Genomic DNA, 70062 nt, shown 5'->3' with positions numbered 1-70062 from the left:
TGTTACTTGGTGTAAGTGTATGTCTTTGTTACTTGGTGTCAGTGCATGTGTTTGTAACTTGGTGTCAGTGTATGTCTTTGTTACTGGGTGTCAGTGTATGTCTGTGTTACTTGGTGTAAGTGTGTGTCTTTGTTACTTGGTGTCCGTGTGTGTCTGTGTTGCTGGGTGTCAGTGTATGTCTTTGTTACTGGGTGTCAGTGTCTGACTTTGTTACTTGGTGTAAGTGTTTATCTGTGTTACTGGGTATCAGTGTCTGTATTTGTTACTTGGTGTAAGTGTGTGTCTGTGTTACTGGGTATCAGTGTATGTCTTTGTGACTTGGTGTCAGTGTATGTCTTTGTTACTGGGTGTCAGTGTGTGTCTTTGTGACTTGGTGTCAGTGTATGTCTGTGTTACGGGGGGTCATTGTGTGTTTCTAACTGGGTGTCAGTGTGTGTCTGTGTTTCTGGCTATCAGTGTATGTCTTTGTTACTTGGTGTCAGTGTATGTGTTTGTAACTTGGTGTCAGTGTATGTCTTTGTTACTGGGTGTCAGTGTATGTCTTTGTTACTTGGTGTAAGTGTATGTCAAAATACTTGGTGTAAGTGTATGTCTGTGTTACTCGGTGCAAGTGTATGTCTTTGTGACTTGGTATCAGGGTATGTCTTTGTTACTGGGTGTCAGTGTGTGTCTGTGTTCCTGGGTATCAGTGTATGTCTTTGTGACTTGGTGTCAGTGTATGTCTTTGTTGCTGGGTGTCAGTGTGTTTCTTTGAGACTTGGTGTCAGTGTATGTCTGTGTTACGGGGGGTCAGTGTGTGTCTCTGTTACTGGCTATCAGTGTATGTCTTTGTGACTTGGTATCAGTGTATGTCTTTGTTACTGGAAGTCAGTGTGTGTCTGTGTTACTGGGTATCAGTGTATGTATTTGTGACTTGGTATCAGTGTATGTCTTTGTTACTGGGTGTCAGTGTGTGTCTTTGTGACTTGGTGTCCGTGTATGTCTGTGTTACTTGGTGTAAGTGTGTGTCTGTGTATCAGTGTATGTCTTTGTGACTTGGTGTCAGTGTGTGTCTTTGTGACTTGGTGTCAGTGTTTGTCTTTGTTACTTGGTGTAAGTGTGTGTCTGTGTTACTGGGTATCAGTGTATGTCTTTGTGACTTGGTATCAGTGTATGTCTTTGTTACTGGGTGTCAGTGTGTGTCTGTGTTACTGGCTATCAGTGTATGTCTTTGTTACTTGGTGTAATTGTATGTCAATATACTTGGTGTAAGTGTATGTCTGTGTTACTCGGTGCAAGTGTATGTCTTTGTGACTTGGTATCAGTGTATGTCTTTGTTACTGGGTGTCAGTGTGTGTCTTTGTGACTTGGTGTCAGTGTATGTCTTTGTTGCTGGGTGTCAGTGCATGTCTTTGTTACTGGGTGTCAGTGTATGTCTTTGTTACTGTGTATCAGTGTGTGTTACTGGGTGTCAGTGTGTGTCTGTGTTACTTGGTGTAAGTGTTTGTCTTTGTTACTTGGTGTCCGTGTGTGTCTGTGTTACTGGGTGTCAGTGTATGTCTTTGTTACTGGGTGTCAGTGTATGACTTTGTTATTTGGTGTAAGTGTTTATCTGTGTTACTGGGTATCAGTGTCTATCTTTGTTACTTGGTGTAAGTGTGTGTCTGTGTTACTGGGTATCAGTGTCTGCCTTTGTTACTTGGTGTCAGTGTGTGTCTGTTACACTAGGTGTCAGTATTTAGTTTAGTTTCGAGATACAGCACTGAAACAGTCCCTTCGGCCCACCGAGTCTGTGCCGACCATCAACCAACAATTTATACTAATCCTACACGAATGCCATATTCCAATAACATCCCCACCGGTCCCTATATATTTCCCTACCACCTACCTATACTAGGGGCAATTTATAATGGCCAATTAACCTACCAACCTGCAAGTCTTTGGCATGTGGGAGGAAACCGGATCACCCGGAGGAAACCGACGCAAACACAGGGAGAACGTGCAAACTCCGCACAGGCAGTACCCAGAATCGATCCCGGGTCCCTGGAGCTGTGAGGCTGCAGTGCTAAACACTGCACCACTGTGCCGCCCAGTGTGTATCTGTGTCACTGGGTGTCAGTGCATGTCTTTGTTACTTGGTGTCAGTGTGTGTCTGTGTTGCTGGGTGTCAGTGTGTTTGTTTGTCTTACTGGCTGTCAGTGTGTGTCTGTGTTACTTGGTGTAAGTGTGTGTCTTTGTTACTTGGTGTCCGTGTGTGTCTGTGTTACTGGGTGTCAGTGCATGTCTTCGTTACTGGGTGTCAGTGTGTGTCTTTGTTACTTGGTGTAAGTGTGTGTCTTTGTTATTGGGTATCAGTGTGTGTCTTTGTTCCTGGGTGTCAGTGTATGTCTTTGTTACTGTGTATCAGTGTGTGTTACTGGGTGTCAGTGTGTGTCTGTGTTACTTGGTGTAAGTGTGTGTCTTTGTTACTTGGTGTCCGTGTGTGTCTGTGTTGCTGGGTGTCAGTGTGTTTGTTTGTCTTACTGGCTGTCAGTGTGTGTCTTTGTTACTTGGTGTAAGTGTGTGTCTTTGTTGCTTGGTGTCCGTATGTGTCTGTGTTACTGGGTGTCAGTGCATGTCTTTGTTACTGGGTATCAGTGCATGTCTTTGTGACTTGGTATCAGTGTATGTCTTTGTTACTGGGTGTCAGTGTGCGTCTGTGTTCCTGGGTATCAGTGTATGTCTTTGTGACTTGTTGTCAGTGTATGTCTTTGTTACTGGGTGTCATAGTGTGTCTTTGTGACTTGGTGTCAGTGTATGTCTGTGTTACTTGGTGTAAGTGTGTGTCTGTGTATCAGTGTATGTCTTTGTGACTTGGTGTCAGTGTATGTCTTTGTTACTGGGTGTCAGTGTGTGTCTTTGTGACTTGCTGTCAGTTTATGTCTGTGTTACGGGGTGTCAGTGTGTGTCTGCGTTACTGGGGGTCGGTGTGTGTTTCTAACTGAGTGTCAGTGTGTGTCTTTGTTACTGGCTATCAGTGTATGTCTTTGTTACTTGGTGTAAGTGTATGTCTTTGTTACTTGGTGTCAGTGTATGTGTTTGTAACTTGGTGTCAGTGTATGTCTTTGTTACTGGGTGTCAGTGTATGTCTGTGTTACTTGGTGTAAGTGTGTGTCTTTGTTACTTGGTGTCCGTGTGTGTCTGTGTTGCTGGGTGTCAGTGCATGTCTTTGTTACTGGGTGTCAGTGTCTGACTTTGTTACTTGGTGTAAGTGTTTATCTGTGTTACTGGGTATCAGTGTCTGTCTTTGTTACTTGGTATCAATGTATGTCTTTGTTACTGGGTGTCAGTGTGTGTCTGTGTTACTGGGTATCAGTGTATGTATTTGTGACTTGGTATCAGTGTATGTCTTTGTTACTGGGTGTCAGTGTGTGTCTTTGTGACTTGGTGTCAGTGTATGTCTGTGTTACTTGGTGTAAGTGTGTGTCTGTGTATCAGTGTATGTCTTTGTGACTTGGTGTCAGTGTATGTCTTTGTTACTGGGTGTCAGTGTGTGTCTTTGTGATTTGGTGTCAGTGGATGTCTGTGTTACGGGGGGTCAGTGTGTGATTCTAACTGGGTGTCAGTGTGTGTCTTTGTTACTGGGTGTCAGTGTATGTCTTTGTTACTTGGTGTAAGTGTATGTCAATATACTTGGTGTAAGTGTATGTCTGTGTTACGCGGTGCAAGTGTATGTCTTTGTGACTTGGTATCAGTGTATGTCTTCGTTACTGGGTGTCAGTGTGTGTCTGTGTTCCTGGGTATCAGTGTATGTCTTTGTGACTTGGTGTCAGTGTATGTCTTTGTTGCTGGGTGTCAGTGTGTTTCTTTGTGACTTGGTGTCAGTGTATGTCTGTGTTACTGGGGGTCAGTGTGTGTTTCTAACTGGGTGTCAGTGTGTGTCTGTGTTACTGGCTATCAGTGTATGTCTTTGTTACTTGGTGAAAGTGTATGTCTTTGTTACTTGGTGTCAGTGTCTGTGTTTGTAACTTGGTGTCAGTGTATGTCTTTGTTACTGGGTGTCAGTGTATGTCTGTGTTACTTGGTGTAAGTGTGTGTCTTTGTAACTTGGTGTCCGTGTGTGTCTGTGTTACTGGGTGTCAGTGTATGTCTTTGTTACTGGGTGTCAGTGTATGACTTTGTTACTTGGTGTAAGTGTTTATCTTTGTTACTGGGTATCAGTGTCTGTCTTTGTTACTTGGTGTAAGTGTGTGTCTGTGTTACTGGGTATCAGTGTATGTCTTTGTGACTTGGTATCAGTGTATGTCTTTGTTACTGGATGTCAGTGTGTGTCTGTGTTACTGGGTATCAGTGTATGTATTAGTGACTTGTTATCAGTGTATGTCTTTGTTACTGGGTGTCAGTGTGTGTCTTCGTGACTTGGTGTCCGTGTATGTCTGTGTTACTTGGTGTAAGTGTGTGTCTGTTTATCAGTGTATGTCTTTGTGACTTGGTGTCAGTGTGTGTCTTTGTGACTTGGTGTCAGTGTATGTCTGTGTTACGGGGGGTCCGTGTGTGTTTCTAACTGGGTGTCAGTGTGTGTCTGTGTTAATGGCTATCAGTGTATGTCTTTGTTACTTGGTGTCAGTGTATGTGTTTGTAACTTGGTGTCAGTGTATGTCTTTGTTACTGGGTGTCAGTGTATGTCAGTGTTACTCGGTGCAAGTGTATGTCTTTGTGACTTGGTGTCAGTGTATGTCTGTGTTACGGGGGGTCAGTGTGTGTCTGTGTTACTGGCTATCAGTGTATGTCTTTGTTACTGGGTGTAAGTGTATGTCTTTGTAACTTGGTGTCAGTGTATGTGTTTGTGACTTGGTGTCAGTGTATGTCTTTGTTACTGGGTGTCAGTGTATGTCTTTGTTACTTGGTGTAAGTGTATGTCAAAATACTTGGTTTAAGTGTATGTCTGTGTTACTCGGTGCAAGTGTATGTCTTTGTTACTGGATGTCAGTGTGTGTCTGTGTTACTGGGTATCAGTGTATGTATTTGTGACTTGGTATCAGTGTATGTCTTTGTTACTGGGTGTCAGTGTGTGTCTTTGTGACTTGGTGTCAGTGTATGTCTTTGTTACTGGGTGTCAGTGTGTGTCTTTGTGACTTGGTGTCAGTGTATGTCTGTGTTACGGGGGGTCAGTGTGTGTTTCTAACTGGGTGTCAGTGTGTGTCTGTGTTACTGGCTATCAGTGTATGTCTTTGTGACTTGGTGTCAGTGTATGTCTTTGTTACTGGGTGTCAGTGTGTGTCTTTGTGACTTGGTGTCAGTGTATGTCTGTGTTACGGGGGGTCAGTGTGTGTTTCTAACTGAGTGTCAGTGTGTGTCTGTGTTACTGGCTATCAGTGTATGTCTTTGTTACTTGGTGTCAGTGTATGTATTTGTAACTTGGTGTCAGTGTATGTCTTTGTTACTGGGTGTCAGTGTATGTCTTTGTTACTTGGTGTAAGTGTATGTCAAAATACTTGGTGTAAGTGTATGTCTGTGTTATTGGGTATCAGTGTGTGTCTTTGTTCCTGGTTGTCAGTGTATGTCTTTGTTACTGTGTATCAGTGTGTGTTACTGGGTGTCAGTGTGTGTCTGTGTTACTTGGTGTAAGTGTGTGTCTTTGTTACTTGGTGTCCGTGTGTGTCTGTGTTACTGGGTGTCAGTGTATGTCTTTGTTACTGGGTGTCAGTGTATGACTTTGTTACTTGGTGTAAGTGTTTATCTGTATTACTGGGTATCAGTGTATGTCTTTGTGACTTGGTATCAGTGTATGTCTTTGTTACTGGGTTTCAGTGTGTGTCTGTGTTACTGGGTATCAGTGTATGTCTTTGCCACTTGGTATCAGTGTATGTCTTTGTTACTGGGTGTCAGTGTGTGTCTGTGTTCCTGGGTATCAGTGCATGTCTTTGTGACTTGGTGTCAGTGTATGTCTTTGTTACTGGGTGTCAGTGTGTGTCTTTGTGACGTGGTGTCAGTGTATGTCTGTTTTACGGGGGGTCAGTGTGTGTCTGTGTTACTGGGGGACAGTGTGTGTTTCTAACTGGGTGACAGTGTGTGTCTGTGTTACTGGCTATCAGTGTATGTCTTTGTTACTTGGTGTAAGTGTATGTCTTTGTTACTTGGTGTCAGTGTATGTGTTTGTCTTACTGGCTGTCAGTGTGTGTCTGTGTTACTTGGTGTAAGTGTATGTCTTTGTTACTGGGTGTCAGTGTATGTCTTTGTTACTGGGTGTCAGTGTATGAATTTGTTACTTGGTGTAAGTGTTTATCTGTGTTACTGGGTATCAGTGTCTGTCTTTGTTACTTGGTGTAAGTGTGTGTCTGTGTTACTGGGTATCAGTGTATGTCTTTGTGACTTGGTATCAGTGTATGTCTTTGTTACTGGGTGTCAGTGTGTGTCTGTGTTACTGGGTATCAGTGTATGTCTTTACGACCAGGTATCAGTGTATGTCTTTGTTACTGGGTGTCAGTGTGTGTCTGTGTTCCTGGGTATCAGTGTATGACTTTGTGACTTGGTGTCAGTGTATGTCTTTGTTACTGGGTGTCAGTGTGTGTCTTTGTGACTTGGTGTCAGTGTATGTCTGTGGTACTTGGTGTAAGTGTGTGTCTGTGTATCAGTGTATGTCTTTGTGACTTGGTGTCAGTGTATGTCTTTGTTACTGGGTGTCAGTGTATGTCTGTGTTACTTGGTGTACGTGTGTGTCTTTGTTACTTGCTGTCCGTGTGTGTCTGTGTTACTGGGTGTCAGTGAATGTCTTTGTTACTGGGTGTCAGTGTATGACTTTGTTACTTGGTGTAAGTGTTTATCTGTGTTACTGGGTATCAGTGTCTGTCTTTGTTACTGGGTGTCAGTGTGTGTCTTTGTGACTTGGTGTCAGTGTATGTCTGTGTTACTTGGTGTAAGTGTGTGTCTGTGTATCAGTGTATGTCTTTGTGACTTGGTGTCAGTGTATGTCTTTGTTACTGGGTGTCAGTGTGTGTCTTTGTGACTTGGTGTCAGTGTATGTCTGTGTTACGGGGGGTCATTGTGTGTTTCTAACTGGGTGTCAGTGTGTGTCTGTGTTTCTGGCTATCAGTGTATGTCTTTGTTACTTGGTGTCAGTGTACGTGTTTGTTACTGGGTGTCAGTGTGTGTCTGTGTTCCTGGGTATCAGTGTATGTCTTTGTGACTTGGTGTCAGTGTATGTCTTTGTTGCTGGGTGTCAGTGTGTTTCTTTGTGACTTGGTGTCAGTGTATGTCTTTGTTACTTGGTGTAAGTGTATGTCTTTGTTACTTGGTGTCAGTGTATGTGTTTGTGACTTGTTGTCAGTGTATGTCTTTGTTACTGGGTGTCAGTGTATGTCTTTGTTACTTGGTGTAAGTGTATGTCAAAATACTTGGTTTAAGTGTATGTCTGTGTTACTCGGTGCAAGTGTATGTCTTTGTTACTTGGTGTCAGTGTGTGTCTGTGACACGAGGTGTCAGTATTTAGTTTAGTTTGGAGATACAGCACTGAAACAGGCCCATCGGCCCACCGAGTCTGTGCCGACCATCAACCAGCCATTTATACTAATCCTACACGAATCCCATATTCCAATAACATCCCCACCGGTCCCTATATATTTCCCTACCACCTACCTATACTAGGGGCAATTTATCATGGCCAATTAACCTCCCAACCTGCAAGTCTTAGGCATGTGGGAGGAAACCGGATCACCCGGAGGAAACCCACGCAGACACAGGGAGAACGTGCAAACTCCGCACAGGCAGTACCCAGAATCGATCCCGGGTCCCTGGAGCTGTGAGGCTGCAGTGCTAACCACTGCACCACTGTGCCGCCCAGTGTGTATCAGTGTTACTGGGTGTCAGTGCATGTCTTTGTTACTTGGTGTCAGTGTGTGTCTGTGTTGCTGGGTGTCAGGGTGTTTGTTTGTCTTACTGGCTGTCAGTGTGTGTCTGCGTTACTTGGTGTAAGTGTGTGTCTTTGTTACTTGGTGTCCGTGTGTGTCTGTGTTCCTGGGTGTCAGTGCATGTCTTCGTTACTGGGTGTCAGTGTATGTCTTTGTTACTTGGTGTAAGTGTGTGTCTGTGTTATTGGGTATCAGTGTGTGTCTTTGTTCCTGGGTGTCAGTGTATGTCTTTGTTACTGTGTATCAGTGTGTGTTACTGGGTGTCAGTGTGTGTCTGTCTAACTTGGTGTAAGTGTGTGTCTTTGTTACTTGGTGTCCGTGTGTGTCTGTGTTGCTGGGTGTCAGTGTGTTTATTTGTCTTACTGGCTGTCAGTGTGTGTCTGTGTTACTTGGTGTAAGTGTGTGTCTTTGTTACTTGGTGTCCGTGTGTGTCTGTGTTACTGGGTGTCAGTGCATGTCTTTGTTACTGGGTGTCAGTGTGTGTCTTTGTGACTTGTGTCAGTTTATGTCTGTGTTACGGGGTGTCAGTGTGTGTCTGTGTTACTGGGGGTCAGTGTGTGTTTCTAACTGGGTGTCAGTGTGTGTCTGTGTTACTGGCTATCAGTGTATGTCTGTGTTACTTGGTGTAAGTGTATGTCTTTGTTACTTGGTGTCAGTGTATGTGTTTGTAACTTGGTGTCAGTGTATGTCTTTGTTACTGGGTGTCAGTGTATGTCTGTGTTACTTGGTGTAAGTGTGTGTCTTTGTTACTTGGTGTCCGTGTGTGTCTGTGTTGCTGGGTGTCAGTGCATGTCTTTGTTACTGGGTGTCAGTGTCTGACTTTGTTACTTGGTGTAAGTATTTATCTGTGTTACTGGGTATCAGTGTCTGTCTTTGTTACTTGGTGTAAGTGTGTGTCTGTGTTACTGGGTATCAGTGTATGTCTTTGTGACTTGGTATCAATGTATGTCTTTGTTACTGGGTGTCAGTGTGTGTCTGTGTTACTGGGTATCAGTGTATGTATTTGTGACTTGGTATCAGTGTATGTCTTTGTTACTGGGTGTCAGTGTGTGTCTTTGTGACTTGGTATCAGTGTATGTCTTTGTGACTTGGTGTCAGTGTATGTCTTTGTTACTGGGTGTCAGTGTGTGTCTTTGTGACTTGCTGTCAGTTTATGTCTGTGTTACGGGGTGTCAGTGTGTGTCTGTGTTACTGGGGGTCAGTGTGTGTTTCTAACTGGGTGTCAGTGTGTGTCTGTGTTACTGGCTATCAGTGTATGTCTGTGTTACTTGGTGTAAGTGTATGTCTTTGTTACTTGGTGTCAGTGTATGTGTTTGTAACTTGGTGTCAGTGTATGTCTTTGTTACTGGGTGTCAGTGTATGTCTGTGTTACTTGGTGTAAGTGTGTGTCTTTGTTACTTGGTGTCCGTGTGTGTCTGTGTTGCTGGGTGTCAGTGCATGTCTTTGTTACTGGGTGTCAGTGTCTGACTTTGTTACTTGGTGTAAGTGTTTATCTGTGTTACTGGGTATCAGTGTCTGTCTTTGTTACTTGGTGTAAGTGTGTGTCTGTGTTACTGGGTATCAGTGTATGTCTTTGTGACTTGGTATCAATGTATGTCTTTGTTACTGGGTGTCAGTGTGTGTCTGTGTTACTGGGTATCAGTGTATGTATTTGTGACTTGGTATCAGTGTATGTCTTTGTTACTGGGTGTCAGTGTGTGTCTTTGTGACTTGGTGTCAGTGTATGTCTGTGTTACTTGGTGTAAGTGTGTGTCTGTGTATCAGTGTATGTCTTTGTGACTTGGTGTCAGTGTATGTCTTTGTTACTGGGTGTCAGTGTGTGTCTTTGTGAGTCGGTGTCAGTGGATGTCTGTGTTACGGGGGTCAGTGTGTGTTTCTAACTGGGTGTCAGAGTGTGTCTTTGTTACTGGTGTCAGTGTATGTCTTTGTTACTTGGTGTAAGTGTATGTCAATATACTTGGTGTAAGTGTATGTCTGTGTTACGCGGTGCAAGTGTATGTCTTTGTGACTTGGTATCAGTGTATGTCTTTGTTACTGGGTGTCAGCGTGTGTCTGTGTTCCTGGGTATCAGTGTATGTCTTTGTGACTTGGTGTCAGTGTATGTCTTTGTTGCTGGGTGTCAGTGTGTTTCTTTGTGACTTGGTGTCAGTGTATGTCTGTGTTACTGGGGGTCAGTGTGTGTTTCTAACTGGGTGTCAGTGTGTGTCTGTGTTACTGGCTATCAGTGTATGTCTTTGTTACTTGGTGAACGTGTATGTCTTTGTTACTTGGTGTCAGTGTCTGTGTTTGTAACTTGGTGTCAGTGTATGTCTTTGTTACTGGATGTCAGTGTAAGTCTGTGTTACTTGGTGTAAGTGTGTGTCTTTGTAACTTGGTGCCCGTGTGTGTCTGTGTTACTGGGTGTCAGTGTATGTCTTTGTTACTGGGTGTCAGTGTATGACTTTGTTACTTGGTGTAAGTGTTTATCTTTGTTACTGGGTATCAGTGTCTGTCTTTGTTACTTGGTGTAAGTGTGTGTCTGTGTTACTGGGTATCAGTGTATGTCTTTGTGACTTGGTATCAGTGTATGTCTTTGTTACTGGATGTCAGAGTGTGTCTGTGTTACTGGGTATAAGTGTATGTATTTGTGACTTGTTATCAGTGTATGTCTTTGTTACTGGGTGTCAGTGTGTGTCTTCGTGACTTGGTGTCCGTGTATGTCTGTGTTACTTGGTGTAAGTGTGTGTCTGTGTATCAGTGTATGTCTTTGTGACTTGGTGTCAGTGTGTGTCTTTGTGACTTGGTGTCAGTGTATGTCTGTGTTACGGGGGGTCCGTGTGTGTTTCTAACTGGGTGTCAGTGTGTGTCTGTGTTAATGGCTATCAGTGTATGTCTTTGTTACTTGGTGTCAGTGTATGTGTTTGTAACTTGGTGTCAGTGTATGTCTTTGTTACTGGGTGTCAGTGTATGTCTTTGTTACTTGGTGTAAGTGTATGTCAATAAACTTGGTGTAAGTGTATGTCTGTGTTACTCGGTGCAAGTGTATGTCTTTGTGACTTGGTGTCAGTGCATGTCTGTGTTACGGGGGGTCCGTGTGTGTTTCTAACTGGGTGTCAGTGTGTGTCTGTGTTACTGGCTATCAGTGTATGTCTTTGTTACTTGGTGTAAGTGTATGTCTTTGTAACTTGGTGTCAGTGTATGTGTTTGTGACTTGGTGTCAGTGTCTGTCTTTGTTACTTGGTGTAAGTGCATGTCAAAATACTTGGTTTAAGTGTATGTCTGTGTTACTCGGTGTCAGTGTGTGTCTGTGACACTAGGTGTCCGTATTTAGTTTAGTTTAGAGATACAGCACTGAAACAGGCCTTTCGGCCCACCGAGTCTGTGCCGACCATCAACCAACCATTTATACTAATCCTACACGAATCCCATATTCCATTAACATCCCCACCGGTCCCTATATATTTCCCTACCACCTACCTATACTAGGGGCAATTTACAATGGCCAATTAACCTACCAACCTGCAGGTCTTTGGCATGTGGGAGGAAACCGGAGCACCCGGAAGAAACCCACGCAGACACAGGGAGAACTTGCAAACTCCGCACAGGCAGTACCCAGAATCGATCCCGGGTCCCTGAGCTGTGAGGCTGCAGTGCTAACCACTGCACCACTGTGCCGCCCAGTGTGTATCTGTGTTACTGAGTGTCAGTGTATGTCTTTGTTAAATGGTGTCAGTGTGTGTCTGTGTTGCTGGGTGTCAGTGTGTGTTTCACACTGGGTGTCAGTGTGTGTCTGTGTTACTGGCTATCAGTGTATGTCTTTGTTACTTGGTGTAAGTGTATGTCTTTGTTACTTGGTGTCAGTGTATGTGTTTGTAACTTGGTGTCAGTGTATGTCTTTGTTACTGGGTGTCAGTGTATGTCTGTGTTACTTGGTGTAAGTGTGTGTCTTTGTTACTTGGTGTCCGTGTGTGTCTGTGTTACTGGGTGTCAGTGTATGACTTTGTTACTTGGTGTAAGTGTTTATCTGTGTTACTGGGTATCAGTGTCTGTCTTTGTTACTTGGTGTAAGTGTGTGTCTGTGTTACTGGGTATCAGTGTATGTCTTTGTGACTTGGTATCAGTGTATGTCTTTGTTACTGGATGTCAGTGTGTGTCTGTGTTACTGGGTATCAGTGTATGTATTTGTGACTTGATATCAGTGTATGTCTTTGTTACTGGGTGTCAAAGTGTGTCTTTGTGACTTGGTGTCAGTGTATGTCTGTGTTACGGGGGGTCCGTGTGTGTTTCTAACTGGGTGTCAGTGTGTGTCTGTGTTACTGGCTACCAGTGTATGTCTTTGTTACTTGGTGTCAGTGTATGTGTTTGTAGCTTGGTGTCAGTGTATGTCTTTGTTACTGGGTGTCAGTGTATGTCTTTGTTACTTGGTGTAAGTGTATGTCAATATACTTGGTGTAAGTGTATGTCTGTGTTACGCGGTGCAAGTGTATGTCTTTGTGACTTGGTGTCAGTGTATGTCTGTGTTACGGGGGGTCAGTGTGTGTCTGCGTTACTGGCTATCAGTGTATGTCTTTGTTACTTGGTGTAAGTGTATGTCTTTGTTACTTGGTGTCAGTGTATGTGTTTGTGACTTGGTGTCAGTGTATGTCAAAATACTTGGTTTAAGTGTATGTCTGTGTTACTCGGTGCAAGTGTATGTCTTTGTTACTTGGTGTCAGTGTATGTCTTTGTTACTTGGTGTAAGTGTATGTCTTTGTTACTTGGTGTCAGTGTATGTGTTTGTAACTTGGTGTCAGTGTATGTCTTTGTTACTGGGTGTCAGTGTATGTCTGTGTTACTTGGTGTAAGTGTGTGTCTTTGTTACTTGGTGTCCGTGTGTGTCTGTGTTACTGGGTGTCAGTGTATGACTTTGTTACTTGGTGTAAGTGTTTATCTGTGTTACTGGGTATCAGTGTCTGTCTTTGTTACTTGGTGTAAGTGTGTGTCTGTGTTACTGGGTATCAGTGTATGTCTTTGTGACTTGGTATCAGTGTATGTCTTTGTTACTGGATGTCAGTGTGTGTCTGTGTTACTGGGTATCAGTGTATGTATTTGTGACTTGATATCAGTGTATGTCTTTGTTACTGGGTGTCAGTGTGTGTCTTTGTGACTTGGTGTCCGTGTAAGTCTGTGTTACTTGGTGCAAGTGTGTGTCTGTGTATCAGTGTATGTCTTTGTGACTTGGTGTCAGTGTGTGTCTTTGTGACTTGGTGTCAGTGTATGTCTGTGTTACGGGGGGTCCGTGTGTGTTTCTAACTGGGTGTCAGTGTGTGTCTGTGTTACTGGCTACCAGTGTATGTCTTTGTTACTTGGTGTCAGTGTATGTGTTTGTAGCTTGGTGTCAGTGTATGTCTTTGTTACTGGGTGTCAGTGTATGTCTTTGTTACTTGGTGTAAGTGTATGTCAATATACTTGGTGTAAGTGTATGTCTTTGTTACTGGGTGTCAGTGTATGTCTTTGTTACTTGGTGTAAGTGTATGTCAATATACTTGGTGTAAGTGTATGTCTGTGTTACTCGGTGCAAGTGTATGTCTTTGTGACTTGGTGTCAGTGTATGTCTGTGTTACGGGGGGTCAGTGTGTGTCTGCGTTACTGGCTATCAGTGTATGTCTTTGTTACTTGGTGTAAGTGTATGTCTTTGTTACTTGGTGTCAGTGTATGTGTTTGTGACTTGGTGTCAGTGTATGTCAAAATACTTGGTTTAAGTGTATGTCTGTGTTACTCGGTGCAAGTGTATGTCTTTGTTACTTGGTGTCAGTGTGTGTCTGTGTTGCTGGGTGTCAGTGTGTTTGTTTGTCTTACTGGCTGTCAGTGTGTGTCTGTGTTACTTGGTGTCCGTGTGTGTCTGTGTTCCTGGGTGTCAGTGCATGTCTTTGTTACTTGGTGTAAGTGTGTGTCTGTGTTATTGGGTATCAGTGTCTGTCTTTGTTACTTGGTGTCAGTGTGTGTCTTTGTTCCTGGGTGTCAGTGCATGTCTTTGGTACTGTGTATCAGTGTGTGCTACTGGGTGTCAGTGTGTGTCTGTGTTACTTGGTGTAAGTGTGTGTCTTTGTTACTTGGTGTCCGTGTGTGTCTGTGATGCTGGGTGTCAGTGTGTTTGTTTGTCTTACTGGCTGTCAGTGTGTGTCTGTGTTACTTGGTGTAAGTGTGTGTCTTTGTTACTTGGTGTCCGTGTGTGTCTGTCTTACTGGGTGTCAGTGTATGTCTTTGTTACTGGGTGTCAGTGGATGACTTTGTTATTTGGTGTAAGTGTTTATCTGTGTTACTGGGTATCAGTGTCTGTGTTACTTGGTGTAAGTGTGTGTCTGTGTTACTGGGTATCAGTGTCTGTCTTTGTTACTTGGTGTCAGTGTGTGTCTGTGACACTAGGTGTCAGTATTTAGTTTAGTTTAGAGATACAGCACTGAAACAGGCCCTTCGGCCCACCGAGTCTGTGCCGACCATCAACCAACCATTTATACTAATCCTACACGAATCCCATTTTCCAATAACATCCCCACCGGTCCCTATATATTTCCCTACCACCTACATATACTAGGGGCAATTTATAATGGCCAATTAACCAACCAACCTGCAAGTCTTTGGCATGTGGGAGGAAACCGGAGCACACGGAGGAAACCCACGCAGACAAAGGGAGAACTTGCAAACTCCGCACAGGCAGTACCCAGAATCGATCCCGCGTCCCTGGAGCTGTGAGGTTGCAGTGCTAACCACTGCGCCACTGTGCCGCCCAGTGTGTATCTGTGTTACTGGGTGTCAGTGTATGTCTTTGTTACTTGGTGTCAGTGTGTGTCTGTGTTGCTGGGTGTCAGTGTGTTTATTTGTCTTACTGGCTGTCAGTGTGTGTCTGTGTTACTTGGTGTAAGTGTGTGTCTTTGTTATTTGGTGTCCGTGTGTGTCTATGTTACTGGGTGTCAGTGTATGTCTTTGTTACTTGGTGTAAGTGTGTGTCTGTGTTACTGGTTATCAGTGTGTGTCTTTGTTCCTGGGTGTCAGTGTATGTCTTTGTTACTGTGTATCAGTGTGTGTTACTGGGTGTCAGTGTGTGTCTGTGTTACTTGGTGTAAGTGTGTGTCTTTGTTACTTGGTGTCCGTGTGTGTCTGTGCTACTTGGAGACAGTGTGTGTCTTTGTTACTGGGTGTCAGTGTATGACTTTGTTACTTGGTGGAAGTGTTTATCTGTGTTACTGGGTATCAGTGTCTGTCTTTGTTACTTGGTGTAAGTGTGTGTCTGTGTTACTGGGTATCAGTGTATGTCTTTGTGACTTGGTGTCAGTGTATGTCTTTGTTACTGGGTGTCAGTGTGTGTCTGTGTTACTGGGTATCCAGTGTATGTCTTTGTGACTTGGTATCAGTGTATGTCTTTGTTACTGGGTGTCTGTGTGTGTCTGTGTTCCTGGGTATCAGTGTATGTCTTTGTTACTGGGTGTCAGTGTGTGTCTTTGTGACTTGGTGTCAGTGTATGTCTGTTTTACTTGGTGTAAGTGTGTGTCTGTGTATCAGTGTATGTCTTTGTGACTTGGTATCAGTGTATATCTTTGTTACTGGGTGTCAGTGTGTGTCTTTGTGACTTGGTGTCAGTGTATGTCTGTGTTACGGTGGGTCAGTGTGTGTCCGTGTTACTGGGGGTCAGTGTGTGTTTCTAACTGTGTGTCAGTGTTACTGGCTATCAGTGTATGTCTTTGTTACTTGGTGTAAGTGTATGTCTTTGTTACTTGGTGTCAGTGTATGTGTTTGTGACTTGGTGTCAGTGTATGTCTTTGTTACTGTGTGTCAGTGTATGTCTTTGTTACTTGGTGTAAGTGTATGTCAAAATACTTGGTGTAAGTGTATGTCTGTGTTACTCGGTGCAAGTGGATGTCTTTGTTACTTGGTGTCAGTGTGTGCCTTTGACACTAGGTGTCAGTATTTAGTTTAGTTTAGAGAAACAGCACTGAAACAGGCACTTCGGCCCACCGAGTCTGTGCCGACCATCAACCAACCATTTATACTAATCCTACACTAATCCCGTATTCCTATCTCATCCCCACCGGTCCCTATATATTTCCCTACCACCGACCTATAGTAGGGGCAATTTATAATGGCCAATTAACCAACCAACCTGCAAGTCTTTGGCATGTGGGAGGAAACCGGAGCACACGGAGGAAACCCACGCAGACAAAGGGAGAACTTGCAAACTCCGCACAGGCAGTACCCAGAATCGATCCCGCGTCCCTGGAGCTGTGAGGTTGCAGTGCTAACCACTGCGCCACTGTGCCGCCCAGTGTGTATCTGTGTTACTGGGTCTCAGTGTATGTCTTTGTTACTTGGTGTCAGTGTGTGTCTGTGTTGCTGGGTGTCAGTGTGTTTGTTTGTCTTACTGGCTGTCAGTGTGTGTCTGTGTTACTTGGTGTAAGTGTGTGTCTTTGTTACTTGGTGTCCGTGTGTGTCTGTGTTACTGGGTGTCAGTGCATGTCTTTGTTACTGGGTGTCAGTGTATGTCTTTGTTACTTGGTGTAAGTGTGTGTCTGTGTTACTGGGTATCAGTGTGTGTCTTTGTTACTAGGTGTAAGTGTGTGTCTGTGTTACTGGGTATCAGTGTATGTCTTTGTTACTGGGTATCAGTGTATGTCTTTGTGACTTGGTGCCAGTGTGTGTCTGTGTTACTGGTTGTCAGTGTGTGTCTGTGTTACTTGGTGTAAGTGTGTGTCTGTGTTACTGGGTGTCAGTGTATGTCTTTGTTACAGGGTGTCAGTGTATGTCGTTGTTACTTGGTGTCAGTGTATGTCAAAATACTTGGTGTAAGTGTATGTCTTTGTTACTTGGTGCAATTGTCTGTCTTTGTTACTTGGTGTCAGTATACGTCTGTGTTACTTGGTGTAAGTGTGTGTCTGTGTTACTTGGTGTAAGTGTGTGTCTGTGTTACTGGGTGTCAGTGTATGTCTTTGTTACTGGGTGTCAGTGTATGTCGTTGTTACTTGGTGTCAGTGTATGTCAAAATACTTGGTGTAAGTATATGTCTTTGTTACTTGGTGCAATTGTCTGTCTTTGTTACTTGGTGTCAGTGTATGTCTGTGTTACTTGGTGTAAGTGTGTGTCTTTGTTTCTTGGTGTCAGTGCGTGTCTTTGTTCCTGGGTGTCAGTGTATGTCTTTGTTACTGGGTGTCAGTGTATGTCTTTGTGACTTGGTATCAGTGTATGTCTTTGTTACTGGGTGTCTGTGTGTGTCTGTGTTCCTGGGTATCAGTGTATGTCTTTGTTACTGGGTGTCAGTGTGTGTCTTTGTGACTTGGTGTCAGTGTATGTCTGTTTTACTTGGTGTAAGTGTGTGTCTGTGTATCAGTGTATGTCTTTGTGACTTGGTGTCAGTGTATGTCTGTGTTACGGTGGGTCAGTGTGTGTCCGTGTTACTGGGGGTCAGTGTGTGTTTCTAACTGTGTGTCAGTGTTACTGGCTATCAGTGTATGTCTTTGTTACTTGGTGTAAGTGTATGTCTTTGTTACTTGGTGTCAGTGTGTCTGTGTTACTGGGTATCAGTGTAAGTCTTTGTTACTGGGTGTCAGTGTATGACTTTGTTACTTGGTGTAAATGTTTATCTGTGTTACTGGGTATCAGTGTCTGTCTTTGTTACTTGGTGTAAGTGTGTGTCTGTGTTACTGGGTATCAGTGTATGTCTTTGTTACTTGGTGTAAGTGTATGTCAAAATACTTGGTGTAAGTGTATGTCTGTGTTACTCGGTGCAAGTGGATGTCTTTGTTACTTGGTGTCAGTGTGTGTCTTTGACACTAGGTGTCAGTATTTAGTTTAGTTTAGAGAAACAGCACTGAAACAGGCCCTTCGGCCCGCCGAGTCTGTGCCGACCATCAACCAACCATTTATACTAATCCTACACTAATCCCGTATTCCTATCACATCCCCACCGGTCCCTATATATTTCCCTACCACCGACCTATACTAGGGGCAATTTATAATGGCCAATTAACCAACCAACCTGCAAGTCTTTGGCATGCGGGAGGAAACCGGAGCACACGGAGGAAACCCACGCAGACAAAGGGAGAACTTGCAAACTCCGCACAGGCAGTACCCAGAATCCATCCCGCGTCCCTGGAGCTGTGAGGTTGCAGTGCTAACCACTGCACCACTGTGCCGCCCAGTGTGTATCTGTGTTACTGGGTGTCAGTGTATGTCTTTGTTACTTGGTGTCAGTGTGTGTCTGTGTTGCTGGGTGTCAGTGTGTTTGTTTGTCTTACTGGCTGTCAGTGTGTGTCTGTGTTACTTGGTGTAAGTGTGTGTATTTGTTACTTGGTGTCCGTGTGTGTCTGTGTTACTGGGTGTCAGTGCATGTCTTTGTTACTGGGTGTCAGTGTATGTCTTTGTTACTTGTTGTAAGTGTGTGTCTGTGTTACTGGGTATCAGTGTGTGTCTTTGTTACTAGGTGTAAGTGTGTGTCTGTGTTACTGGGTATCAGTGTATGTCTTTGTTACTGGGTATCAGGGTATGTCTTTGTGACTTGGTGCCAGTGTGTGTCTGTGTTACTGGTTGTCAGTGTGTGTCTGTGTTACTTGGTGTAAGTGTGTGTCTGTGTTACTGGGTGTCAGTGTATGTCTTTGTTACAGGGTGTCAGTGTATGTCGTTGTTACTTGGTGTCAGTGTATGTCAAAATACTTGGTGTAAGTGTATGTCTTTGTTACTTGGTGCAATTGTCTGTCTTTGTTACTTGGTGTCAGTATATGTCTGTGTTACTTGGTGTAAGTGTGTGTCTGTGTTACTTGGTGTAAGTGTGTGTCTGTGTTACTGGGTGTCAGTGTATGTCTTTGTTACTGGGTGTCAGTGTATGTCGTTGTTACTTGGTGTCAGTGTATGTCAAAATACTTGGTGTAAGTGTATGTCTTTGTTACTTGGTGCAATTGTCTGTCTTTGTTACTTGGTGTCAGTGTATGTCTGTGTTACTTGGTGTAAGTGTGTGTCTTTGTTACTTGGTGTCAGTGCGTGTCTTTGTTCCTGGGTGTCAGTGTATGTCTTTGTTACTGGGTGTCAGTGTATGTCTTTGTGACTTGGTATCAGTGTATGTCTTTGTTACTGGGTGTCTGTGTGTGTCTGTGTTCCTGGGTATCAGTGTATGTCTTTGTTACTGGGTGTCAGTGTGTGTCTTTGTGACTTGGTGTCAGTGTATGTCTGTTTTACTTGGTGTAAGTGTGTGTCTGTGTATCAGTGTATGTCTTTGTGACTTGATATCAGTGTATATCTTTGTTACTGGGTGTCAGTGTGTGTCTTTGTGACTTGGTGTCAGTGTATGTCTGTGTTACGGTGGGTCAGTGTGTGTCCGTGTTACTGGGGGTCAGTGTGTGTTTTTAACTGTGTGTCAGTGTTACTGGCTATCAGTGTATGTCTTTGTTACTTGGCGTAAGTGTATGTCTTTGTTACTTGGTGTCAGTGTGTCTGTGCTACTGGGTATCAGTGTATGTCTTTGTTCCTGGGTGTCAGTGCATGTCTTTGTTACTGGGTGTCAGTGTATGTCTCTGTTACTTGTTGTAAGTGTGTGTCTGTGTTACTGGGTATCAGTGTGTGTCTTTGTTCCTGGGTGTCAGTGTATGTCTTTGTTACTGTGTATCAGTCTGTGTTACTGGGTGTCAGTGTGTGTCTGTGTTACTTGGTGTAAGTGTGTGTCTTTTGTGTGTCTGTGTTACTTGGTGGAAGTGTGTGTCTTTGTGACTTGTTGTCCGTGTGTGTCTGTGTTACTGGGTGTCAGTGTAAGTCTTTGTTACTGGGTGTCAGTGTATGACTTTGTTACTTGGTGTAAATGTTTATCTGTGTTACTGGGTATCAGTGTCTGTCTTTGTTACTTGGTGTAAGTGTATGTCAAAATACTTGGTGTAAGTGTATGTCTGTGTTACTGGGTATCAGTGTATGTCTTTGTTACTTGGTGTCAGTGTGTGTCTGTGACACTAGGTGTCAGTATTTAGTTTCGTTTAGAGATACAGCACTGAAACAGGCCCTTCGGCCCACCGAGTCTGTGCCGACCATCAACCAACCATTTATACTAATCCTACACGAATCCCATATTCCAATAACATCCCCACCGGTCCCTATATATTTCCCTACCACCTACCTATACTAGGGGCAATTTATAATGGCCAATTAACCTACCAACCTGCAAGTCTTTGGCAAGTGGGAGGAAACCGGAGCACCCGGAGTAAACCCACGCAGATACAGTGAGAACTTGCAAACTCCGCACAGGGAGTACCCAGAATCGATCCCGGGTCCCTGGAGCTGTGAGGCTGCAGTGCTAACCACTGCGCCACTGTGCCGCCCAGTGTGTATCTGTGTTACTGGGTGTCAGTGTATGTCTTTGTTACTTGGTGTCAGTGTGTGTCTGTGTTGCTGGGTGTCAGTGTGTTTGTTTGTCTTACTGGCTGTCAGTGTGTGTCTGTGTTACTTGGTGTAAGTGTGTGTCTTTGTTACTTGGTGTCAGTGCATGTCTTTGTTACTGGGTGTCAGTGTATGTCTTTGTTACTTGGTGTAAGTGTGTGTCTGTGTTATTGGGTATCAGTGTGTGTCTTTGTTCCTGGGTGTCAGTGTATGTCTTTGTTACTGTGTATCAGTGTGTGTTACTGGGTGACAGCGTGTGTCTGTGTTACTTGGTGTACGTGTGTGTCTTTGTTACTTGGTGTCCGTGTATGTCTTTGTTACTGGGTGTCAGTGTATGACTTTGTTGCTTGGTGTAAGTGTCTGTCTGCGTTACTGGGTATCAGTGTATGTCTTTGTTACTTGGTGTAAGTGTGTGTCTGTGTTATTGGGTATCAGTGTGTGTCTTTGTTCCTGGGTGTCAGTGTATGTCTTTGTTACTGTGTATCAGTGTGTGTTACTGGGTGTCAGTGTGTGTCTGTGTTACTGGGTATCAGTGTATGTCTTTGTGACTTGGTATCAGTGTATGTCTTTGTCACTGGGTGTCAGTGTCTGTCTGTGTTCCTGGGTATCAGTGTATGTCTTTGTGACTTGGTGTCAGTGTATGTCTTTGTTACTGGGTGTCAGTGTGTGTCTTTGGGACTTGGTGTCAGTGTATGTCTGTTTTACTTGGTGTAAGTGTGTGTCTGCGTATCAGTGTATGTCTTTGTGACTTGGTGTCAGTGTATGTCTTTGTTACTGGGTGTCAGTGTGTGTCTTTGTGACTTGGTGTCAGTGTGTGTTTCTAAATGTGTGTCAGTGTGTCTGTGTTACTGGCTATCAGTGTATGTCTTTGTTACTTGGTGTAAGTGTATGCCTTTGTTACTTGGTGTCAGTGTATGTGTTTGTGACTTGGTGTCAGTGTATGTCTTTGTTACTGGGTGTCTTTGTTACTTGGTGTAAGTGTATGTCAAAATACTTGGTTTAAGTGTATGTCTGTGTTACTCGGTGTCAGTGCATGTCTTTGTTACTGGGTGTCAGTGTATGTCTTTGTTACTTGGTGTAAGTGTGTGTCTGTGTTATTGGGTATCAGTGTGTGTCTTTGCTCCTGGGTGTCAGTGTGTGTTACTGGGTGTCAGCGTGTGTCTGTGTTACTTGGTGTACGTGTCTGTCTTTGTTACTTGGTGTCCGTGTGTGTCTGAGTTACGGGGTGTCAGAGTATGTCTTTGTTACTTGGTGTCAGTGTATGACTTTGTTACTTGGTGTAAGTGTGTGTCTGTGTTACTGGGTATCAGTGTATGTCTTTGTTACTGGGTGTCAGTGTGTGTCTGTGTTACTTGGTGTAAGTGTGTGTCTTTGTTACTTGGTGTCCGTGTGTGTCTGTGTTACTGGGTGTCAGTGTATGTCTTTGTTACTGGGTGTCAGTGTGTGTCTGTTTTACTTGGTGTAAGTGTGTGTCTTTGTTACTTGGTGTCCGTGTGCGTCTGTGTTACTGGGTGTCAGTGTATTTCTTTGTTACTGGGTGTCAGTGTGGGTCTTTGTGACTTGGTGTCAGTGTACGTCTGTGGTACTTGGTGTAAGTGTGTGTCTGTGTATCAGTGTATGTCTTTGAGACTTGGTGTCAGTGTATGTCTTTGTTACTGGGTGTCAGTGTGTGTCTTTGTGACTTGGAGTCAGTGTATGTCTGTTTTACGGGGGGTCAGTGTGTGTTTCTAACTGGAAGTCAGTGTGTGTCTTTGTTACTGGCTGTCAGTGTATGTCTTTGTTACTTGGTGTAAGTGTGTGTCTGTGTGACTGGGTATCAGTGTGTTTCTTTGTTCCTGGGTGTCAGTGTATGTCTTTGTTACTGTGTATCAGTCTGTGTTACTGGGTGTCAGTGTGTGTCTGTGTTACTTGGTGTAATTGTGTGTCTTTGTTACTTGGTGTCCGTGTGTGTCTGTGTTACTGGGTGTCAGTGTAAGTCTTTGTTACTGGGTGTCAGTGTATGACTTTGTTACTTGGTGTAAATGTTTATCTGTGTTACTGGGTATCAGTGTCTGTCTTTGTTACTTGGTGTAAGTGTGTGTCTGTGTTACTGGGTATCAGTGTATGTCTTTGTTACTTGGTGTAAGTGTATGTCAAAATACTTGGTGTCAGTGTATGTCTGTGTTACTCGGTGTAAGTATGTGTCTTTGTTACTTGGTGCCCGTGTGTGTCTGTGTTACTGTTTGTCATTGTATGTCCTTGTTACTGGGTGTCTGTGTATGACTTTGTTACTTGGTGTAAGTGTGTGTCTGTGTTACTGGGTATCAGTGTATGTCTTTGTTACTTGGTGTAAGTGTGTGTCTGTGTTATTGGGTATCAGTGTGTGTCTTTGTTCCTGGGTGTCAGTGTATGTCTTTGTTACTGTGTATCAGTGTGTGTTACTGGGTGTCAGTGTGTGTCTGTGTTACTTGGTGCAAGTGTGTGTCTTTGTTACTTGGTGTCTTTGTGTGTCTGTGTTACTGGGTGTCAGTGTATGTCTTTGTTACTGGGTGTCAGTGTGTGTCTGTGTTACTTGGTGTAAGTGTGTGTCTTTGTTACATGGTGTCCGTGTGTGTCTGTGTTACTGGGTGTCAGTGTATGTCTTTGTTACTGGGTGTCAGTGTATGACTTTGTAACTTGGTGTAAGTGTGTGTCTGTGTTATTGGGTATCAGTGTGTGTCTTTGTTCCTGGTTGTCAGTGTATGTCTTTGTTACTGTGTATCAGTGTGTGTTACTGGGTGTCAGTTTGTGTCTGTGTTACTTGGTGTCAGTGTGTGTCTGTGTTGCTGGGTGTCAGTGTGTTTGTTTGTCTTACTGGCTGTCAGTGTGTGTCTGTGTTACTTGGTGTAAGTGTGTGTCTTTGTTCCTGGGTGTCAGTGAATGTCTTTGTTACTGTGTATCAGTGTGTGATACTGGGTGTCAGTGTGTGTCTGTGTTACTTGGTGTAAGTGTGTGTCTTTGTTACTTGGTGTCCGTGTGTGTCTGTGTTACTGGGTGTCAGTGTATGTCTTTGTGACTGGGTATCAGTGTCTGTCTTTGTTACTTGGTGTAAGTGTGTGTCTGTGTTACTGGGTATCAGTGTATGTCTTTATGACTTGGTATCAGTGTATGTCTTTGTTACTGGGTGTCAGTGTGTGTCTGTGTTACTTGGTGTAAGTGTGTATCTGTGTATCAGTGTATGTCTTTGTGACTTGGTGTCAGTGTATGTCTGTGTTACTGGGTGTCAGTCTGTGTCTTTCCAACTGGGTGTCAGTGTGTGTCTGTGTTACTGGCTATCAGTGTATGTCTTTGTCACTTGGTGTAAGTGTATGTCTTTGTTACTTGGTGTCAGTGTATGTGTTTGTAACTTGGTGTCAGTGTATGTCTTTGTTACTGGGTGTCAGTGTGTGTCTTTGTGACTTGGTGTCAGTGTATGTCTTTGTTACTTGGTGTAAGTGTGTGTCTGTGTTACTGGGTATCAGTGTATGTCTGTGTCACTGGGTGTAAGTGTGTGTCTTTGTTACTTGGTGTCCGTGTGTGTCTTTGTTACTGGGTGTCAGTGCATGTCTTTGTTACTGGGTGTCAGTGTATGTCTTTGTTACTTGTTGTAAGTGTGTGTCTGTGTTATTGGGTATCAGTGTGTGTCTTTGTTCCTGGGTGTCAGTGTATATCTTTGCTACTGTGTATCAGTGTGTGTTACTGGGTGACAGTGTGTGTCTGTCTTACTTGGTGTAAGTGTGTGTCTTTGTTACTTGGTGTCCGTGTGTGTCTGTGTTACTGGGTGTCAGTGTATGTCTTTGTTACTGGGTGTCAGTGTATGACTTTGTTACTTGGTGTAAGTGTTTATCTGTGTTACTGGGTATCAGTGTCTGTCTTTGTTACATGGTGTAAGTGTGTGTCTGTGTTACTGGGCATCAGTGTATGTCTTTGTGACTTGGTATCATTGTATGTCTTTGTTGCTGGGTGTAAGTGTGTGTCTGTGTTACTGGGTATCAGTGTATGTCTTTGTTACTGGGTATCAGTGTATGTCTTTGTGACTTGGTGTCAGTGTGTGTCTGTGTTACTGGGTGTCAGTGTGTGTCTGTGTTACTTGGTGTACGTGTGTGTCTGTGTTACTGGGTGTCACTGGATGTCTTTGTTACTAGGTGTCAGTGTATGTCTTTGTTACTGGGTGTCAGTGTGTGTCCGTGTTCCTGGGTATCAGTGTATGTCTTTGTGACTTGGTGTCAGTGTATGTCTTTGTTACTGGGTGTAGGTGTATGTCAAAATACTTGGTGTAAGTGTATGTCTGTGTTACTCGGTGCAAGTGTATGTCTTTGTTACTTGGTGTCAGTGTGTGTCTGTGACACTAGGTGTCAGTATTTAGTTTAGTTTAGAGATACAGCACTGAAACAGGCCCTTCGGCCCACCGAGTCTGTGCCGACCATCAACCAACCATTTATACTAATCCTACACGAATCCCATATTCCAATAACATCCCCACCTGTCCCTATATATTTCCCGACCACCTACCTATACTAGGGGCAATTTATAATGGCCAATTAACCTACCAACCTGCAAGTCTTTGGCTTGTGGGAGGAAACCGGAGCACCCGGAGGAAACCCACGCAGACACAGGGGGAACTTGCAAACTCCGCACAGGCAGTACCCAGAATCGATTTCGGGTCCCTGGAGCTGTGAGGCTGCAGTGCTAACCACTGCGCCACTGTGCCGCCCAGTGTGCGTCTGTGTTAATGGGTGTCAGTGTCTGTCTTTGTTACCGGGTGTCTGTGTGTGTCTTTGTGACTTGGTGTCAGTGTATGTCTTTGTTACTTGGTGTCAGTGTGTGTCTGTGTTACTGGGTATCAGTGTATGTCTTTGTTACTGGGTATCAGTGTATGTCTTTGTGACTTGGTGTCAGTGTGTGTCTGTGTTACTGGGTGTCAGTGTGTGTCTGTGTTACTTGGTGTACGTGTGTGTCTGTGTTACTGGGTGTCACTGGATGTCTTTGTTACTAGGTGTCAGTGTATGTCTTTGTTACTGGGTGTCAGTGTGTGTCCGTGTTCCTGGGTATCAGTGTATGTCTTTGTGACTTGGTGTCAGTGTATGTCTTTGTGACTTGGTGTCAGTGTATGTCTTTGTTACTGGGTGTAAGTGTGTGTCTGTGTTACTGGGTGTCAGTGTGTGTCTTTGTTACTAGGTGTAAGTGTGTGTCTGTGTTACTGGGTATCAGTGTATGTCTTTGTTACTGGGTATCAGTGTATGTCTTTGTGACTTGGTGTCAGTGTGTGTCTGTGTTACTGGGTGTCAGTGTGTGTCTGTGTTACTTGGTGTACGTGTGTGTCTGTGTTACTGGGTGTCACTGGATGTCTTTGTTACTAGGTGTCAGTGTATGTCTTTGTTACTGGGTGTCAGTGTGTGTCCGTGTTCCTGGGTATCAGTGTATGTCTTTGTGACTTGGTGTCAGTGTATGTCTTTGTTACTGGGTGTAGGTGTATGTCAAAATACTTGGTGTAAGTGTATGTCTGTGTTACTCGGTGCAAGTGTATGTCTTTGTTACTTGGTGTCAGTGTGTGTCTGTGACACTAGGTGTCAGTATTTAGTTTAGTTTAGAGATACAGCACTGAAACAGGCCCTTCGGCCCACCGAGTCTGTGCCGACCATCAACCAACCATTTATACTAATCCTACACGAATCCCATATTCCAATAACATCCCCACCTGTCCCTATATATTTCCCGACCACCTACCTATACTAGGGGCAATTTATAATGGCCAATTAACCTACCAACCTGCAAGTCTTTGGCTTGTGGGAGGAAACCGGAGCACCCGGAGGAAACCCACGCAGACACAGGGGGAACTTGCAAACTCCGCACAGGCAGTACCCAGAATCGATTTCGGGTCCCTGGAGCTGTGAGGCTGCAGTGCTAACCACTGCGCCACTGTGCCGCCCAGTGTGCGTCTGTGTTAATGGGTGTCAGTGTCTGTCTTTGTTACCGGGTGTCTGTGTGTGTCTTTGTGACTTGGTGTCAGTGTATGTCTTTGTTACTTGGTGTCAGTGTGTGTCTGTGTTACTGGGTATCAGTGTATGTCTGTGTCACTGGGTGTAAGTGTGTGTCTTTGTTACTTGGTGTCCGTGTGTGTCTGTGTTACTGGGTGTCAGTGCATGTCTTTGTTACTGGGTGTCAGTGTATGTCTTGTTTACTTGGTGTAAGTGTGTGTCAGTGTTATTGGGTATCAGTGTGTGTCTTTGTTCCTGGGTGTCAGTGTATGTCTTTCTTACTGTGTATCAGTGTGTGTTACTGGGTGTCAGTGTGTGTCTGTGTTACTTGGTGTAAGTGTGTGTCTTTGTTACTTGGTGTCCGTGTGTGTCTGTGTTACTGGGTGTCAGTGTATGTCTTTGTTACTGGGTGTCAGTGTATGACTTTGTTACTTGGTGTAAGTGTTTATCTGTGTTACTGGGTATCAGTGTCTGTCTTTGTTACTTGGTGTAAGTGTGTGTCTGTGTTACTGGGCATCAGTGTATGTCTTTGTGACTTGGTATCAGTGTATGTCTTTGTTACTGGGTGTCAGTGTGTGTCTGTGTTCCTGGGTATCAGTGTATGTCTTTGTGACTTGGTGTCAGTGTATGTCTTTGTTACTTGGTGTCAGTGTGTGTCTTTGTGACTTGGTGTCAGTGTATGTCTTTGTTACTGGGTGTAAGTGTGTGTCTGTGTTACTGGGTGTCAGTGTGTGTCTTTGTTACTAGGTGTAAGTGTGTGTCTGTGTTACTGGGTATCAGTGTATGTCTTTGTTACTGGGTATCAGTGTATGTCTTTGTGACTTGGTGTCAGTGTGTGTCTGTGTTACTGGGTGTCAGTGTGTGTCTGTGTTACTTGGTGTACGTGTGTGTCTGTGTTACTGGGTGTCACTGGATGTCTTTGTTACTAGGTGTCAGTGTCTGTCTTTGTTACTGGGTGTCAGTGTGTGTCCGTGTTCCTGGGTATCAGTGTATGTCTTTGTGACTTGGTGTCAGTGTATGTCTGTTTTACTTGGTGTAAGTGTGTGCCTGTTATTCAGTGTATTTCTTTGTGACTTGGTGTCAGTGTATGTCTTTGTTACTGGGTGTCAGTGTGTGTCTTTGTGACTTGGTGTCAGTGTATGTCATTGTTACTTGGTATCAGTGTATGTCTTTGTTACTGGGTGTCAGTGTGTGTCTGTGTTCCTGTGTATCAGTGCATGTCTTTGTGACTTGGTGTCAGTGTATGTCTTTGTTACTGGGTGTCAGTGTGTGTCTTTGTGACTTGGTGTCAGTGTATGTCTTTGTTACTAGGTGTAAGTGTGTGTCTGTGTTACTGGGTATCAGTGTATGTCTTTGTTACTGGGTATCAGTGTATGTCTTTGTGACTTGGTTTCAGTGTGTGTCTGTGTTACTGGGTGTCAGTGTGTGTCTGTGTTACTTGGTGTACGTGTGTGTCTGTGTTACTGGGTGTCACTGGATGTCTTTGTTACTAGGTGTCAGTGTATGTCTTTGTTACTGGGTGTCAGTGTGTGTCCGTGTTCCTGGGTATCAGTGTATGTCTTTGTGACTTGGTGTCAGTGTATGTCTGTTTTACTTGGTGTAAGTGTGTGCCTGTTATTCAGTGTATGTCTTTGTGACTTGGTGTCAGTGTATGTCTTTGTTACTGGGTGTCAGTGTGTGTCTTTGTGACTTGGTGTCAGTGTATGTCATTGTTACTGGGTGTCAGTGTGTGTCTTTGTGACTTGGTGTCAGTGTATGTCTGTGTTACGGGGGGTCAGTTTGTGTCTGTGTTACTGGGGGTCAGTGTGTGTTTCTAACTGTGTGTCAGTGTGTGTCTGTGTTACTTGGTGTAAGTGTATGTCTTTGTTACTTGGTGTCAGTGTATGTGTTTGTGACTTGGTGTCAGTGTATGTCTTTGTTACTGAATGTCAGTGTATGTCTTTGTTACTTGGTGTAAGTGTATGTCAAAATACTTGGTTTAAGTGTATGTCTTTGTTACTTGGTGTCAGTGTGTGTCTGTGACACTAGGTGTTAGTAATTAGTTTAGTTTAGAGATATAGCACTGAAACAGGCCCTTCGGCCCACCGAGTCTGTGCCGACCATCAACCAACCATTTATACTAATCCTACACGAATCCCATATTCCAATAACATCCCCACCGGTCCCTATATATTTCCCTACCACCTACCTATACTAGTGGCAATTTATAATGGCCAATTAACCTACCAACCTGCAAGTCTTTGGCATGTGGGAGGAAACCGGAGCACCCGGAGGAAACCCACGCAGACACAGGGAGAACTTGCAAACTCCGCACAGGCAGTACCCACAATCGATCCCGGGTCCCCGGAGCTGTGAGGCTGCAGTGCTACCCACTGCGCCACTGTGCCGCCCAGTGAGTATCTGTGTTCCTGGGTGTCAGTGAATGTCTTTGTTACTTGGTGTCAGTGTATGTCTTTGTTATTGTGTATCAGTGTGTGTTACTGGGTGTCAGTGTGTGTCTGTGTTACTTGGTGTAATTGTGTGTCTTTGTTACTTGGTGTCCGTGTGTGTCTGTGTTACTGGGTGTCAGTGCATGTCTTTGTTACTGGGTGTCAGTGTATGTCTTTGTTACTTGGTGTAAGTGTGTGTCTGTGTTACTGGGTATCAGTGTGTGTCTTTGTTACTAGGTGTAAGTGTGTGTCTGTGTTACTGGGAATCAGTGTATGTCTTTGTTACTTGGTGTCAGTGTATGTCTTTGTTACTGGGTGTCAGTGTGTTTGTTTGTGTTACTGGGTGTCAGTGTATGTCTATGTTACTTGGTGTCAGTGTATGTCTGTGTTACTTTGTGTAAGTGTGTGTCTTTGTTACTTGGTGTAAGTGTATGTCTTTGTTACTTGGTGTCAGTGTATGTCTTTGTTACTGGGTGTCAGTGTGTTTGTTTGTGTTACTGGGTGTCAGTGTATGTCTTTGTTACTGGGTGCCAGTGTATGTCTTTGTTACTTGGTGTAAGTGTGTGTCATTGTTACTTGGTGTCAGTGTGTGCCGGTGTTCCTGGGTGTCAGTGTATGTCTTTGTTACTTGGTGTAAGTGTATGTCTTTGTTACTTGGTGTCATTGTATGTGTTTGTGACTTGGTGTCAGTGGATGTCTTTGTTACAGGGTGTCACTGTATCTCTTTGTTACTTGGTATAAGTGTATGTCTTTGTTACTTGGTGTAAGTGTGTGTCTGTGTTACTGGGTATCAGTGTCTGTCTTTGTTACTTGGTGTAAGTGTGCGTCTGTGTTACTGGGTATCAGTGTATGTCTTTGTTACTTGGTGTCAGTGTGTGTCTGTGTTACTGGGGGTCATTGTGTGTCTTTGTTACTTGCTGTAAGTGTATGTCTTTGTTACTTGGTGTCAGTGTATGTGTTTGTGACTTGGTGTCATTGTATGTCTTTGTTACTGGGTGTCAGTGTATGTCTTTGTTACTTGGTGTAAGTGTATGTCAAAATACTTGGTGTATGTGTATGTCTTTGTTACTTGGTGTAATTGTCTGTCTTTGTTACTTGGCGTAAGTGTGTGTCTTTGTTACTTGGTGTCAGTGTATGTCTTTGTTACTTGGTGTCAGTGTATGTCTGTGTTAATTGTTGTCAGTGTATTTCTTTGTTACTTGGTGTCCGTGTGTGTCTGTGTTACTGGGTGTCAGTGTATGTCTTTGTTACTGGGTGTCAGTGTATGTTTTTGTTACTTGGTGTCAGTGTATGTCTTTGATACTTGGTGTAATTGTGTGTCTGTGTTACTGGGTATCAGTGCATGTCTGTGTTACTGGGGGTCAGTGTGTGTTTCTAACTGGGTGTCAGTGTGTGTCTGTGTTACTGGGTATCAGTGTATGTCTTTGTTACTTGGTGTAAGTATATGTCTTTGTTACTTGGTGTCAGTGTATTTGTTTGTGACTTGGTGTCATTGTATGTCTTTGTTACTGGGTGTCAGAGTATGTCTTTGTTACTTGGTGTAAGTGTATATTTTTGTTACTTGGTGTCAGTGTATCTCTGTGTTACTTGGTGTAAGTGTGTGTCTTTGTTAATTGGTGTCAGTGTGTGCCGGTGTTCCTGGGTGTCAGTGTATGTCTTTGTTACTTTGTGTAAGTGTATGTCTTATTTACTTGGTGTCATTGTATGTGTTTGTGACTTGCTGTCAGTGGATGTCTTTGTTACTGGGTGTCACTGTATGTCTTTGTTACTTGGTGTAAGTATATGTCAAAATACTTGGTGTAAGTGTATGTCTTTGTTACTTGGTGTAAGTGTATGTCTTTGTTACTTGGTGTAAGTGTGTGTCTGTGTTACTGGGTATCAGTGTCTGTCTTTTTTACTTGGTGTAAGTGGCGTCTGTGTTACTGCGTATCAGTGTATGTCTGTGTTACTGGGTGTCAGTGTATGTCTTTGTTACTTGGTGTAAGTGTATGTCAAAATACTTGGTGTAAGTTTATGTCTTTGTTACTTGGTGTAATTGTCTGTATTTGTTACTTGGCGTAGGTGTATGTCTTTGTTACTTGGTGTAAGTGTGTGTCTGTGTTACTGGGTATCAGTGTCTGTCTTTTTTACTTGGTGTAAGTGTGCGTCTGTGTTACTGCGTATCAGTGTATGTCTGTGTTACTTGGTGTCATTGTATGTCTTTGTTACTTGGTGTCAATGTATTTCTGTGTTCCTTGGTATAAGTGTATGTCTTTGTTACTGGCTGTCAGTGTATGTCTTTGTTACTTGGTGTAAGTGTATGCCAAAATATTTGGTGTAAGTGTGTGTCTGTGTTACTTGGTGTAAGTGTATTTCTGTGTTACTTGGTGTCCGTGTGTGTCCTTGTTACTTGGTGTCAGTGTATGTCTTTGACACTTTGTGTAATTGTCTGTCTGTGTTACTGGGTATCAGTGCATGTCTGTGTTACTGGGGGTCAGTGTGTGTCTGTGTTACTGGGGGTCTGTGTGTGTTTCTAACTGGGTGTCAGTGTGTGTCTGTGTTACTGGGTATAAGTGTATGTCTTTGTGACTTGGTGTGGGTGTATATCTTTGTTACTTGGTGTCAGGGTGTGTGTTTGTGACTTGGTGTCATTGTTTGTCTTTGTTACTGGGTGTCAGTGTATGTCTTTGTTACTTGGTGTAAGTGTATGTCAAAATACTCTTTGTAAGTGTATGTCTTTCTTACTTGGTGTAATTGTCTGTCTTTGTTACTTGGTGTCAGTGTATTACGTTTGTTACTTGGTGTCAGTGTATGTCTGTGTTACTTGGTGTAAGTGTGTGTCTTTGTTACTTGGTGTAGGTGTGTGTCTTTGTTACTTTGTGTCCGTGTGTCTTTGTTACTTGGTGTCAGTGTATGTCTTTGTTACTGGGTGTCAGTGTATTTCTTTGTTACTTGGTGTAAGTGTGTGTCTGTGTTACTGGGTATCAGTGTATGTCTTTGTGAATTGGTGTCAGTGTGTTTGTTTGTGTTACTGGGTATCAGTGTCTGTCTGTGTTACTGGGGGTCAGTGTGTGTCTGTGTTACTGGGGGTCAGTGTGTGTTTCTAAATGGGTGTCAGTTTGTGTCTGTGTTACCGGGTATCAGTGTATGTCTTTGTTACTTGGTGTAAGTGTATGTCTTTGTTACTTGGTGTCAGTGTATGTGTTTGTGACTTGGTGTCATTGTATGTCTTTGTTACTTGGTGTCAGTGTATGTCTGTGTTACTTGGTGTAAGTGTGTGTCTTTGTTACTTGGTGTAAGTGTATGTCTTTGACACTTTGTGTAATTGTCTGTCTGTGTTACTGGGTATCAGTGCATGTCTGTGTTACTGGGGGTCAGTGTGTGTCTGTGTTACTGGGGGTCTGTGTGTGTTTCTAACTGGGTGTCAGTGTGTGTCTGTGTTACTGGGTATAAGTGTATGTCTTTGTGACTTGGTGTAAGTGTATGTCTTTGTCACTTGGTGTCAGTGTATGTGTTTGTGACTTGGTGTCATGTTATGTCTTTGTTACTGGGTGTAAGTGTATGTCTTTGTTACTTGGTGTAATTGTCTGTCTTTGTTACTTGCTGTAAATGTATGTCTTTGTTACTGGGTGTCAGTGTATTTCTTTGTTACTTGGTGTAAGTGTGTGTCTGTGTTTACTGGGTATCGGTGTATGTCTTTGTTACTTGGTGTCAGTGTATGTCTTTGTTACTTGGTGTCAGTGTATGTGTTTGTGACTTGGTGTCATTGTATGTCTTTGTTACTGGGTGTAAGAGTATGTCTTTGTTACTTGTTGTAATTGTCTGTCTTTGTTACTTGGTGTAAGTGTATGTCTTTGTTACTTGGTGTCAGTGTGTGTCTTTGTTACTTGGTGTCCGTGTATGTGTTTGTGACTTGGTGTCAATGTATGTCTTTGTTACTGGGTGTCAGTGTATTTCTTTGTTACTTGGTGTAAGTGTGTGTCTGTGTTTACTGGGTATCAGTGTATGTCTTTGTTACTTGTTGTCAGTGTATGTGTTTGTGACTTGGTGTCATTGTTTGTCTTTGTTACCGGGTGTCAGTGTATGTCTTTGTTACTTGGTGTAAGTGTATGTCAAAATACTTGGTGTAAGTGTATGTCTTTGTTACTTGGTGCAATTGTCTGTCTTTGTTACTTGGTGTAAGTGTATGTTTTTGTTACTTGGTGTCAGTGTATGTCTTTGTTACTTGGTGTCAGTGTATGACTGTGTTACTTGGTGTCAGTGTGTGTCTTTGTTACTTGGTGTAGGTGTGTGTCTTTGTTACTTGGTGTCCGTGTTTGTCTGTGCTACTGGGTGTCAGTGTATGTCTTTGTTATGGGTGTCAGTGTATTTCTTTGTTACTTGGTGTAAGTGTGTGTCTGTGTTACTGGGTATCAGTGCATGTCTTTGTTACTTAGTGTCAGTGTATGTCTGTGTTGCTTGGTGAAAGTGTGTGTCTGTGTTACTGGGTATCAGTGTATGTCTTTGTGAATTGGTGTCAGTGTGTTTGTTTGTGTTACTGGGTATCATTGTATGTCTGTGTTACTGGGGGTCAGTGTGGGTCTCTGTTACTGGGGGTCAGTGTATGTTTGTTACTGGGTGTCAGTTTGTGTCTGTGTTACCGGGTATCAGTGTATGTCTTTGTTACTTGGTGTAAGTGTATGTCTTTGTTACTTGGTGTCAGTGTATGAGTTTGTGACTTGGTGTCATTGTATGTCTTTGTTACTGGGTGTAAGTGTTTGTCTTTGTTACTTGTTGTAATTGTCTGTCTTTGTTACTTGTTGTAATTGTCTGTCTTTGTTACTTGGTGTAAGTGTGTGTCTGTGTTACTGGGTGTCAGTGTATGTCTTTGTTACTTGGTGTCAGTGTATGTCTTTGTTACTTGGTGTAAGTGTGTGTCTGTGTTACTGGGTATCAGTGCCTTTCTTTGTTACTTGGTGTCAGTGTATGTCTTTGTTACTTGGTGTAAGTGTGTGTCTGTGTTACTGGGTATCAGTGTATGTCTGTGTTACTGGGGGTCAGTGTGTGTCTGTGTTACTGGGGGTCTGTGTGTGTTTCTAACTGGGTGTCAGTGTGTGTCTGTGTTACTGGGTATAAGTTTATGTCTTTGTGACTTGGTGTGGGTGTATGTCTTTGTTACTTGGTGTCAGGGTGTGTGTTTGTGACTTGGTGTCATTGTTTGTCTTTGTTACTGGGTGTCAGTGTATGTCTTTGTTACTTGGTGTAAGTGTATGTCAAAATACTCTTTGTAAGTGTATGTCTTTCTTACTTGGTGTAATTGTCTGTCTTTGTTACTTGGTGTCAGTGTATTACGTTTGTTACTTGGTGTCAGTGTATGTCTGTGTTACTTGGTGTAAGTGTGTGTCTTTGTTACTTGGTGTAGGTGTGTGTCTTTGTTACTTTGTGTCCGTGTGTCTTTGTTACTTGGTGTCAGTGTATGTCTTTGTTACTGGGTGTCAGTGTATTTCTTTGTTACTTGGTGTAAGTGTGTGTCTGTGTTACTGGGTATCAGTGTATGTCTTTGTGAATTGGTGTCAGTGTGTTTGTTTGTGTTACTGGGTATCAGTGTATGTCTGTGTTACTGGGGGTCAGTGTGTGTCTGTGTTACTGGGGGTCAGTGTGTGTTTCTAAATGGGTGTCAGTTTGTGTCTGTGTTACCGGGTATCAGTGTATGTCTTTGTTACTTGGTGTAAGTGTATGTCTTTGTTACTTGGTGTCAGTGTATGTGTTTGTGACTTGGTGTCATTGTATGTCTTTGTTACTTGGTGTCAGTGTATGTCTGTGTTACTTGGTGTAAGTGTGTGTCTTTGTTACTTGGTGTAAGTGTATGTCTTTGACATTTTGTGTAATTGTCTGTCTGTGTTACTGGGTATCAGTGCATGTCTGTGTTACTGGGGGTCAGTGTGTGTCTGTGTTACTGGGGGTCTGTGTGTGTTTCTAACTGAGTGTCAGTGTGTGTCTGTGTTACTGGGTATAAGTGTATGTCTTTGTGACTTGGTGTCAGTGTATGTCTTTGTCACTTGGTGTCAGTGTATGTGTTTGTGACTTGGTGTCATGTTATGTCTTTGTTACTGGGTGTAAGTGTATGTCTTTGTTACTTGGTGTAATTGTCTGTCTTTGTTACTTGCTGTAAGTGTATGTCTTTGTTACTGGGTGTCAGTGTATTTCTTTGTTACTTGGTGTAAGTGTGTGTCTGTGTTTACTGGGTATCAGTGTATGTCTTTGTTACTTGGTGTCAGTGTATGTCTTTGTTACTTGGTGTCAGTGTATGTGTTTGTGACTTGGTGTCATTGTATGTCTTTGTTACTGGGTGTAAGAGTATGTCTTTGTTACTTGGTGTAATTGTCTGTCTTTGTTACTTGGTGTAAGTGTATGTCTTTGTTACTTGGTGTCAGTGTGTGTCTTTGTTACTTGGTGTCCGTGTATGTGTTTGTGACTTGGTGTCAATGTATGTCTTTGTTACTGGGTGTCAGTGTATTTCTTTGTTACTTGGTGTAAGTGTGTGTCTGTGTTTACTGGGTATCAGTGTATGTCTTTGTTACTTGTTGTCAGTGTATGTGTTTGTGACTTGGTGTCATTGTTTGTCTTTGTTACCGGGTGTCAGTGTATGTCTTTGTTACTTGGTGTAAGTGTATGTCAAAATACTTGGTGTAAGTGTATGTCTTTGTTACTTGGTGCAATTGTCTGTCTTTGTTACTTGGTGTAAGTGTATGTTTTTGTTACTTGGTGTCAGTGTATGTCTTTGTTACTTGGTGTCAGTGTATGACTGTGTTACTTGGTGTCAGTGTGTGTCTTTGTTACTTGGTGTAGGTGTGTGTCTTTGTTACTTGGTGTCCGTGTTTGTCTGTGCTACTGGGTGTCAGTGTATGTCTTTGTTATGGGTGTCAGTGTATTTCTTTGTTACTTGGTGTAAGTGTGTGTCTGTGTTACTGGGTATCAGTGCATGTCTTTGTTACTTAGTGTCAGTGTATGTCTGTGTTGCTTGGTGAAAGTGTGTGTCTGTGTTACTGGGTATCAGTGTATGTCTTTGTGAATTGGTGTCAGTGTGTTTGTTTGTGTTACTGGGTATCATTGTATGTCTGTGTTACTGGGGGTCAGTGTGGGTCTCTGTTACTGGGGGTCAGTGTATGTTTGTTACTGGGTGTCAGTTTGTGTCTGTGTTACCGGGTATCAGTGTATGTCTTTGTTACTTGGTGTAAGTGTATGTCTTTGTTACTTGGTGTCAGTGTATGAGTTTGTGACTTGGTGTCATTGTATGTCTTTGTTACTGGGTGTAAGTGTTTGTCTTTGTTACTTGTTGTAATTGTCTGTCTTTGTTACTTGTTGTAATTGTCTGTCTTTGTTACTTGGTGTAAGTGTGTGTCTGTGTTACTGGGTGTCAGTGTATGTCTTTGTTACTTGGTGTCAGTGTATGTCTTTGTTACTTGGTGTAAGTGTGTGTCTGTGTTACTGGGTGTCAGTGTGTGTCTACGTTACTTGGTGTAGGTGTGTGTCTTTGTTACTTGGTGTCCGTGTGTGTCTGTGTTACTGGGTGTCAATGTAAGTCTTTGTTACCGGGTGTCAGTGTATTTCTTTGTTACTTGGTGTAAGTGTGTGTCTGTGTTACTGGGTGTCAGAGTATTTCTTTGTTACTTGGTGTAAGTGTGTGTCTGTGTTACTGGGTATCAGTGTCTGTCTTTGTTAATTGGTGTCACTGTATGTCTGTGTTACTTGGTGAAAGTGTGTGTCTGTGTTACTGTGTATCAGTGTATGTCTTTGTGACTTGGTGTCAGTGTATATCTTTGTTACTGGGTGTCAGTGTGTGTCTTCGTGACTTGGTGTCAGTGTATGTCTTTGTTACTTGGTGTAAGTGTATATCTTTGTTACTTGGTGTAAGTGTGTGTCTGTGTTACTGGGTATCAGTGTCTGTCTTTGTTACTTGGTGTAAGTGTGCGTCTGTGTTACTGGGTATCAGTGTATGTCTTTGTTACTTGGTGCCAATGTATGTTTATGATACTTGGTGTAATTGTGTGTCAAAATACTTGGTGTAAGTGTATGTCTTTGTTACTTGGTGTAATTGTCTGTCTTTGTTACTTGGTGTAAGTGTATGTCTTTGATACTTGGTGTCAGTGTATGTCCTTGTTACTTGGTGTCAGTGTATGTCTGTGCTACTTGGTGAAAGTGTATGTCTTTGTTACTTGGTGTCATTCTATGTCTGTGTTACTTGGTGTCAGTGTGTGTCTGTGTTGCTTGGTGTAAGTGTGTGCCTGTGTTAGTGGGTATCAGTGTATGTCTTTGTTACTTGGTGTCAGTGTGTGTCTGTGTTGCTTGGTGTAAGTGTGTGCCTGTGTTACTGGGTATCAGTGTATGTCTTTGTTACTTGGTGTAAGTGTATGTCTGTGTTACTTGGTGTAAGTGTGTGCCTGTGTTACTGGGTATCAGTGTATTTCTTTGTTACTTGGTGTCAGTGTATGTCTGTGATATTTGGTGTAAGTGTGTGTCTTTGTTACTTGGTGTAAGTGTGTGCCTGTGTTACTGGGTATCAGTGTATGTCTTTGTTACTTGGTGTCAGTGTATGTCTGTGTTATTTGGTGCAAGTGTGTGTCTTTGTTACTTGGTATCAGTGTATGTCTTTGTTACTTGGTATAAGTGCGTGTTTGTGTTACTTGGTGTAAGTGTGTGTCTGTGTTACTTGGTGCCAGTGTATGTCCTTGTTACCTGGTGTCAGTGTATGTCTGTGCTACTTGGTGTAAGTGTATGTCTTTGTTACTTGGTGACAGTCTATGTCTGTGTTACTTGGTGTCAGTGTATGTCTGTTTTACTTGGTGTAAGTGTGCGTCTTTGTCACTTGGTGTAAGTGTATGTCTGTGTTACTTGGTGAAAGTGTGTGCCTGTGTTACTGGGTATCAGTGTATGTCTTTGTTACTTGGTGTCAGTGTATGTCAAAATACTTGGTGTAAGTGTATGTCTTTGTTACCTGGTGTAATTGTCTGTCTTTGTTCCTTGGTGTAAGTGTATGTCTTTGTTACTTGGTGTCAGTGTATGTCTGTGTTACTTGGTGTAAGTGTGTGTCTTTGTTACTTGGTGTAAGTGTATGTCTTTGTTACTTGGTATCAGTGCATATGTTTGTTACGTGGTGTCAGTGTGTGTCTGTGTTACTGGGTATCAGTGTATGTCTTTGTGACTTGGTATCAGTGTATGTCTTTGTTACTGGGTGTCAGTGTGTGTCTGTGTTCCTGGGTATCAGTGTATGTCTTTGTGACTTGGTGTCAGTGTATGTCTTTGTTACTGGGTGTCAGTGTGTGTCCTTGTGACTTGGTGTCAGTGTATGTCTTTGTTACTTGGTGTAAGTGTGTGTCTGTGATACTGGGTATCAGTGTATGTCTTTGTTACTTAGTGTCAGTGCATGTCTGTGTTTCTTGGTATAAGTGTGTGTCTGTGTTACTTGGTGTCAGTGTATGTCTTCGTGACTTGGTGTAAGTGTATGTCTTTGTTACTGGGTGTCAGTGTGTGTCTTTGTGACTTGGTGTCAGTGTATGTCTGTGTTACTGGGGGTCAGTGTGTGTCTGTGTTACTGGGTATCAGTGTATGTCTTTGTTACTGTTTATTAGTGTTTCTCTGTGTTACTGGGTGTCAGTGTGTGTTTGTTTGTGTTACTGGGTGTCAGTGTATGTCTTTGTTACTTGGTGTAAGTGTGTGTCTTTGTTACTTGGTGTAATTGTATGTCTTTGTTACTTGGTGTCAGTGTATGTCTGTGTTACCTGGTGTAAGTGTATGTCTTTGTTACTTGGTGTAAGTGTGTGTCTTTGTTACTTGGTGTAATTGTATGTCTTTGTTAATTGGTGTCAGTGTATGTCTGTGTTACTTGTTGTAAGTGTGTGTCTGTGTTACTTGGTGTAAGTGTGTGTCTGTGTTCCTGGGTATCAGTGTATGACTTTGTTACTTGGTGTCAGTGTATGTCTGTGTTACTTGGTGTAAATGTGTGTCTGTGTTACTGGGTATCAGTGTATGTCTTTGTTACTTGGTGTCACTGTATGTCTGTGTTACTTGGTGTAAGTGTGTGTCTGTGTAACTGGGTGTCAGTGTGTGTCTGTGTTCCTTGATGTAAGTCTGTGTCTTTGTTACTTGGTGTCCGTGTGTGTCTGTGTTACTGGGTGTCAGTGTATGTCTTTGTTACTGGGTGTCAGTGTATGTCTTTGTTACTTGGTGTAAGTGTGTGTCTGTGTTACTGGGTATCAGTGTCTGTCTTTGTTACTTGGTGTAAGTGTGTGTCTGTGTTACTGGGTACCAGTGTATGTCTTTGTTACTTGGTGTAATTGTCTGTCTTTTTTACTTGTTGTAAGTGTATGTCTTTGTTACTTGGTGTCAGTGTATGTATTTGTTACTTGGTGTCAGTGTGTGTCTGTGTTACTGGGTGTCAGTGTATGTCGTTGTTACTGGGTGTCAGTGTATGTCTTTGTTACTTGTTGTAATTGTCTGTCTATGTTACTTGGTGTAAGTGTATGTCTTTGTTACTTGGTGTCAGTGTTTGTCTTTGCTACTTGGTGTCAGTGTATGTCTGCGTTACTTGGTGTAAGTGTGTGTCTTTGTAACTTGGTGTAAGTGTATGTCTTTGTTACTTGGTGTCAGTGTATTTCTTTGTTACTTGGTGTCAGTGTGTGTCTTTGTTACTTGGTGTAAGTGTGTGTCTTTGTTACTTGGTGTCCGTGTATGTCTTTGTGTCTTGGTGTCAGTGTATGTCTTTGTGACTTGGTATCAGTGTATGTCTTTGTGACTTGGTGTCAGTGTATGTCTTTGTTACTTGGTGTAATTTTGTGTCTGTGTTACTGGGTATCAGTGTATGCTTGTGTTAATGGGTATCAGGGTATGTCTGTGCTACTTGGTGTAAATGTATGTCTTTGTTACTTGGTGTCAGTCTATGTCTGTGTTACTTGGTGTAAGTGTGTGTCTTTGTTACTTGGTGTCAGTGTATGTCTTTGTTACTTGGTGTCAGTGTATTTCTTTGTTACTTGGTGTCAGTGTGTGTCTGTGTTACTGTGTATCAGTGTATGTTTTTGTGACTTGGTATAAGAGTATGTCTTTGTTACTTGGTGTCTGTGTGTGTCTGTGTTAGTGGGTATCAATATATGTCTTTGTGACTTGGTATCAGTGTATGTCTTTGTTACTGGGTGTCAGTGTGTTTGTTTGTGTTACTGGGTATCAGTGTATGTCTTTCTGACTTGGTATCAGTGTATGTCTTTGTTACTGGGTGTCAGTGTGTGTCTGTGTTACTGGGTATCAGTGTATGTCTTTGTGACTTGGTATCAGTGTATGTCTTTGTTACTGGGTGTCAGTGTGTGTCTGTGTTCCTGGGTATCAGTGTATGTCTTTGTGACTTGGTGTCAGTGTATGTCTTTGTTACTTGGTTTAAGTGTGTGTCTGTGTATCAGTGTATGTCTTTGTGACTTGATGTCAGTGTATGTCTTTGTTACTGGGATCAGTGTGTGTGTTTGTGACTTGGTGTCAGTGTATGTCTGTGTTACTGGGTGTCAGTGTTTGTTTGTTTGTGTTACTTGGTGTCAGTGTGTAACTGTGACACTAGGTGTCAGTATTTAGTTTAGTTTAGAGATACAGGACTTAAACAGGCCCTTCGGCCCACCGAGTTTGTGCCGACCATCAACCACCCATTTATACTAATCCTACACTAATCCCGTATTCCTATCACATCCCCACATGTCCCTATATATTTCCCTACCACCTACCTATACTAGGGGCAATTTACGATGGCCAATTAACCTATCAACCTGTAAGTCTTTGGCATGTGGGAGGAAACCGGAGCACCCGGAGGAAACCCACGCAGACACAGGGAGAACTTGCAAACTCCGCACAGGCAGTACCCAGAATCGAAACCGGATCCCTGGAGCTGTGAGGCTGCGGTGCTAACCACTGCGCCAATGTGCCAACCCCCCTCGCCCCCCACCCCGCCCCCCCCAACGTTGCCTGTGTTACTGGGTATCAGTGTATGTCTTTGTTACTTGGTGTCAGTGTATGTCTGTGTTACTTGGTGTCAGTGTGTTTGTTTGTGTTACTGGGTGTCAGTGTGTGTCTTTGTTACTTGGTGTAAGTGTGTGTCTTTGTTACTTGGTGTCCCTGTATGTCTTTGTGACTTGGTGTCAGTGTATGTCTTTGTGACTTGGTATCAGTGTATGTCTTTGTGACTTGGTGTCAGTGTATGTCTTTGTTACTTGGTGTAATTTTGTGTCTGTGTTACTGGGTATCAGTGTATGCTTGTGTTAATGGGTATCAGTGTATGTCTGTGCTACTTGGTGTAAATGTATGTCTTTGTTACTTGGTGTCAGTCTATGTCTGTGTTACTTGGTGTAAGTGTGTGTCTTTGTTACTTGGTGTCAGTGTATGTCTTTGTTACTTGGTACAAGTGCGTGTTTGTGTTACTTGGTTTAAGTGTGTGTCTGTGTTACTTGGTGCAAGTGTATGTCTTTGTTACTGGGTGTCAGTGTGTGTCTGTGTTACTTGGTGTAAGTGTGTGTCTTTGTTCCTGGGTGTCCGTGTGTGTCTGTGTTACTGGGTGTCAGTGTATGTCTTTGTTACTGGGTGTCAGTGTATTTCTTTGTTACTTGGTGTCAGTGTATGTCTGTGTTTCTTGGTGTAAGTTTGCGTCTTTGTTAGTTGGTGTCAGTGTATTTCTGTGTTACCTGGTGTAAGTGTATGTCTGTGTTACTTGGTGTCAGTGTATGTCTGTGTTATTTGGTGTAAGTGTATGTCTGTGTTACTGGGTGTCACTGTGTGTCTGTGCTACTTGGTGTAAGTGTGTGTCATTGTTACTTGGTGTCCGTGTGTGTCTGTGTTACTGGGTGTCAGTGTATGTCTTTGTTACTGGGTGTCAGTGTATGTCTTTGTTACTTGGTGTAAGTGTGTGTCTGTGTTACTGGGTGTCAGTGTCTGTCTTTGTTACTTGGTGTAAGAGTGTGTCAGTGTTACTGGGTATCAGTGTATGTCTTTGTTACTTGGTATCAGTGTATGTCTGTGTTACTTGGTGTAAGTGTGTGTCTGTGTTACTGTGTATCAGTGTGTGTCTTTGTGACTTGGTGTCAGTGTATGTCTTTGTTACTTGGTGTAAATGTGTGTCTGTGTTACTGGGTATCAGTGTATGTCTTTGTTACTTGGTGTCAGTTTATGTCAAAATACTTGGTGTAAGTGTATGTCTTTGTTACTTGGTGTAATTGTCTGTCTTTATTACTTGGTGTAAGTGTATGTCTTTGTTACTTGGTGTAAGTGTATGTCTTTGTTACTTGGTGTCAGTGTATATCTTTGTTACTGGGTGTCAGTGTGTGTCTGTGTTCCTGGGTATCAGTGTATGTCTTTGTGACTTGGTGTCAGTGTATGTCTTTGTTACTTGGTGTCAGTCTATGTCTGTGTTACTTGGTGTAAGTGTGTTTCTTTGTTACTTGGTGTCAGTGTATGTCTTTGTTACTTGGTACAAGTGCGTGTTTGTGTTACTTGGTGTAAGTGTGTGTCTTTGTTACTTGGTGTCCGTGTGTGTCTGTGTTCCTGGGTGTCAGTGTATGTCTTTGTTACTGGGTGTCAGTGTGTGTCTTTGTTAGTTGGTGTAAGTGTATGTCTGTGTTATTTGGTGTAAGTGTATGTCTGTGTTACTGGGTGTCACTGTGTGTCTGTGTTACTTGGTGTAAGTGTGTGTCATTGTTACTTGGTGTCCGTGTGAGTCTGTGTTACTGGGCACCAGTGTATGTCTTTGTTACTTGGTGTAAGTGTGTGTCTGTGTATCAGTGTATGTCTTTGTGACTTGGTGTCAGTGTGTGTCTTTGTTACTGGGTGTCAGTGTGTATCTGTGACACTAGGTGTCAGTATTTAGTTATTTTTGAGATACAGCACTTTAACAGGCCCTTCGGCCCAACGAATCTGTGGCGACCAACAACCACCCATTTATACTAATCCTACACTAATCCCGTATTCCTATCACATCCCCACCGGTCCCTATATATTTCTCTACCACCTACCTATACTAGGGGCAATTTATGATGGCCAATTAACCTATCAACCTGCAAGTCTTTAGCATGTGGGAGGAAACCGGAGCACCCGGAGGAAACTCACGCAGACACAGGGAGAACTTGCAAACTCCGCACAGGCAGTACCCAGAATCGAACCCGGGTCCCTGGAGCTGTGAGGCAGCGGTGCTAACCACTGCGCCAATGTGCCACTCCCCAGTGTGTGCCTGTGTAACTTAGTATCAGTGCATGTCTTTGTGACTTGGTGTCACTGTATGACTTTGTTGCTGGGTGTCTGTGTGTGTCTTTGTGACTTGGTGTCAGTGTATGTCTTTGTTACTTGGTGTAAGTGTGTGTCTGTGATACTGGGTATCAGTGTGTGTCAGTGTCTGTCTGTGATACTTGGTGTAAGTGTGTGTCTGTATATCAGTGTATGTCTTTGTGACTTGGTGTCAGTGTATGTCTTTGTTACTGGGTGTCAGTGTGTGTCTTTGTGACTTGGTGTCAGTGTATGTCTGTGTTACTGGGGGTCAGTGTGTGTCTGTGTTACTGGGTATCAGTGGCTGTCTTTGTTACTTGGTGTAAGTGTACGTCTTTGTTACTTGGTGTCAGTGTATGTGTTTGTGACTTCGTGTCACTGTATGTCTTTGTTACTGTTTATTAGTGTTTCTCTGTGTTACTGAGTGTCAGTGTGTGTTTGTTGGTGTCACTGGGTGTCAGTATGTATCTGTGACACTAGGTGTCAGTATTTAGTTTAGTTTAGAGATCCAGCACTTTAACAGGCCCTTCAACCCACAGAGTCTGTGCCGACCATCAACCACCCATTAATACTAATCCTACACTAATCCCGTATTCCTATCACATCCCCACCTGTCCCTATCTATTTCCCTCCCACCGACCGATATTAGGGGCAATTTATGATGGCCAATTAACCGATCAACCTGCAGGTCTTGGGCATGTGGGAGGAAACCGGAGCACCCGGTGGAAACCCACGCAGACACAGGGAGAACTTGCAAACTCCGCACAGGCAGTACCCAGAATCGAACCCGGGTCCCTGGAGCTGTGAGGCTGCGGTGCTAACCACTGCGCCAATGTGTGCCTGTGTTACTGGGTATCAGTGTATGTCTTTGTTCCTTGGTGTCAGTGCTTGTCTGTGTTACTTGGTATCAGTGTATGTCTTTGTTACTTGGTGTAAATGTGTGTCTCTGTTACTGGGTATCAGTGTATGTCTTTGTTACTTGGTGTCAGTGTATGTCAAAATACTTGGTGTAAGTGTATGTCTTTGTTACTTGGTGTAATTGTCTGTCTTTATTACTTGGTGTAAGTGTATGTCTTTGTTACTTGGTGTAAGTGTATGTCTTTGTTACTTGGTGTCAGTGTATATCTTTGTTACTGGGTGTCAGTGTGTGTCTGTGTTCCTGGGTATCAGTGTATGTCTTTGTGACTTGGTGTCAGTGTATGTCTTTGTTACTTGGTGTCAGTCTATGTCTGTGTTACTTGGTGTAAGTGTGTGTCTTTGTTACTTGGTGTCAGTGTATGTCTTTGTTACTTGGTACAAGTGCGTGTTTGTGTTACTTGGTTTAAGTGTGTGTCTGTGTTACTTGGTGCCAGTGTATGTCTTTGTTACTGGGTGTCAGTGTGTGTCTGTGTTACTTGGTGTAAGTGTGTGTCTTTGTTACTTGGTGTCCGTGTGTGTCTGTGTTCCTGGGTGTCAGTGTATGTCTTTGTTACTGGGTGTCAGTGTGTGTCTTTGTTAGTTGGTGTCAGTGTATGTCTGTGTTACTTGGTGTAAGTGTGCGTCTTTGATACTTGGTGTAAGTGTATGTCTGTGTTACTTGGTGAAGGTGTGTGCCTGTGTTACGGGGTATCAGTGTATGTCTTTGTTACTTGGTGTCAGTGTATGTCTGTGTTATTTGGTGTAAGTGTATGTCTGTGTTACTGGGTTTCACTGTGTGTCTGTGTTACTTGGTGTCAGTGTGTGTCATTGTTACATGGTGTCCGTGTGAGTCTGTGTTACTGGGTGTCAGTGTATGTCTTTGTTACTGGGTGTCAGTGTATGTCTTTGTTACTTGGTGTAAATGTGTGTCTGTGTTACTGGGTATCAGTGTATGTCTTTGTTACTTGGTGTCAGTGTATGTCTTTGTTCCTGGGTATCAGAGTATGTCTTTGTGACTTGGTGTCAGTGTATGTCTTTGTTACTTGGTGTCAGTGCTTGTCTGTGTTACTTGGTATCAGTGTATGTCTTTGTTACTTGGTGTAAATGTGTGTCTGTGTTACTGGGTATCAGTGTATGTCTTTGTTACTTGGTGTCAGTGTATGTCAAAATACTTGGTGTAAGTGTATGTCTTTGTTACTTGGTGTAATTGTCTGTCTTTATTACTTGGTGTAAGTGTATGTCTTTGTTACTTGGTGTAAGTGTCTGTCTTTGTTACTTGGTGTCAGTGTATGTCTGTTTTATTTGGTGTAAGTGTATGTCTCTGTTACTGGGTGTCACTGTGTGTCTGTGTTGCTTGGTGTAAGTGTGTGTCATTGTTACTTGGTGTCCGTGTGAGTCTGTGTTACTGCGTGTCAGTGTATGTCTTTGTTACTGGGTGTCAGTGTATGTCTTTGTTACTTGGTGTAAATGTGTGTCTGTGTTACTGGGTATCAGTGTATGTCTTTGTTACTTGGTGTCAGTGTATGTCTTTGTTCCTGGGTATCAGTGTATGTCTTTGTGACTTGGTGTCAGTGTATGTCTTTGTTACTTGGTGTAATTGTCTGTCTTTGTTACTTGGTGTAAGTGTATGTCTTTGTTACTTGGTGTCAGTGTATATCTTTGTTACTGGGTGTCAGTGTGTGTCTGTGTTCCTGGGTATCAGTGTATGTCTTTGTGACTTGGTGTCAGTGTATGTCTTTGTTACTGGGTGTCAGTGTGTGTATTTGTGACAGTGTATGTCTTTGTTACTTGGTGTAAGTGTGTGTCTGTGATACTGGGTATCAGTGTATGCCTATGTTACTTGGTGTCAGTGTCTGTCTGTGATACTTGGTGTAAGTGTGTGTCTGTGTATCAGTGTATGTCTTTGTGACTTGGTGTCAGTGTATGTCTTTGTTACTGGGTGTCAGTGTGTGTCTTTGTGACTTGGTGTCAGTGTATGTCTGTGTTACTGGGGATCAGTGTGTGTCTGTGTTACTGGGGGTCAGTGTGTGTCTGTGTTACTGGGTATCAGTGTTTGTCTTTGTTCCTTGGTGTAAGTGTATGTCTTTGTTACTTGGTAAAAGTGTATGTCTTTGTTACTTGGTGTCAGTGTATGTGTTTGTGACTTGGTGTCAGTGTATGTCTTTGTTACTGTTTATTAGTGTTTCTCTGTGTTACTGGGTGTCAGTCTGTGTTTGTTTGTGTTACTGGGTGTCAGTGTGTATCTGTGACACTAGGTGTCAGTATTTAGTTTAATGATGCAGCACTTTAACAGGCCCTTGTTACTTGGTGGAATTGTATGTCTTTGCTAGTTGGTGTCAGTGTATGTCTGTGTTACTTGGTGTAAGTGTTTGTCTTTGTTACTTGGTGTAAGTGTGTGTCTGTGTTACTTGGTGTAAGTGTGTGTCTGTGTTCCTGGGTATCAGTGTATGTCTTTGTTACTTGGTGTCATTGTATGTCTGTGTTACTTGGTGTAAGTGTGTGTCTGTGTTACTGGTTATCAGTGTATGTCTTTCTTACTTGGTGTAAGTGTGTGTCTTTGTTACTTGGTGTAAATGTATGTCTTTGTTACTTGGTGTCAGTGTATGTCTGTGTTACTTGGTGTAAGTGTATGTCTTTGTTATTTGGTGTGAGTGTGTGTCTGTGTTACTTGGTGTAATTGTGTTTCTGTGTTCTTGGGTATCAGTGTATGTCTTTGTTACTTGGTGTCAGTGTATGTCTGTGTTACTTGGTGTAAGTGTGTGTCTGTGTAACTGGGTATCAGTGGATGTCTTTGTTACTTGGTGTCAGTGTATGTCTGTGATACTTGGTGTAAGTGTGTGTCTGTGTTACTGGGTGTCAGTGTGTGTCTGTGTTACTTGGTGTCAGTGTGTTTCTTTGTTACTTGGTGTCCGTGTGTGTCTGTGTTACTGGGTGTCAGTGTATGTCTATGTTACTGGGTGTCAGTGTATGTCTTTGTTACTTGGTGTAAGTATGTGTCTGTGTTACTGGGTATCAGTGTCCGGCTTTGTTACTTGGTCTAAGTGTGTGTCTCTGTTACTGGGTATCAGTGCATGTCTTTGTTACTTGGTGTCAGTGTATGTCTGTGTTACTTGGTGTAAATGTGTGTCTGTGTTACTGGGTATCAGTGTATGTCTTTGTGACTTGCTGTCAGTGTATGTCTTTGTTACTGGGTGTCAGTGTGTGTCTTTTTGACTTGGTGTCAGTGTATGTCTTTGTTACTTGGTGTAAGTGCGTGTCTGTGTTACTGGGTATCATTGTATGTCTTTGTTACTTGGTGTCAGTGTATGTCAAAATACTTGGTGTAAGTGTATGTCTTTGTTACTTGGTGTAATTGTCTGTCTTTGTTCCTTGGTGTAAGTGTATGTCTTTGTTACTTGGTGTCAGTGTATGTCTGTGTTACTTGGTGTAAGTGTGTGTCTTTGTTACTTGGTGTAAGTGTATGTCTTTGTTACTTGGTGTCAGTGTATATGTTTGTTACTTGGTGTCAGTGTGTGTCTGTGTTACTGCGTATCAGTGTATGTCTTTGTGACTTGGTATCAGTGTATGTCTTTGTTACTGGGTGTCAGTGTGTGTCTGTGTTCCTGGGTATCAGTGTATGTCTTTGTGACTTGGTGTCAGTGTATGTCTTTGTTACTGGGTGTCAGTGTGTGTCCTTGTGACTTGGTGTCAGTGTATGTCTTTGTTACTTGGTGTAAGTGTGTGTCTGTGAAACTGGGTATCAGTGTATATCTTTGTTACTTAGTGTCAGTGTATGTCTGTGTTTCTTGGTATAAGTGAGTGTCTGTGTTACTTGGTGTCAGTGTATGTCTTCGTGACTTGGTGTAAGTGTATGTCTTTGTTACTGGGTGTCAGTGTGTGTCTTTGTGACTTGGTGTCAGTGTATGTCTGTGTTACTGGGGGTCAGTGTGTGTCTGTGTTACTGGGTATCAGTGTATGTCTTTGTTACTGTTTATTAGTGTTTCTCTGTGTTACTGGGTGTCAGTGTGTGTTTGTTTGTGTTACTGGGTGTCAGTGTATGTCTTTGTTACTTGGTGTAAGTGTGTGTCTTTGTTACTTGGTGTAATTGTATGTCTTTGTTACTTGGTGTCAGTGTATGTCTGTGTTACTTGGTGTAAGTGTATGTCTTTGTTACTTGGTGTAAGTGTGTGTCTTTGTTACTTGGTGTAATTGTATGTCTTTGTTACTTGGTGTCAGTGTATGTCTGTATTACTTGGTGTAAGTGTATGTCTTTGTTACTTGGTGTAAGTGTGTGTCTGTGTTACTTGGTGTAATTGTGTTTCTGTGTTCTTGGGTATCAGTGTATGTCTTTGTTACTTGGTGTCAGTGTATGTCTGTGTTACTTGGTGTAAGTGTGTGTCTGTGTAACTGGGTATCAGTGGATGTCTTTGTTACTTGGTGTCAGTGTATGTCTGTGATACTTGGTGTAAGTGTGTGTCTGTGTTACTGGGTGTCAGTGTGTGTCTGTGTTACTTGGTGTCAGTGTGTTTCTTTGTTACTTGGTGTCCGTGTGTGTCTGTGTTACTGGGTGTCAGTGTATGTCTATGTTACTGGGTGTCAGTGTATGTCTTTGTTACTTGGTGTAAGTATGTGTCTGTGTTACTGGGTATCAGTGTCCGGCTTTGTTACTTGGTCTAAGTGTGTGTCTCTGTTACTGGGTATCAGTGCATGTCTTTGTTACTTGGTGTCAGTGTATGTCTGTGTTACTTGGTGTAAATGTGTGTCTGTGTTACTGGGTATCAGTGTATGTCTTTGTGACTTGCTGTCAGTGTATGTCTTTGTTACTGGGTGTCAGTGTGTGTCTTTTTGACTTGGTGTCAGTGTATGTCTTTGTTACTTGGTGTAAGTGCGTGTCTGTGTTACTGGGTATCATTGTATGTCTTTGTTACTTGGTGTCAGTGTATGTCAAAATACTTGGTGTAAGTGTATGTCTTTGTTACTTGGTGTAATTGTCTGTCTTTGTTCCTTGGTGTAAGTGTATGTCTTTGTTACTTGGTGTCAGTGTATGTCTGTGTTACTTGGTGTAAGTGTGTGTCTTTGTTACTTGGTGTAAGTGTATGTCTTTGTTACTTGGTGTCAGTGTATATGTTTGTTACTTGGTGTCAGTGTGTGTCTGTGTTACTGCGTATCAGTGTATGTCTTTGTGACTTGGTATCAGTGTATGTCTTTGTTACTGGGTGTCAGTGTGTGTCTGTGTTCCTGGGTATCAGTGTATGTCTTTGTGACTTGGTGTCAGTGTATGTCTTTGTTACTGGGTGTCAGTGTGTGTCCTTGTGACTTGGTGTCAGTGTATGTCTTTGTTACTTGGTGTAAGTGTGTGTCTGTGAAACTGGGTATCAGTGTATATCTTTGTTACTTAGTGTCAGTGTATGTCTGTGTTTCTTGGTATAAGTGAGTGTCTGTGTTACTTGGTGTCAGTGTATGTCTTCGTGACTTGGTGTAAGTGTATGTCTTTGTTACTGGGTGTCAGTGTGTGTCTTTGTGACTTGGTGTCAGTGTATGTCTGTGTTACTGGGGGTCAGTGTGTGTCTGTGTTACTGGGTATCAGTGTATGTCTTTGTTACTGTTTATTAGTGTTTCTCTGTGTTACTGGGTGTCAGTGTGTGTTTGTTTGTGTTACTGGGTGTCAGTGTATGTCTTTGTTACTTGGTGTAAGTGTGTGTCTTTGTTACTTGGTGTAATTGTATGTCTTTGTTACTTGGTGTCAGTGTATGTCTGTGTTACTTGGTGTAAGTGTATGTCTTTGTTACTTGGTGTAAGTGTGTGTCTTTGTTACTTGGTGTAATTGTATGTCTTTGTTACTTGGTGTCAGTGTATGTCTGTATTACTTGGTGTAAGTGTATGTCTTTGTTACTTGGTGTAAGTGTGTGTCTGTGTTACTTGGTGTAAGTGTGTGTCTGTGTTCCTGGGTATCAGTGTATGACTTTGTTACTTGGTGTCAGTGTATGTCTGTGTTACTTGGTGTAAGTGTGTGTCTGTGTTACTGGGTATCAGTGTATGTCTTTGTTACTTGGTGTCACTGTATGTCTGTGTTACTTGGTGTAAGTGTGTGTCTGTGTAACTGGGTGTCAGTGTGTGTCTGTGTTCCTTGATGTAAGACTGTGTCTTTGTTACTTGGTGTCCGTGTGTGTCTGAGTTACTGGGTGTCAGTGTATGTCTTTGTTACTGGGTGTCAGTGTATGTCTTTGTTACTTGGTGTAAGTGTGTGTCTGTGTTACTGGGTATCAGTGTCTGTCTTTGTTACTTGGTGTAAGTGTGTGTCTGTGTTACTGGGTATCAGTGTATGTCTTTGTTACTTGGTGTAATTGTCTGTCTTTTTTACTTGTTGTAAGTGTATGTCTTTGTTACTTGGTGTCAGTGTATGCATTTGTTACTTGGTGTTAGTGTGTGTCTGTGTTACTGGGTGTCAGTGTATGTCGTTGTTTCTGGGTGTCAGTGTATGTCTTTGTTACTTGTTGTAATTGTCTGTCTTTGTTACTTGGTGTAAGTGTATGTCTTTGTTACTTGGTGTCAGTGTTTGTCTTTGCTACTTGGTGTCAGTGTATGTCTGCGTTACTTGGTGTAAGTGTGTGTCTTTGTCACTTGGTGTAAGTGTATGTCTTTGTTACTTGGTGTCAGTGTATTTCTTTGTTACTTGGTGTAAGTGTGTGTCTGTGTTACTGGGTATCAGTGTATATTTTTGTGACTTGGTATAAGAGTATGTCTTTGTTACTTGGTGTCAGTGTGTGTCTGTGTTAGTGGGTATCAGTATATGTCTTTGTGACTTGGTATAAGTGTATGTCTTTGTTACTGGGTGTCAGTGTGTTTGTTTGTGTTACTGGGTATCAGGGTATGTCTTTGTGACTTGGTATCAGTGTATGTCTTTGTTACTGGGTGTCAGTGTGTGTCTGTGTTACTGGGTATCAGTGTATGTCTTTGTGACTTGGTATCAGTGTATGTCTTTGTTACTGGGTGTCAGTGTGTGTCTGTGTTCCTGGGTACCAGTGTATGTCTTTGTGACTTGGTGTCAATGTCTGTCTTTGTTACTGGTTGTCAGTGTGTGTATTTGTGACTTGGTGTCAGTGTATGTCTTTGTTACTTGGTGTAAGTGTGTGTCTGTGTATCAGTGTATGTCTTTGTGACTTGATGTCAATGTATGTCTTTGTTACTGGGATCAGTGTGTGTGTTTGTGACTTGGTGTCAGTGTATGTCTGTGTTACTGGGAGTCAGTGTGTGTCTGTGTTACTGGGGGTCAGTGTGTGTTTCTAACTGGGTGTCAGTGCGTGTCTGTGTAACTGGGTATCAGTGTATGTCTTTGTTACTTGGTGTAGGTGTATGTCTTTGTTACTTGGTGTCAGTGTATGTGTTTGTGACTTGGTGTCAGTGTATGTCTTTGTTACTGTTTCTTAGTGTTTCTCTGTGTTACTGGGTGTCAGTGTGTATTTGTTTGTGTTACTGGGTGTCAGTGTGTAGCTGTGACACTAGGTGTCAGTATTTAGTTTAGTTTAGAGATACAGGACTAAAACAGGCCCTTCGGCCCACCGAGTTTGTGCCGACCATCAACCACCCATTTATACTAATCCTACACTAATCCCGTATTCCTATCACATCCCCACATGTCCCTATATATTTCCCTACCACCTACCTATACTAGGGGCAATTTACGATGGCCAATTAACCTATCAACCTGCAAGTCTTTGGCATGTGATAGGAAACCGGAGCACCCGGAGGAAACCCACGCAGACATAAGTCTTACGAGGAAAGGGAATAAGTCTTACGAGGAAAGGCTGAACATTCTAGGCCTCTTCTCATTAGAACGGAGAAGGATGAGGGGTGACATGATAGAGGTTTATAAGATGATCAGGGGAATAGATAGGGTAGACAGTCAGAAACTTTTTCCCCGGGTGGAGCAAAGCGTTACAAGGGGTCATAAATTTAAGGTGAAGGGTGGGAGATATAAGGGGGATGTCAGGGGAAGGTTCTTTACCCAGAGAGTGGTCGGGGCATGGAATGCCTTGCCTGGGGAAGTTGTTGAGTCAGAAACTTTAGGGACTTTCAAACGGCTTTTAGATAGGTATATGGATAAAGGAGAATGATGGGGTATAGATTAAATTGTCCTTGACAGAGGACAAAGGATCGGCACAACATCGTGGGCCGAAGGGCCTGTTCTGTGCTGTATTTTCTATGTTCTATGTTCTATGTTCTATGACACAGGGAGAACTTGCAAACTCCGCACAGGCAGTACCCAGAATCGAAACCGGATCCCTGGAGCTGTGAGGCTGCGGTGCTAACAACTGCGCCAATGTGCCAACCCCCACCCCCCCCGCCCCCCCACTCCCCCCCCCCCCCCCCAACGTGTGCCTGTGTTACTGGGTATCAGTGTATGTCTTTGTTACTTGGTGTCAGTGTATGTCTGTGTTACTTGGTGTCAGTGTGTTTGTTTGTGTTACTGGGTGTCAGTGTGTGTCTGTGTTACTTGGTGTAAGTGTGTGTCTTTGTTAATTGGTGTCCGTGTGTGTCTGTGTTAATGGGTGTAAGTGTGTGTCTGTGTTACTGGGTATCAGTGTGTGTCTGTGTTACTTGGTGTAAGTCTTTGTCTTTGTTACTTGGTGTCCGTGTGTGTCTGTGTTACTGGGTGTCAGTGTATGTCTTTGTTACTGGGTGTCAGTGTATGTCTTTGTTACTTGGTGTAAGTGTGTGTCTGTGTTACTGCGTATCAGTGTCTGTCTTTGTTACTTGGTGTAAGTGTGTGTCTGTGTTACTGGGTATCAGTGTATGTCTTTGTTACTTGGTGTCAGTGTATGTCTGAGTTACTTGTTGTGAGTGTGTGTCTGTGTTACTGGGTATCAGTGTATGTCTTTGTGACTTGGTGTCATTGTATGTCTTTGTTACTTTTTGTCAGTGTGTGTCTTTGTGACTTGGTGTCAGTGTATGTCTTTGTTACTTGGTGTAATTTTGTGTCTGTGTTACTGGGTATCAGTGTATGCTTGTGTTAATGGGTATCAGTGTATGTCTTTGTTACTTGGTGTCAGTGTATGTCAAAATACTTGGTGTAAGTGTATGTCTCTGTTACTTGGTGTAATTGACTGTCTTTGTTACTTGGTGTAAGTGCATGTCTTTGTTACTTGGTGTCAGTGTATGTCATTGTTACTTGGTGACAGTGTATGTCTGTGTTTCCTGGTGTAAGTGTGTGTCTTTGTTACTTAGTGTCAGTGTCTGTCTTTGTTACTTGGGGTCAGTGTGTGTCTGTGTTACTGGGTATCAGTGTATGTCTTTGTGACTTGGTATCAGTGTATGTCTTTGTTACTGGGTGTCAGTGTGTGTCTGTGTTACAGGGTATCAGTGTATATCTTTGTGACTTGGTATCAGTGTATGTCTTTGTTACTGGGTGTCAGTGTGTGTCTGTGTTACTGGGTATCAGCGTATGTCTTTGTGACTTGGTATCAGTGTATGTCTTTTTTACTGGGTGTCAGTGTGTGTCTGAGTTCCTGGGTATCAGTGTATGTCTTTGTGACTTGGAGTCAGTGTATGTCTTTGTTACTGGGTGTCAGTGTGTGTCTTTGTGACTTGGTGTCAGTGTATGTCTTTGTTACTTGGGGCAAGTGTGTGTCTGTGATACTGGGTATCAGTGTATGTCTTTGTTACTTGGTGTCAGTGTATGTCTGTGTTACTTGGTGTAAGTGTGTGTCTGTGTTACTGGGTATCAGTGTATGTCTTTGTGACTTGCTGTCAGTGTATGTCTTTGTTACTGGGTGTCAGTGTGTGTCTTTTTGACTTGGTGTCAGTGTATGTCTTTGTTACTTGGTGTAAGTGCGTGTCTGTGTTACTGGGTATCATTGTATGTCTTTGTTACTTGGTGTCAGTGTATGTCAAAATACTTGGTGTAAGTGTATGTCTTTGTTACTTGGTGTAATTGTCTGTCTTTGTTCCTTGGTGTAAGTGTATGTCTTTGTTACTTGGTGTCAGTGTATGTCTGTGTTACTTGGTGTAAGTGTGTGTCTTTGTTACTTGGTGTAAGTGTATGTCTTTGTTACTTGGTGTCAGTGTATATGTTTGTTACTTGGTGTCAGTGTGTGTCTGTGTTACTGGGTATCAGTGTATGTCTTTGTGACTTGGTATCCGTGTATGTCTTTGTTACTGGGTGTCAGTGTGTGTCTGTGTTCCTGGGTATCAGTGTATGTCTTTGTGACTTGGTGTCAGTGTATGTCTTTGTTACTGGGTGTCAGTGTGTGTCCTTGTGACTTGGTGTCAGTGTATGTCTTTGTTACTTGGTGTAAGTGTGTGTCTGTGAGACTGGGTATCAGTGTATATCTTTGTTACTTAGTGTCAGTGTATGTCTGTGTTTCTTGGTATAAGTGAGTGTCTGTGTTACTTGGTGTCAGTGTATGTCTTCGTGACTTGGTGTAAGTGTATGTCTTTGTTACTGGGTGTCAGTGTGTGTCTTTGTGACTTGGTGTCAGTGTATGTCTGTGTTACTGGGGGTCAGTGTGTGTCTGTGTTACTGGATATCAGTGTATGTCTTTGTTACTGTTTATTAGTGTTTCTCTGTGTTACTGGGTGTCAGTGTGTGTTTGTTTGTGTTACTGGGTGTCAGTGTATGTCTTTGTTACTTGGTGTAAGTGTGTGTCTTTGTTACTTGGTGTAATTGTATGTCTTTGTTACTTGGTGTCAGTGTATGTCTGTGTTACTTGGTGTAAGTGTATGTCTGTGTTACTTGGTGTAAGTGTATGTCTTTGTTACTTGGTGTAAGTGTGTGTCTGTGTTACTTGGTGTAAGTGTGTGTCTGTGTTCCTGGGTATCAGTGTATGACTTTGTTACTTGGTGTCAGTGTATGTCTGTGTTACTTGGTGTAAGTGTGTGTCTGTGTTACTGGGTATCAGTGTATGTCTTTGTTACTTGGTGTCACTGTATGTCTGTGTTACTTGGTGTAAGTGTGTGTCTGTGTAACTGGGTGTCAGTGTGTGTCTGTGTTCCTTGATGTAAGTCTGTGTCTTTGTTACTTGGTGTCCGTGTGTGTCTGAGTTACTGGGTGTCAGTGTATGTCTTTGTTACTGGGTGTCAGTGTATGTCTTTGTTACTTGGTGTAAGTGTGTGTCTGTGTTACTGGGTATCAGTGTATGTCTTTGTTACTTGGTGTAAGTGTGTGTCTGTGTTACTGGGTATCAGTGTATGTTTTTGTTACTTGGTGTAATTGTCTGTCTTTTTTACTTGTTGTAAGTGTATGTCTTTGTTACTTGGAGTCAGTGTATGCATTTGTTACTTGGTGTTAGTGTGTGTCTGTGTTACTGGGTGTCAGTGTATGTCGTTGTTTCTGGGTGTCAGTGTATGTCTTTGTTACTTGTTGTAATTGTCTGTCTTTGTTACTTGGTGTAAGTGTATGTCTTTGTTACTTGGTGTCAGTGTTTGTCTTTGCTACTTGGTGTCAGTGTATGTCTGCGTTACTTGGTGTAAGTGTGTGTCTTTGTCACTTGGTGTAAGTGTATGTCTTTGTTACTTGGTGTCAGTGTATTTCTTTGTTACTTGGTGTAAGTGTGTGTCTGTGTTACTGGGTATCAGTGTATATTTTTGTGACTTGGTATAAGAGTATGTCTTTGTTACTTGGTGTCAGTGTGTGTCTGTGTTACTGGGTATCAGTGTATGTCTTTGTGACTTGGTATCAGTTTATGTCTTTCTTCCTGGGTGTCAGTGTATGTCTTTGTTACTTGATGTCAGTGTATGTCTGTATTGCTTGGAGTAAGTGTGTGTCTTTGTTACTTGGTGTAAGTTATGTCTGTGTTACTGGGTATCAGTGCATGTCTTTGTTACTTGGTGGCATTGTATGTCTGTATTACTTGGTGTAAGTGTGTGTCTGTGTTACTGGGTATCAGTGTATGTCTTTGTTACTTGGTGTCAGTGTATCTCAAAATACTTGGTGTAAGAGTATGTATTTGTTACTTGGTGTAATTGTCTGCCTTTGTTACTTGGTGTCAGTGTATGTCTGTGTTACGTGGTGTAAGTGTGTGTCTTTGTTACTTGGTGTAAGTGTATGTCTTTGTTACTTGGTGTCAGTGTATGTCTGTGTTACTTGGTGTAAGTGTGTGTCTTTGTTACTGGGCATCAGTGTATGTCTTTGTGACTTGGTATCAGTGTATGTCTTTGTGACTTGGTGTCAGTGTATGTCTTATTTACTGGGTGTCAGTGTGTGTCTGTGTTACTTGGTGTCAGTGTATGTCTTTGTTACTATGGCTCAGTGTTTCTCTGTGTTACTGGGTGTCAGTGTGTGTTTGTTTGTGGTACTGGGTGTCAGTGTGTGTCTGTGACACTAGGTGTCAGTATATAGTTTTCTTTCGAGATACAGCACTTAAACAGTCCCTTCCGCCCACCGAGTCTGTGCCGACCATCAACCACCCATTTACACTAATCCTACACTAATCCCGCATTCCTATCACATCCCCACCTGTCCCTATATATTTCCCTACCACCTACCTATACTAGGGGCAATTTATGATGGCCAATTAACCTATCAACCTGCAAGTCTTTGGCATGTTGGAGGAAACCGGAGCATCGGGAGGAAACCCACGCAGACACAGGGAGAACTTGCAAACTCCGCACAGGCAGTACCCAGAATCGAACCCGGGTCCCTGGAGCTGTGAGGCTGCGGTGCTAACCACTGCGCCAATGTACCCGCCCCCGCCCCCCTAGTGTGTGCGTGTGTTACTGGGTATCAGTGTATGTCTTTGTTACTTGGTGTCAGTGTATGTCAAAATACTTGGTGTAAGTGTATGTCTTTGTTACTTGGTGTAATTGTCTGTCTTTGTTACTTGGTGTCAGTGTATGTCTTTGTTACTTGGTGTAAGTGTGTGTCTTTGTTGCTTGGTGAAAGTGTATGTCTTTGTTACTTGGTGTCAGTGTATGTCTTTGTTCCTTGGTGTCAGTGTGTGTCTGTGTTACTGGGCATCAGTGTATGTCTTTGTGACTTGGTATCAGTGTATGTCTTTGTGACTTGGTGTCAGTGTATGTCTTTTTTACTGGGTGTAAGTGTGTGTCTGCGTTACTGGGTATCAGTGTATGTCTTTGTTACTTGGTGTAATTGTCTGTCTTTGTTACTTGGTGTCAGTGTATGTCTGTGTTACTTGGTGTAAGTGTGTGTCTTTGTTACTGGGCATCAGTGTATGTATTTGTGACATTGTATCAGTGTATGTCTTTGTGACTTGGTGTCAGTGTATGTCTTTTTTACTGGGTGTCAGTTTGTGTCTGTGTTACTTGGTGTCAGTGTATGTCTTTGTAACTTGTTGTAAGTGTGTGTCTTTGTTACTTCGTGTCAGTGTATGTCTTTGTTACCTGGTGTAATTGTGTGTCTTTGTTACTTGGTCTCAGTGTGTGCCGGTGTTCCTGGGTGTCAGTGTATGCCTTTGTTACTTGGTGTAAGTGTATGTCTTTGTTACTTGGTGTCATTGTATGTGTTTGTGACTTGGTGTCAGTGGCTGTCTTTATTACTGGGTGTCACTGTATGTCTTTGTTACTTGGTGTAAGTGTATGTCAAAATACTTCTTGTAAGTGTATGTCTTCATAACTTGGTGTAAGTCTGTGTCTGTGTTACTGGGTATTAGTGTCTGTCTTTGTTACTTGGTGTAAGTGTGCGTCTGTGTAACTGGGTATCAGTGTATGTCTTTGTTACTTGGTGTCAGTGTATGTCTTTGATACTTGGTGTAATTGTGTGTCTGTGTTACTGGGTATCAGTGTATGTCTGTGTTACTGGGGGTCAGTGTGTGTCGGCGTTACTGGGGGTCAGTGTGTGTTTTCAACTGGGTGTCAGTGTGTGTCTGTGTTACTGGATATCAGTGTATGTCTTTGTTACTTGGTGTAAGTGTATGTCTTTGTTACTTGGTGTCAGTGCATGTGTTTGTGACTTGGTGTCATTATATGTCTTTGTTACTGGGTGTCAGTGTATGTCTTTGTTACTTGGTGTAAGTGTATGTCAAAATACTTGGTGTAAGTGTATGTCTTTGTTACTTGGAGTCAGTGTATGTCTGTGCTACTTGGTGTAAGTGTATGTCTTTGTTACTTGGTGTCAGTCTAAGTCTGTGTTACTTGGTGTAAGTGTGTGTCTTTGTTACTTGGTGTCAGTGTATGTCTTTGTTACTTGATATAAGTGCGTGTTTGTGTTACTTGATTTAAGTGTGTGTCTGTGTTACTTGGTGCCAGTGTATGTCTTTGTTACTGGGTGTCAGTGTGTGTCTGTGATACTTGGTGCAAGTGTGTGTCTTTGTAACTTGGTGTCCGAGTGTGTCTGTGTTACTGGGTGTCAGTGGCTGTCTTTATTACTGGGTGTCACTGTATGTCTTTGTTACTTGGTGTAAGTGTATGTCAAAATACTTCTTGTAAGTGTATGTCTTCATAACTTGGTGTAAGTCTGTGTCTGTGTTACTGGGTATTAGTGTCTGTCTTTGTTACTTGGTGTAAGTGTGCGTCTGTGTAACTGGGTATCAGTGTATGTCTTTGTTACTTGGTGTCAGTGTATGTCTTTGATACTTGGTGTAATTGTGTGTCTGTGTTACTGGGTATCAGTGTATGTCTGTGTTACTGGGGGTCAGTGTGTGTCGGCGTTACTGGGGGTCAGTGTGTGTTTTCAACTGGGTGTCAGTGTGTGTCTGTGTTACTGGATATCAGTGTATGTCTTTGTTACTTGGTGTAAGTGTATGTCTTTGTTACTTGGTGTCAGTGCATGTGTTTGTGACTTGGTGTCATTATATGTCTTTGTTACTGGGTGTCAGTGTATGTCTTTGTTACTTGGTGTAAGTGTATGTCAAAATACTTGGTGTAAGTGTATGTCTTTGTTACTTGGTGTCAGTGTATGTCTTTGTTACTTGGAGTCAGTGTATGTCTGTGCTACTTGGTGTAAGTGTATGTCTTTGTTACTTGGTGTCAGTCTAAGTCTGTGTTACTTGGTGTAAGTGTGTGTCTTTGTTACTTGGTGTCAGTGTATGTATTTGTTACTTGATATAAGTGCGTGTTTGTGTTACTTGATTTAAGTGTGTGTCTGTGTTACTTGGTGCCAGTGTATGTCTTTGTTACTGGGTGTCAGTGTGTGTCTGTGTTACTTGGTGCAAGTGTGTGTCTTTGTAACTTGGTGTCCGAGTGTGTCTGTGTTACTGGGTGTCAGTGTATGTCTTTGTTCCTGGGTGTCAGTGTATGTCTTTGTTACTAGGTGTCAGTGTATGTCTGTGTTCCTGGGTGTCAGTGTATATCTTTGTTACTTGGTGTCAGTGTATGTCTTTGTTACTTGGTGTCAGTGTATGTCTGTGTTCCTTGGTGTAAGAGTGTGCCTGTGTTACTGAGTATCAGTGTATGTCTTTGTTACTTGGTGTCAGTGTATGTCTGTGTTATTTGGTGTAAGTGTGTGTCTGTGTTACTGGGTATCAGTGTCTGTCTTTGTTACTTGGTGTAAGTGTGTCTGTGTTACTGGGTATCTGTGTATGTCTTTGTTACTTGGTGTCAGTGTATGTTTGTGTTACTTGGTGTAAGTGTGTGTCTGTGTTACTCTGTATCAGTGTATGTCTTTGTGACTTGGTGTCAGTATATGTCTTTGTTACTTGGTGTAAGTGTGTGTCTGTGTGACTGGGTATCAGTGTCTGTCTTTGTTACTTGGTGTCAGTGTATGTCAAAATAATTGGTGTAAGTGTATGTCTTTGTTACTTGGTGTCAGTCTGTGGCTGTGTTACTGGGTATCAGTGTATGTCTTTGTGACTTGGTATCAGTGTATGTCTTTGTGACTTGGTCTCAGTGTATGTCTTTGTTACTGGGTGTCAGTGTGTGTCTGTGTTACTGGGTATCAGTGTATGTCTTTGTTACTTGGTGTCAGTGTTTGTCAAAATACTTGGTGTAAGTGTATGTCTTTGTTACTTGGTGTAATTGTCTGTCTGTGTTACTGGGCATCAGTGTATGTCTTTGTGACTTGGTATCAGTGTATGTCTTTGTGACTTGGTGTCAGTGTATGTCTTTTTTACTGGGTGTAATTGTTTGTCTGCGTTACTGGGTATCAGTGTATGTCTTTGTTACTTGGTGTCAGTGTATTTCAATATACTTGGTGTAAGTGTATGTCTTTGTTACTTGGTGTAACTGTCTGTCTTTGTTACTTGGTGTCAGTGTATGTCTGTGTTACTTGTTGTAAGTGTGTGTCTTTGTTACTGGGCATCAGTGTATGTATTTGTGACTTTGTATCAGTGTATGTCTTTGTGACCTGGTGTCAGTGTATGTCTTTTTTTACTGGGTGTCAGTATATGTCTGTGTTACTTGGTGTCAGTGTATGTCTTTGTTACTTGGTGTAATTGTGTGTCTTTGTTACGTGGTGTCAGAGTGTGCCGGTGTTCCTGGGTGTCAGTGTAAGCCTTTGTTACTTGGTGTAAGTGTGTGTCATTGTTACTTCGTGTTAGTGTATGTCTTTGTTACTTGGTGTAATTGTGTGTCTTTGTTACGTGGTGTCAGAGTGTGCCGGTGTTCCTGGGTGTCAGTGTAAGCCTTTGTTACTTGGTGTAAGTGTATGTCTTTGTTACTTGGTGTCATTGTATGTGTTTGTGACTTGGTGTAAGTGTATGTCAAAATACTTGGTGTAAGTGTATTTCTGTGTTACTTGGTGTAAGTGTATGTCTTTGTTACTTGGTGTAAGTCTGTGTCTGTGTTACTGGGTATCAGTGTCTGTCTTTGTTACTTGGTGTAAGTGTGCGTCTGTGTTCCTGGGTGTCACTGTATGTCTTTGTTACTTGGTGTAAGTGTATGTCAAAATACTTGGTGTAAGTGTATTTCTGTGTTACTTGGTGTAAGTGTATGTCTTTGTTACTTGGTGTAAGTCTGTGTCTGAGTTACTGGGTATCAGTGTCTGTCTTTGTTACTTGGTGTAAGTGTGCGTCTGTGTTCCTGGGTATCAGTGTATGTCTTTGTTATTTGGTGTCAGTGTCTGTCTTTGATACTTGGTGTAATTGTGTGTCTGTGTTACTGGGTATCAGTGTATGTCTGTGTTACTGGGGGTAAGTGTGTGTCTGCGTAACTGGGGGTCAGTGTGTGTTTTCAACTGGGTGGCAGTGTGTGTCTGTGTTACTGGGTATCAGTGTATGTCTTTGTTACTTGGTGTAAGTGTATGTCTTTGTTACTTGTTGTCAGTGTATGTGTTTGTGACTTGGTGTCATTATATGACTTTGTTACTGGGTGTCAGTGTATGTCTTTGTTACTTGGTGTTAGTGTATGTCAAAATACTTGGTGTAAGTGTATGTCTTTATTACTTGGTGTAATTGTCTGTCTTTGTTACTAGGTGTAAGTGTATGTCTTTGTTACTTGGTGTCAGAGTATGTATTTGTTACTTGGTGTCAGAGTATGTATTTGTTACTTGGTGTAAGTGTGTGTCTGTGTTACTGGGTATCAGTGTCTGCCTTTGTTACTTGGTGTAAGTGTGTGTCTGTGTTACTGGGTATCAGTGTATGTCTTTGTTACTTGGTGTCAGTGTATGTCTGTGTTACTTGGTGTAAGTGTGTGTCTGTGTTACTGTGTATCAGTGTATGTCTTTGTGACTTGGTGTCAGTGTATGTCTTTGTTAGTGGGTATCAGTGTGTGTCTTTGTGACTTGGTGTCAGTGTATGTCTTTGTTACTTGGTGTAAGTGTGTGTCTGTGTTACTGGGTATCAGTGTCTGTCTTTGTTACTTGGTGTCAGTGTATGTCAAAATAATTGGTGTAAGTGTATGTCTTTCTTACTTGGTGTCAGTGTTTGGCTGTGTTACTGGGTATCAGTGTATGTCTTTGTGACTTGGTATCAGTGTATGTCTTTCTGACTTGGTCTCAGTGTATGTCTTTGTTACTGGGTGTAATTGTGTGTCTTTGTTACTTGGTGTCAGTGTGTGCCGGTTTTCCTGGGTGTCAGTGTATGCCTTTGTTACTTGGTGTAAGTGTATGTCTTTGTTACTTGGTGTCATTGTATGTGTTTGTGACTTGGTGTCAGTGGATGTCTTTGTTACTGGGTGTCACTGTATGTCTTTGTTACTTGGTGTAAGTGTATGTCAAAATACTTGGTGTAAGTGTATTTCTGTGTTACTTGGTGTAAGTGTATGTCTTTGTTACTAGGTGTAAGTCTGTGTCTGTGTTCCTGGGTATCAGTGTCTGTCTTTGTTACTTGGTGTAAGTGTGCGTCTGTGTTACTGGGTATCAGTGTATGTCTTTGTTACTTGGTGTCAGTGTATGTCTTTGATACTTGGTGTAATTGTGTGTCTGTGTTACTGGGTATCAGTGGATGTCTGTGTTACTGGGGGTCAGTGTGTGTCTGCGTTACTGGGGGTCAGTGTGTGTTTTTAACTGGGTGTCAGTGTGTGTCTGTGTTACTGGGTATCAGTGTATGTCTTTGTTACTTGGTGTAAGTGTATGTCTTTGTTACTTGGTGTCAGTGTATGTGTTTGTGACTTGGTGTCATTACATGTCTTTGTTACTGGGTGTCAGTGTATGTCTTTGTTACTTGGTGTAAGTGTATGTCAAAATACTTGGTGTAAGTGTATGTCTTTGTTACTTGGTGTAATTGTCTGTCCTTATTACTAGGTGTAAGTGTATGTCTTTGTTACTTGGTGTCAGTGTATGTCTTTGTTACTTGGTGTCAGTGTATGTCTGTGCTACTTGGTGTAAGTGTATGTCTTTGTTACTTGGTGTCAGTCTAAGTCTGTGTTACTTGGTGTAAGTGTGTGTCTTTGATTCTTGGTGTCAGTGTATGTCTTTGTTACTTGGTATAAGTGCGTGTTTGTGTTACTTGGTTTAAGTGTGTGTCTGTGTTACTTGGTGCCAGTGTATGTATTTGTTCCTGGGTGTCAGTGTGTGTCTGTGTTACTTGGTGCAAGTGTGTGTCTTTGTTACTTGGTGTCCGTGTGTGTCTGTGTTACTGGGTGTCAGTGTATGTCTTTGTTCCTGGGTGTCAGTGTATGTCTTTGTTACTTGGTGTCAGTGTATGTCAGTGTTGCTTGGTGTAAGTGTGTGTCGTTGTTACTTGGTGAAAGTGTATGTCTTTGTTACTTGGTGTCAGTGTATGTCTTTGTTACTTGGTGTCAGTGTATGTCTGTGTTCCTTGGTGTAAGAGTGTGCCTATGTTACTGAGTATCAGTGTATGTCTTTGTTACTTGGTGTCAGTGTATGTCTGTGTTATTTGGTGTAAGTGTGTGTCTTTGTTACTTGGTGTCCGGGTGTGTCTGTGTCACTCGGTGTCAGTGTATGTCTTTGTTACTTGGTGTCAGTGTATCTCTGTGTTACTTTGTGTAAGTGTGTGTCTTTGTTACTGGGCATCAGTGTATGTCTTTGTGACTTGGTATCAGTGTATGTCTTTGTGACTTGGTGTCAGTGTATGTCTTATTTACTGGGTGTCAGTGTGTGTCTGTGTTACTTGGTGTCAGTGTATGTCTTTGTTACTATGTATCAGTGTTTCTCTGTGTGACTGGGTGTCAGTGTGTGTTTGTTTGTGGTACTAGGTGTCAGTGTGTGTTTGTGACACTAGGTGTCAGTATATAGTATACTTAAGAGATACAGCACTTAAACAGGCCCTTCGGCCCACCGAGTCTGTGCCGACCATCAACCACCCATTTACACTATTCCTACACTAATCCCGTATTCCTATCACATCCCCACCTATCCCTATATATTTCCCTACCACCGACCTATACTAGGGGCAATTTATGATGGCCAATTAACCTATCAACCTGCAAGTCTTTGGTATGTTGGAGGAAACCGGAGCATCGGGAGGAAACCCACGCAGACACAGAGAGAACTTGCAAACTCCGCACAGGCCGTACCCAGAATCGAACCCGGGTCCCTGGAGCTGTGAGGCTGCGGTGCTAACCATTGCGCCAATGTACCCCCCCCCCACCCGCCGCCCCCCGAGTGTGTGCCTGTGTAACTGGGTATCAGTGTATGTCTTTGTTACTTGGTGTCAGTGTATGTCAAAATACTTGGTGTAAGTTTATGTCTTTGTTACTTGGTGTAATTGTCTGTCTTTGTTACTTGGTGTCAGTGTATGTCTGTGTTACTTGGTGTAAGTGTGTGTCTTTGTTGCTTGGTGAAAGTGCATGTCTTTGTTACTTGGTGTCAGTGTATGACTTTATTCCTTGGTGTCAGTGTGTGTCTGTGTTACTGGGCATCAGTGTATGTCTCTGTGACTTGGTATCAGTGTATGTCTTTGTGACTTGGTGTCAGTGTATGTCTTTTTTACTGGGTGTAAGTGTGTGTCTGCGTTACTGGGTATCAGTGTATGTCTTTGTTACTTGGTGTCAGTGTATTTCAATATACTTGGTGTAAGTGTACGTCTTTGTTACTTGGTGAAATTGTCTGTCTTTGTTACTTGGTGTCAGTGTATGTCTGTGTTACTTGGTGTAAGTGTGTGTCTTTGTTACTGGGCATCAGTGTATGTATTTGTGACTTGGTGTCAGTGTATGTCTTTTTTACTGGGTGTCAGTTTGTGTCTGTATTACTTGGTGTCAGTGTATGTCTTTGTTACTTGGTGTAAGTGTGTGTCTTTGTTACTTCGTGTCAGTGTATGTCTTTGTTACTTGTTGTAATTGTGTGTCTTTGTTACTTGGTGTCAGTGTGTGCCGGTGTTCCTGGGTGTCAGTGTATGCCTTTGGTACTTGGTGGAAGTGTATGTCTTTGTTACTTGGTGTCATTGTATGTGTTTGTGACTTGGTGTCAGTAGCTGTCTTTGTTACTGGGTGTCACTGTATGTCTTTGTTACTTGGTGTAAGTGTATGTCAAAATACTTCTTGTAAGTGTATGTCTTCGTTACTTGGTGTAAGTCTGTGGCTGTGTTACTGGGTATCAGTGTCTGTCTTTGTTACTTGGTGTAAGTGTGCGTCTGTGCAACTGGGTATCAGTGTATGTCTTTGTTACTTGGTGTCAGTGTTTGTCTTTGATCCTTGGTGTAATTGTGTGTCTGTGTTACTGGGTATCAGTGTATGTCTGTGTTACTGGGGGTCAGTGTGTGTCTGCGTTACTGGGGGTCAGTGTGTGTTTTTAACTGGGTGTCAATGTCTGTCTGTGTTACTGGGTATCAGTGTATGTCTTTGTTACTTGGTGTAAGTGTATGTCTTTGTTACTTGGTGTCAGTGTATGTGTTTGTGACTTGGTGTCATTATATGTCTTTGTTACTGGGTGTCAGTGTATGTCTTTGTTACTTGGTGTAAGTGTATGTCAAAATACTTAGTGTAAGTGTATGTCTTTGTTACTTGGTGTAATTGTCTGTCTTTGTTACTTGGTGTCAGTGTATGTCTTTGTTACTTGGTGTCAGTGTATGTCTGTGATACTTGGTGTAAGTGTATGTCTTTGTTACTTGGTGTCAGTCTAAGTCTGTGATACTTGGTGTATGTGTGTGTCTTTGTTACTTGGTGTCAGTGTATGTCTTTGTTCCTGGGTGTCAGTGTATGTCCTTGTTACTTGGTGTCAGTGTATGTCTGTGTTGCTTGGTGTAAGTGTGTGTCTTTGTTACTTGGTGTAAGTGCATGTCTTTGTTAATTGGTGTCAGTGTATGTCTTTGTTACTTGGTGTCAGTGTATGTCTGTGTTCCTTGGTGTAAGAGTGTGCCTGTGTTGCTGAGTATCAGTGTATGTCTTTGTTACTTGGTGTCAGTGTATGTCTGTGTTATTTGGTGTAAGTGTGTGTCTTTGTTACTTGGTCTCCGTGTGTGTCTGTGTTACTGGGTGTCAGTGTATGTCTTTGTTACTGGGTGTCAGAGTATGGTTTTGTTACTTGGTGTAAGTGTGTGTCTGTGTTACTGGGTATCAGTGTCTGTCTTTGTTACTTGGTGTAAGTGTGTGTCTTTGTTACTGGGTATCAGTGTATGTCTTTGTTACTTGGTGTCAGTGTATGTCTGTGTTACTTGGTGTAAGTGTATGTCTTTGTGACTTGGTGTCAGTGTATGTCTTTGTTACTGGGTATCAGTGTGTGTCTTTGTGACTTGGTGTCAGTGTATGTCTTTGTTACTTGGTGTAAGTGTGTGTCTGTGTTACTGGGTATCAGTGTCTGTCTTTGTTACTTGGTGTCAGTGTATGTCAAAATAATTGGTGTAAGTGTATGTCTTTGTTACTTGGTGTCAGTCTGTGGCTGTGTTACTGGGTATCAGTGTATGTCTTTGTGACTTGGTATCAGTGTATGTCTTTGTGACTTGGTCTCAGTGTATGTCATTGTTAATGGGTGTCAGTGTGTGTCTGTGTTACTTGGTGTCAGTGTATGTCTTTGTTACTGGGTGTCAGTGTGTGTCTGTGTTACTGGGTATCAGTGTATGTCTTTGTTACTTGGTGTCAGTGTTTGTCAAAATACTTGGTGTAAGTGTATGTCTTTGTTACTTTGTGTAATTGTCTGTCTTTGTTACTTGGTGTCAGTGTATGTCTTTGTTACTTGGTGTCAGTGTGTGTCTGTGTTACTGGGCATCAGTGTATGTCTTTGTGACTTGGTATCAGTGTATGTCTTTGTTACTTGGTGTAAGTGTGTGTCTTTGTTACTTCGTGTCAGTGTATGTCTTTGTTACTTGGTGTAATTGTGTGTCCTTGTTACGTGGTGTCAGTGTGTGCCGGTGTTCCTGGGTGTCAGTGTAAGCCTTTGTTACTTGGTGTAAGTGTATGTCTTTGTTACTTGGTGTCATTGTATGTGTTTGTGACTTGGTGTCAATGGCTGTCTTTGTTGCTGGGTGTCACTGTATGTCTTTGTTACTTGGTGTAAGTGTATGTCAAAATACTTGGTGTAAGTGTATTTCTGTGTTACTTGGTGTAAGTGTATGCCTTTGTTACTTGGTGTAAGTCTGTGTCTGTGTTACTGGGTATCAGTGTCTGTCTTTGTTACTTGGTGTCCGTGTGTGTCTGTGTTACTGGGTGTCCGTGTATGTCTTTGTTCCTGGGTGTCAGTGTATGTCTTTGTTACTTGGTGTCAATGTATATCTGTGTTGCTTGGTGTAAGTGTGTGTCTTTGTTACTTGGTGTAAGTGCATGTCTTTGTTACTTGGTGTCAGTGTATGTCTGTGTTCCTTGGTGTAAGAGTGTGCCTGTGTTACTGAGTATCAGTGTATGTCTTTGTTACTTGGTGTCACTGTATGTCTGTGTTATTTGGTGTAAGTGTGTGTCTTTGTTACTTGGTGTCCGTGTGTGTCTGTGTTACTGGGTGTCAGTGTATGTCTTTGTTACTGGGTGTCAGAGTATGTCTTTGTTACTTGGTGTAAGTGTGTGTCTGTGTTACTGGGTATCAGTGTCTGTCCTTGTTACTTGGTGTAAGTGTGTGTCAGTGTTACTGGGTATCAGTGTATGTCTTTGTTACTTGGTGTCAGTGTATGTCTGTGTTACTTGTTCTAAGTGTGTGTCTGTGTTACTGTGTATCAGTGTATGTCTTTGTGACTTGATGTCAGTGTATGTCTTTGTTACTGGGTATCAGTGTGTGTCTTTGTGACTTGGTGTCAGTGTATGTCTTTGTTACTTGGTGTCAGTGTATGTCAAAATAATTGGTGTAAGTGTATGTCTTTGCTACTGGGTGTAAGTGTTTGTCTGCGTTACTGTGTATCAGTGTATGTCTTTGTTACTTGGTGTCAGTGTATTTCAATATAATTGGTGTAAGTGTATGTCTTTGTTACTTGGTGTAATTGTCTGTCTTTGTTAGTTGGTGTCAGTGTATGTCTGTGTTACTTGGTGTATGTGTGTGTCTTGTTTACTGGGTGTCAGTTTGTGTCTGAGTTACTGGGTGTCAGTGTATGTCTTTGTTACTTGGTGTAAGTGTGTGTCTTTGTTACTTCGTCTCAGTGTATGTCTTTGTTACTTGGTGTAATTGTGTGTCTTTGTTACTTGGTGTCAGTGTGTGCCGGTGTTCCTGGGTGTCAGTGTATGCCTTTGTTACTTGGTGTAAGTGTATGTCTTTGTTACTTGGAATCATTGTATGTGTTTGTGACTTGGTGTCAGTGGATGTCTTTGTTACTGGGTGTCACTGTATGTCTTTGTTACTTGGTGTAAGTGTATGTCAAAATACTTGGTGTAAGTGTATTTCTGTGTTACTTGGTGTAAGTGTATGTCTTTGTTACTTGGTGTAAGTCTGTGTCTGTGTTACTGGGTATCAGTGTCTGTCTTTGTTACTTGGTGTAAGTGTGCGTCTGTGTTACTGGGTATCAGTGTCTGTCTTTGTTACTTGGTGTAATTGTGTGTCTGTGTTACTGGGTATCAGTGTATGTCTGTGTTACTGGGGGTCAGTGTGTGTCTGCTTTACTGGGGGTCAGTGTGTGTTTTTAACTGCGTGTCAGTGAGTGTCTGTGTTACTGGGTATCAGTGTATGTCTTTGTTACTTGGTGTAAGTGTATGTCTTTGTTACTTGGTGTCAGTGTATGTGTTTGTGACTTGGTGTCATTATATGTCTTTGTTACTGGGTGTCAGTGTATGTCTTTGTTACTTGGTGTTAGTGTATGTCAAAATACTTGGTGGAAGTGTATGTCTTTGTTACTTGGTGTAATTGTCTGTCATTGTTACTAAGTGTAAGTGTATGTCTTTGTTACTTGGTGTCAGTGTATGTCTGTGCTACTTGGTTTAATTGTATTTCTTTGTTACTTGGTGTCAGTCTAAGTCTGTGTTACTTGGTGTAAGTGTGTGTCTTTGTTACTTGGTGTCAGTGTATGTCTTTGTTACTTGGTATAAGTGCGTGTTTGTGTTACTTGGTTTAAGTGTGTGTCTGTGTTACTTGGTGCCAGTGTATGTCTTTGTTACTGGGTGTCAGTGTGTGTCTGTGTTACTTGGTGCAAGTGTGTGTCTTTGTTACTTGGTGTCCGTGTATGTCTGTGTTACTGGGTGTCAGTGTATGTCTTTGTTCCTGGGTGTCAGTGTATGTCTTTGTTACTTGGTGTCAGTGTATGTCTGTGTTGCTTGGTGTAAGTGTGTGTCTTTGTTACTTGGTGTAAGTGTATGTCTTTGTTACTTGGTGTCAGTGTATGTCTTTGTTACTTGGTGTCAGTGTATGTCTGTGTTCCTTGGTGTAAGAGTGTGCCTGTGTTACTGAGTATCAGTGTATGTCTTTGTTACTTGGTGTCAGTGTATGTCTGTGTTATTTGGTGTAAGTGTGTGTCTTTGTTACTTGGTGTCCGTGTGTGTGTGTGTTACTGGGTGTCAGTGTATGTCTTTGTTACTGGGTGTCAGAGTATGTCTTTGTTACTTGGTGTTAGTGTGTGTCTGTGTTACTGGGTATCAGTGTCTGTCCTTGTTACTTGGTGTAAGTGTGTGTCTGTGTTACTGGGTATCAGTGTATGTCTTTGTTACTTGGTGTCAGTGTATGTGTGTGTTACTTGGTGTATCCGTGTGTCTGTGTTATTGTGTATCAGTGTATGTCTTTGTGACTTGGTGTCAGTGTATGTCTTTGTTACTGGGTATCAGTGTGTTTCTTTGTGACTTGGTGTCAGTGTATGTCTTTGTTACTTGGTGTAAGTGTGTGTCTGTGTTACTGTGTATCAGTGTATGTCTTTGTTACTAGTTGTCAGTGTATTTCAATATAATTGGTGTAAGTGTATGTCTTTGTTACTTGGTGTAATTGTCTGTCTTTGTTACTTGGTGTCAGTGTATGTCTGTGTTACATGGTGTATGTGTGTGTCTTTGTTACTGGGCATCAGTGTATGTATTTGTGACTTTGTATCAGTGTATGTCTTTGTGACTTGGTGTCAGTGTGTGTCTTGTTTACTGGGTGTCAGTTTGTGTCTGTGTTACTTGGTGTCAGTGTATGTCTTTGTTACTTGGTGTAAGTTGTTGTCTTTGTTACTTCGTCTCAGTGTATGTCTTTGTTACTTGGTGTAATTGTGTGTCTTTGTTACTTGGTGTCAGTGTGTGCCGGTGTTCCTGGGTGTCAGTGTATGCCTTTGTTACTTGGTGTAAGTGTATGTCTTTGTTACTTGGAATCATTGATTGTGTTTGTGACTTGGTGTCAGTGGATGTCTTTGTTACTGGGTGTCACTGTATGTCTTTGTTACTTGGTGTAAGTGTATGTCAAAATACTTGGTGTAAGTGTATTTCTGTGTTACTTGGGGTCAGTGTATGTCTTTGTTACTTGGTGTAAGTCTGTGTCTGTGTTACTGGGTATCAGTGTCTGTCTTTGTTACTTGGTGTAAGTATGCGTCTGTGTTACTGTGTATCAGTGTATGTCTTTGTTACTTGGTGTCAGTGTATGTCTTTGATACTTGGTGTAATTGTGTGTCTGTGTTACTGGGTATCAGTGTATGTCTGTGTTACTGGGGGACAGTGTGTGTCTGCGTTACTGGGGGTCAGTGTGTGTTTTTAACTGGGTGTCAGTGTGTGTCTGTTTTACTG

The sequence above is a fragment of the Heterodontus francisci genome, unplaced genomic scaffold (genome assembly GCF_036365525.1).
Source record: "Heterodontus francisci isolate sHetFra1 unplaced genomic scaffold, sHetFra1.hap1 HAP1_SCAFFOLD_198, whole genome shotgun sequence".
In the NCBI taxonomy this organism is placed as follows: Eukaryota; Metazoa; Chordata; class Chondrichthyes; order Heterodontiformes; family Heterodontidae; genus Heterodontus; species Heterodontus francisci.
This window is presented reverse-complemented; position numbering follows the sequence as displayed.